Source organism: Cervus elaphus, chromosome 25 (assembly GCF_910594005.1).
Source record: "Cervus elaphus chromosome 25, mCerEla1.1, whole genome shotgun sequence".
NCBI lineage: Eukaryota > Metazoa > Chordata > Mammalia > Artiodactyla > Cervidae > Cervus > Cervus elaphus.
In genome coordinates, this window is record NC_057839.1 from 33,092,713 (window position 1) to 33,164,801 (window position 72,089).

The following is a 72,089-nucleotide window of genomic DNA, read 5'->3' on the forward strand; positions in this document are numbered from 1 at the left end:
ACTAAAATTTATACCATCAAATGGTTAAAAAAGTATTCTTCAATTAATCAGAAAATGCCAACATTAAGAGATCAATTTCCTAGCCATTCTGATGAGTTGAATTTGTAGCAACTCAGATCTTTGCATTAAATTTTAACTTATGCCATTGCTTAATTCCATCACCAGAACAACTTCTAGGTTTTCTTCTAATAGTACTGAGTTAACAGAGGCCACAGCAAGTGCTCTGGGACTCTGGTTTGAAAATGTCTCAAAATTATAAAATTATCTAAGATTATACTAAAATTATCTAAGATTATACTAAAATTATACTAAGAATGTATAACGATGACAGATTCTACATCAAATGAAACGTTATCCCACTGAAAAACTTAAAAGTGATCCTTTATTCCTTTTTCTCACCCTCCATATCACAAAGACCTGATGATTTTACCCTCTAAGACTCTCCTAGCCATCATTTTCTCTATTCCATACACTCCCTCTATTGCCATCTACCTAGTTCATCTTCTCTGACCCCCCACTTCTGCTCTGCTGAGAGACATTTGATTGATTTATATAAATCTACTCATGCCCATCCAGAGTAGTCCATAAAATATGGTAATTTGTCATCTACCTCATGCTTGACCCTGCCCTTGCTTAAATTATTTTAATTGTTTCCTATCGCACTTATAATAAGGATAAACATTCTTAGTATAATCTAGGATGATGATTATTTCTAAAGTTTCATCATCTTTTCCTTCCTCTCTGTGCTCTGGCCACACTAGTATATTTTAGGTCTCATTTACGTTTTGCATGGACTCTTACCTTAAGTACTTGGTGCATGTTCTCCTTCCTATTTGGAATTCCATTTCCACCTATATTTATGTAAATAGCCCCTACTGAGTTGTTATTTATCTGCTCAATCATTACCTCCTCACTTTCCTCACCTTCCTAACTAGGTCAAAGCCTCCTATGATATGCACTCAAAGCACCAGATATCAGTCATTAATGGGATGACAATTTGCATAACATCTCTCTATTACAATAAATTCCATTCAAACAAGGACCATGTTTGGATTCTTCATCATTGGATCTTTGACTTATTACACACTAGGTATGCAATTAATATTTGTTGAAGAAATGAAGAGTGAAGGAAAGTCTCCACGTCGACACAGATTCCAGTGATGTCAACCTTTTTCAAACTCTTCCTTTATTTACAGAATGTACATATTTACAGAATGTACATCATATGTACATATTCATATGATTTTATTGATCATTTACCTGCCCTGGTCCTCTAGAAAAGTGCAACACATTTTGCCTTTAAATCAGAAATACACACACACATACAAATAACTGCATCTGTCAAAATTGACTTGACTGCTAAACTATAGAAGTTTTAATGTGAAAAACACTTATGATTTTAAACAGGATTGCTCTGCCATGCTTAATTGGAAGGAGAGAAGACATGAACTTTGAGTTTATACAAAGTGCCAGACATTGTGCCAAATTTCATATATTTTCTTATATTTAATCGTGCCAACTAGGTAGAAATTTCGTGATTTCATATATAAGGAAATTTAAGCTCAGAGAATTTAGGCATCTTGTTCAAAATTGTGTGATGAGTAACTGATCAGTTCACACTGCTATTAAGAATTATGAAATTCTAAAGTTCTTACTCTTAAAAAAATAATAAAATTTTCCAACAAGACACAATCAAAGCAACTCTGAAACAATGAGAATTACAAGCCTACCAATGTTACTTAATCTTCAAAACATAATATATTATTTTTCACTTGGGTCATTTCATTTGGCAAACTATACTAAGCAATTACAACATATTTGGAATCATAAGATCTATTTAGCAAACAGCAGGAGTAAGAATGGCCATTCAATTTTGATTTACAAGCAATATCCTTTCTATGATCTGTATTCCTATTTACTGACATATGGTTTAAATTTTGGCTTTCCAGGGAGTTGTAGTCAAAGTACATTCAATACATTTTAAGGGAAAATCAGTGTCTTCCATATTTCAATGTTTCAATGATGAGAAAGTGCTTGATGAGATCTAACAGAAGTAAATTGACTGAATTTTCTATATTCATAAACTGTGATAATTTTATGTATGTATATGCTTAGCTTTAGAGTCGGTTTCAGGAAAATAGGCATTTTCTTACTTCTATTTTCTAAAACCATATGTTTATGGTAAAAATTAAAAATGAGCTATGTGAAGAAAATATTAAAGAGCAAAGTTATCTTAGATATCTGAAAACTTTCCAAATTTATTACTAAATAAATTTAATAATTAATTGAATACCTTCAGAAAATAAGGTGGTAATTGGATTTTGTCCAAAGCAAATTCTTTCTACTTTGAAATATAGGTCGGAACTACTCTTACTCAACTCAGAAAATATCTAGAAAAAAATTATTTTTCTGATGCTTCTCAACACCAAAGGCAAGTGCATTACACTAAAAGAAAAAAAGGTTTTGGACTAAGTCATGCAATAGTTTCAGCATTTTCACATTTTAAAAATAATAAATTATTTACACCATAGAGCAAATGCAAGTCATGATATTTAGCCAATATAGAAGATGACCTTGAGTTCAAAGATAAATAATTTTCTCATTCTCATTTCTTTTTAAAACTAGGCCATATATAGACTATGAAACATGGAAAATAGAAGCTGTACTTGTAAAGTGATTACAGCAAATAAATTCTAGGGAAGATTCACTTTCATAATGGTGGCATGAGGAGTTTTTTCCACCCTCTCTGCAGTAAAACAACCAAAGCTAGCCAGTTATTTTTTAAAATCATTAAGTTTGCATTTTAACGGTAACTGACTTAAGAGTGAGTTGGACAAGTAAGGGAACTATTTTCTCCTCTCTCCTTTCATAGATATTACTCCCTTCAGTTTTTTTTTTTTTTTTCCATTTCTAACACTATCCCAGAGTCTGCTTGTAGAACTTAAACTGTGACAGTTGGCACAGCGATAATCCAGTAAAGCAGGGGGCAATATGGAATTTATGGACTAGATCACTCACTGTTTGGTTAACAGTGAGCACTCCTGCCCCAGCAGCAAAATGGGCTCAGTTGACCCTTGCACTAGGTAGCTATCCAACTGTTGCTGACCTGTCTACAGAAGAGAATTCAGTGCTGAAAAGAATGAGTTTGAAATAAATGGAAGAAATGATAAATGTAAGAATATTAAAATGATTGTTACTATGTTAAAGACTTGACCTTAGAAAAACCATGAGGAATAAATAGACAACTTTGAAATAACTATGAAAGTCAGAGAATTTTTTGGTAGCCTGAAAAGAAGCCCTTGTATCATATATTGTACTTGGTCACTCAGCCATGTTCAACTCTTTGTGACCCATGGACTGTAGCCCTCCAGGCTCCTCTGTCTATGGGGATTCTCCAGGCAAAAATACTAGAGTGGGTTGCTGTTTTCTACTCCAGGGGATCTTCCTGACCCAGGGATTGAACCCAGATCTCCTGCATTGCAGGCAGATTCTTTACTGTCTGAGCTACCAGGGAAGACCCATATCATACGTTAGGAAAGCAGAAAAAAATTGAAAATCAAATCCAGTATTTTAGAATCACAGTGACTGACCTCCAATAATGATTGAATGCTTAACCAAAACAGGTCTGGAAAATGCTGGGACAATGATACATGGAATGGAAATACCTGGTGCCCCAAAGATTTGATTACCAAGACTTCTCTGAACCTTCAGAATCTGCATAGTAGGGCCACTACTCTCCACTAACAGCTAGCTTCTGCTGCATATGAGAAGATAATTCAGATTTTCTCTAACAAGGCAAAAGGTCTCCTCCAGAGGCGGCCTACCTCCCTTGGCTGCCAGGCTCACAATCTGAGAGCATAACCCTGCCAAGGAAAGGCTAGATTTCATACAGGAGGAACAGCTGCAAGTCTGAAAAAACATGTTTCATAGGAATGGATTTTGCAAATGCCAAATTAAAGGGTGCCAGAACACTAAACTATATGTGCTAGTCACTCAGTCATGTCCAACTTTTTGCAACTCCATGAACTGTAGCCCGCCAGGCTCCTCTGTCCACAGAATTAGTCAGGCAAGAATACTGGAGTGGGTAGCCATTTCCTTCTCCAGGGCATCTTCCCGACCCAGGGATCTAACCTGGGTCTTCCACACTGTAGGCAGATTCTTTACCATCTGAGCCACCAGGGAAGCCCAATTTAGACTATATAAGAACAATTTATTGGTGTGGTGGCAATTTCTTCAATTAAAGGATTTAGCACAATAGTAAGTAAAAAACCTCAGGGAATGGTGTGAACCATTCTGCTAGGGTGTCCCCTACCCTAAAAAAAAGGCATTGGCCCATGCTGGAAAAGTTGAGATGCCAGGATTGTTGGTCCTTTAACGGACCGGAACCTGGTGGTCCAGAGTCGACGATGAGATAGTGAAAGAAGGAAAGAGGCTAATATTCCCTGGGTCACGCAGCCGGCTTTCGTGTTCCAGGGAATCAGCCAGAAATAGAGAGATAAAGAGAGGAAGAGAAAGAAAGAAAGAAAGACACGGGGACCAAAGCTCTGATGGAGCAAAGGTGTTTTAATCAACATGGCGTGGGCACATATACTGTCTTACAAGGAAGTTATTCTCAGCAAAGATAAAGATTAAGATTCCAGACTTACAAAACACAAGGCAATCCCTATTAAAGAGAGAAGAGGGTACTTATCACCATAATGAGAAACTAACAAAGGCAATGCCTGGATTCCTCAGCTCTGGGAAAGGCGTGCCTCTCCTCTTAATTCCTGCATATTCAGGAATTAATAAGGGCCAGAGGATTCCTGACAAGAATTACTGTGGCAGACAGTAGACAGGATTAAAACAACCAGAGAAGTGAGCGTGTTAGAGTAGACATGTTTCTTAAGGCCAAAGACTCACCAGAGGATTTACATACGAATGTCACCCCACTCACCAAGGGAATGCACCAGTGACGGAGGCACAGCACTAGGAAGGTGATCGGTGGCTCTCCTCTGGAGGTCAGGGCTGATGGTAAGGAAGACTGTCACAGAACAGGGTCCACTGATGGCCCTGAAGGATCAGCACCCCAAAGCATTAGCAGTCCCAGTGGCCTTAAGTACCAGCTGCCCGTGGGTTGTACTTCTGGTATGGACCAACAATTCTGAGTAGCAGCCAAGAAAGCCTCACCTGCAGAGAACAATAGAGATAGTTAATAGAACACAGCATGCCAGCAGTAGCCAACAAAGGAACTAAGTATATACAATCCAGGGAAACCAAGAGCCAATGTGCAATTGTCCCAATAAAAATACCTGATTCCTTACCCCATTTCTTGACCTGAGCTAGTTTTCAAACAGAGGATCTGCTGACAAGAGATTCAATCCCCAGGTTCCCGAGGGAAAGAACCCTATAGAGTGTTATAACACCATGGCAAATAAACACTGTAATGAATTTTTCCACTTCTTCCTCAGGGGGACCTAGAATCATTTATTTGTATGATGGTACACTGAAAAATGGTGATACTTTAACATTTAAAAGACATTTGCCCAGGGTCCAAGGTGATGTTGATATCTGGAGACCCAAAATGTCACTATTTTATATTTGGTAGAGTTGGGATTTGTGGGAGACAGGAAATAAATAGGATCCTGGCCAAAGTCTGACATACAGTGGGTCCAATAGGATTCAAAGCTCCAACCGCAGGTTATTTCTCCAAACCCCCAATATACAGTTGGGATTGATGTATCAGAATACACTGAGTCCTGAGCTTAGTGGATAAGAATCATTACTATGTATAAGCCCAAGTAGAAGCTTTTGAATGTGCCCATGTACACACAGAACTTAAAGAGTAAATCAAAAGCAATATCACAACCCAGGAAAATGGTGGAGATTTATGCCACCTTTAAATATCTAAAGGATAGTGAACTATAGTTATTTAATATTCCCATTTAATTCACCAGTCTGGATCCTGCAGAAACAAAATAGGTCCTGGAGAATGATTTTGTACTATCACAAGCTCAACTAAGCAGAAGCTTCCCTGGTGGCTCAGATGGTAAAGAATCTGCCTGCAATGCGGGAGACCCAGGTTCTATCCTTGGGTCAGGAAGATCCCCTGGAGAAGGGCATGGCAACCCACTCCAGTATTCTTGCCTGGAGAATTCCATGGACAGAGGAGCCTGGCAGGCTACAGTTCATGGGGTCTCAAAGAGTAGGACATAGCTGGTGACTAACACACTTTCACACAGCAGCTGCCAAGCAGACATGATATTGTTGCTACAGCAAATTAATATGGCCCCAGGAACATATGGCCACTGATATCAAGTATGCATTCAATCTAATCAAAAAAAGATGACTAGATACAGTTTCCATATGTAGGTAATTAAGAATATTTATTTACGGTTTGGCTTATGTTGTCCTCTGTCATCATTTTATCCAAAGAGATATGGAGCTTGAGATAGACATCCATCCATCTGTGCATTCCACAGATTATATTGATCTATTATATCAACAACATCATGTGGATCAATCAGTGTATGCAAGAGGTCATTAACATGGTAGGAGGCCTTAATGAGATACATGAATTCTAGACAGTAGGGACAATTTACGTTGTGGTAATTTAAGCCTCTATAATCTCAGTAATATTTTAGGGGTCCACCATTCAGGGGTGCCATGATATCCCCTCCAAAGTAAAAGACAAAATTGCTTCATCTTTGATTCCCTATCATGAAGAAGGAGGTGCAAGACCTGGAGGCAACATGGACCACACTTAGAAACACTGCTCTAAACCATGTATGGGTGTCATGGAAGTTACTAGGCTTGAGTGGGGCCTGTGGCAGGAAAGAGCTCTGCACCAAGTCCAGACTAGAACGAAAGTAGCCCTGCCAATTGGACCAATACTATTTAGTAGACCCTATGGTGCTGGAGGCAACAGTGATGGAAAAAAAAATTAGTATGGATTTTATGGCAAGACGCAGTGAGAGAATCACAAAGTAAGCTCCTGCGGTTTTGGAGCAAGTCCATGACATCTGCAGTGGAGAGTTACACAGTATCTGAAAAATAGACGCTGGCATGCTACTTGACCCTGGTAATGATGGAATGCTAGAACACTTGGACAGAAGTGACTATACATCTGGAACTGTCGTATGGACCAAGTCATAAAGTCAGGCATGCCTAGCATATTCCATCATAATGTGAAAATGATACATATGGGACCAAGCCTCAGCAGGACTCTGCAAGAGCAGGGTAGTTAGACTCCATGTTACCCATCACAATTGTGTCAATACCTTTGTCCACTTCACAGTGATAGACCAAGGGGAACTACTATGCAATTACCCTAAGGAGCATGAGGAAAACTAAACTCAGAGTATGGGTGCATATGTCTGGTAAATAGGTAAAATCCAGAAATTGTTTGATTTTGCATCACAGCCCCACTGAAGAGTGGTTTTGAAAGACAACAGCAAGGGGGAAACCCTAATGGGCAGAGATTTGGGTGGTGGACATGCTCATCTCATTTCTATGGATAAAACAGTGCTATCCAATAAAAACATAATGTGAGCCACAAATGCAAACCACAATTGTAGCTTTCAATTTTCTAGTACCCACATTTAAAAACTATTTCTGTAGTCCAATGTATTTAAAATGTTATCGTTTAACATACTATCAATATTTTTTAATTAATAAGATGCTTGGCTTTGTTTTCATAAGTTTTATACATCTGGTCTGTATTCTACATTTACAATATATCTCAGTTTGGACAGTCAATTTCAAGAGCTCAGTAGCAATAAGATATGAGACTAGTGGCTAACTTATCAGACAATTCAGTGTTACAATGTACATAGACATGCGGGCTGCAGCAAGTAAACTGGCCAGCCAGTCAGGGACCTGGAAGAAAGAAACCTGGGACATTAGAGGCAAGAAGGTTTGGAGTTGAGGCATGTGAACAAATATTTGGAAAATGGACACAGAGGAAAAAGATCTTTGTACTATGTATCAATGCCAACTAGAAGCTACTCACCATTGAAGAGGCACTCTGTATATGAGTAGACAAAATGTCTTGACGTTTTGATGTTAGCAAGCCTTTGTCTGTAACCACCCAGTGAAGATACAATGAGCACATGAACAGCTATTCAGTGGTAGAGTTGAAGGCTATGCAAATGCCTAGTGACTATGACTCCCACTTATCAAGGTTAAGTGAACTTTCCATCTCAGTGTATCAAATTTGCCAGCAACAGAGACCAGTGATGAACCCTTGGTATGGCACTATTCCTAGAAGAGTCCAACCACTTGATTATATTTTGGTCCCTTCTATTCCAAAAGAGCCAGTAGTTCATGATCATGAAATAAACACCTATTACCATAGATTTGTTTTTCTTGCTCACAAGGCCTCACTATACCATGTGATATAGCACTACCTCTCTCTTCTAAGTTTAGCCTCAGTAAGTCAGTCCAACCAGACCCTTGGAGAAGGTCTGCATATACAGAAGTGAATCAGCACAGAGCAAAGAACACATTTAAACAGAGATGCACCACTCAGAATCTTCTTCAAGGAAGGACTTGTTGCAGAGTAATGAGGAGTGTGGTTAACTGACAGTTTCAGCGGCTAGCTTCTCCAGCATCCATCTCAGTCTCTAACCCTGGTTATTCAGTTCTCAGCAACGACTGATCAAGACAGTGATAGATAAGGGCACACTCCTCTGGGGGTGGCCTCCAGCCATTGAACAAGTCATGATGCAAGGGCCTCACTGTTTCTAACAACGGCAGACCCGTGTAAGTGTCTGTCTTTGCTCTAGACTTCTCACTGGGCTGTCAGATTGGTAGTGCTCCTCCTACCCAATTCTTCTTCAATTCTTTTCCTTTCACAGATGTTATTCTCCAATAAAAATTTACACTTCTAACTCCATCTCAGAGACTATTTCTGGGAGTACTCAAACTGTGACACCTACAATGGAGAACTGCAAATTAGTTCTGGCACTGACAGCAAAAGTATCCTGATATTGGTATGCTGAGAATGAAAGTTTAAATGTATGGATCTCTCTATAAATTAAGCATTAACCATATTTCACCTTAAGACAAAGATTAACAAAGTTTTATTGCTGTAAAAATATAACCAAATTTAAACCTTCATGTAGAATTTGGAGAATTTTAAACAAATAACTCCAATAATTTACTTTCTCCAAAGTGAAGAAGAACTAAAGAGACTCTTGATGAAAGTGAAAGAGGAGAGTGAAAAAGTTGGTTTAAAGCTCAACATTCAGAAAACTAAGATCATGGCATCTGGTCCCATCAATTCATGGCAAATAGATGCAGAGACAGTGGAAAGAGTGGAGGACTTTATTTTTCTCAGCTCCAAAATCACTGCAGATGGTGATTGCAGCCATGAAATTAAAAGACGCTTACTCCTTAGTAGGAAAGCTATGACCAACCAAGATAGCATATTAAAAAGCAGAGACGTTACTTTGCCAGCAAAGGTCCATCTAGTCAAGGCTATGGTTTTTCCAGTGGTCATGTATGGATGTGAGAGTTGGACTATAAAGAAAGCTGAGTACAGAAGAATTGATGCTTTTGAACTGTGGTGTTGGAGAAGACTCTTAAGAGTCCCTTGGACTGCAAGGAGATCCAACCAGTCCATCCTAAAGGAGATCAGTCCTGGGTGTTCATTGGAAGGACTGATATTGAAGCTGAAACTCCAATACTTTGGCCACCTGATGCGAAGAGCTGACTTATTGGAAAAGATCCTGATGCTGGGAAAGATTGAAGGCAGGAGGAGAAGGGGACGACAGAGGATGAGATAGTTGGATGGCATCACCGACTCAATGGACATGGGTTTGGGTGGACTCTGGGAGTTGGTGATGGGCAGGGAGGCCTGGAGTGCTGCGGTTCATGGGGTCGCAAAGAGTCGGACATGACTGAGCAAATGAACTAAACTGAACTGAACCCAAGCTTTTGTGATGTCTGTAAGTTACACTAAATATCTCACCATTAGGGACTTCCCAGGTGGTGCTAGTATAAAGAACCCACCTCCCAATGCAGGAGATGGAAGAGACACAGGTTCAATTCCTAGGTTGGGAAGATCCCCTAGAGGAGAGCATGGCAACCCACTCCAGTATTCTTGCCTGGAGAATCCTCATGGACAGAGGACACTGGTGGGCTACAGTCCATAGGGTCGCAAAGAGTTGGACACGACTGAAGTGATGTAGCATGCACATCTCACCATAAACAGCATGATGATATGTATATATGTGAATGTATAGATATATATGAATACATATTTAATGCTATATATTAAAGTTTAAGTATGGTCACATGCCCTATTCAAGAATCCATACTCCCAAGAATTATTAGTTATCATATTAAACAGTTCAAAGTCCTGTATATGCTTCTTATTCACATCTTGCTTGATAATGAAACATTATCAATTTGTATACTATCAAAATGTGTTTCTGTTGGTAAAATTAATGACTTTCTTATCAGAAGGATAAATTCAGACATAGCTTCCAATAAATAAATCAAAAGTTATTCAAGACAAGTAAATTGGCTCAAATTATTTTAGAGCCAACCTCCAAAACTTTCCTGAAGAAGATATAAGAATCTTTCAAAATCTGTCCCCTGCTCCCCTTAGGAATGGTGCTTTTACTGTTAGTTTAATAAATTTCTGCATACACTGCAGATTTTTGTCTACAACTGACTTTAATTAAATCAGGAAAGGAGTGGTGGGGAAGTAGCTAATGCATACTCTAAAATTTTCAGACTACCATTATACACCCATTTCCACAACCTTCCTGACCCAGGGATGGAACCTGTGTCTCTTGGATCTCCTACATTGACTGGAGGGTTCTTTACCACTAGCACCACATGGGAAGCCCAGGCTGAGCTCTACCACTTACTAAATAGGTGATGTTGAGCAAACTCTTTAACTCCTTTAATTCTTAGTTTTCTCAACTCTAATGCAGACATTATTATTACTATTACATTATTATTATTATTGCCTGCAATGCAGGAGGCCCAGGTTTGATCCCTGGGTCAGGAAGATCCCGTGGAGAAGGAAATGGCAACCCACTCCAGTATTCTTACCTGGAGAATCCCATGGATGGAGAAACCTGGCGGGCTATAGTCCATGGGGTCTCAGATAGTCGGACATGACTGAGTGACTAGCACACATAATGCAGAGATAATAGTAGTAAGATAATAAGATTCTTATGGAGATGAGATTAATAAAGTACTTTGCTAGAGGGCTTTATAAAATCCTACTTTAATTAATGTGATTTTATTCTCTACCATAATATTCATCATCATCAACTGAAATCCACTGCATTCAGAGCACAAAAAACAGAAAATTTAAAAAAGGAGATTTGGCTCATGCCATCAAAATATTTTAAAATCAACTCAGCAGATTCTGGTAGCACAGTTATTAAAGTGGAACAATATAGAGTAGACTGGAATGGCTGAAATATGCCACTAAACCTCATGAAGCATTTTATATATGTCAGGACCTGAAGAATTCAACTGTGAAGATGAAACAAGCTAGAAATTTTGTTTGTCTTAGAATATCAGACACAAGATTGAAAGCAGAAGTAATTTGTAATACATATACACAACAGTGACTGGACAAATCCTTCGAAAAGTATTTCTAAGTAATTAACTATCCTTTAGAGATTACACATTAATAAAGTACAGTTAACTGGGTCTTTGGGTTAGCTATAAGCTGTGACTATGTATGTAGTACTGAAAAAATCAAATATTTGGCATCTGATAATATAAAAATATGTTGATAATGCCACTTAAAAATAAATTTAAATATAAATATTCCTGATTTTGAAGTTGTTATAATGGTTTTGGCTAACCTTCAGTTTTGTTGCCCTGATGATTATGCAGAAATACCTAATGCAATTTTTGTTTTAGATCAGGAATGTTTATATCAACTACAATTGTTCATTTCAGACAAGCACATTGAGGTTTTGACACAAGAGATATATTTCTTCCATCACTGCATAAAGAACACAGAACACAAACAAAAATTAATGAAGCCATTATAGCTGTCCAGGCAATTATTGCTGATCCAAAGACAAACCACAGGCTGGAAAACGTTGGAAGATGAACATTTTAGGATTTCAGCTTTTTGTTTAACTAGTATAGTCAGAGCCTACACACAATTCTGGAATGTGTAAGGAAATCAAATGTTATTTTTTCAGGAAATGAGACCACATATTTGACCAAATTCTTTGCCATTTAGGCTTTTCTCCCTCTAGGAAGTGTTAAGGAAAATGAGAAGTTAAATTAAGAGAAGAAAAATACCATGTATACAAAGATACTCACTTTAATATATCTACAATCGCTAAAGTTGGGAGAAATATAAAGCCCAACAGACTGAAATAATTTGAGCTTAAGACAATCACAAATCACTGAACTTCCTATACCCCAGTTCTGACCTCCATAAAATGCCAATACACAGAAAACTATCTACTCAACTATCTAATGTTCCACTACATCTCATACCTAAAAGTCCTGAGTATTTTCATATATTTTAATAATAATCTTCAGAACAATTCTTTGAGACAGGTACTGTTCATCCCATTTTCACATATGATGAATGAATTTAGGAAGACTTGGCACGCTCATACAAGGTAGTCAAAGTCGTGCAGCTGTTAAGTGACGAAGCTAGAATTTCAGTCACATCTACAAAGCTCAAACACTGCTCCTAGAACATTTCTAAACTAAATATTCTCCTCCTAAACATTCTTTTCTTCCTAACTTCCTTTTTCCTTCCCCTTAACAACCATGTTCAAATTCTTAATGTCATTTCCTTCCCCTTCCAGAAAATTGAAATGACTCTTGTATCTTCCCTCCTACATCATTCTTCAGCAATCCTTACTACCTCTCTGCTGGGAAACTGAAATTGTTCTGTTTCTTGTCTTATTGGCCCCCGTCTCTGCAAGTCTTCAGTCCACTCTAGGACTATCTCATCTTCTTCCACCTGAACCCCTGCAGTGGCTTCGTTCCCTAAACCCTATCATGTAAAGGGTGAAGTGACTTTGTTGTCCGAACCCTTTTGTGCTGTGCTTAGTCATTCAGTCATGTCCAACTCTTTCAGACCTCATGGACTGTAGCCCACCAGGCTCCTCTGTCCATGGGGATCCTCCAGGCAAGAATACTGGAGTGGGTTGCCATGCCCTCCACCAGGGGATCATCCCAAACCTAGAATCAAATCCAGGTCTCCCACACTGCAGGTACATTCTTTACAAGCTGAGCTACCAGGGAAGCCCTGAACCCCTTTAGTCTGTCCTCAGTCAAAATGGCAAAAGTTATCACCTACTGCTTTCATTTATACATTCTAATCTTCAAGTAACTTGAAAAGGCATAGTTTAATTTACATCCTGCGTCTTTTCTCTTGTATGCTTTATTCTGTTTCCTCATTCTGCAATTCTTCCTTATTTTACCCAATTCTAATTTTCTCAGGTAAATGTTAATACCCTATAAAGAATGTCTTTAAAGATCAGCATCATTCTGTATAGGCATTTTTATAACCCACATTAAATGCACACCTTTTCCATTTGCTTTAAAATGCTTTAAAAACATTTTAATGGTATATTATTCTCTAATTTGGGAGTATTCAGTTTGCTTCCTTTTTTTAAAAAAAACATTTTTACATTACAATAATAATCCTTTTTTAAAGTACAAAACTTCTGATTATATCTTGGCGAGAATTTTCCTGGGAATTTTTTTTTTTAATAGAAGTATAGTTGATTTACAATATTCTATTAGTTTGAAGGATACAGCATAGTGATTCAATTTTTATAGATTATACTTCACTTAAAGCTATTACAAAATAATGATTGTATTCTCTGTGTTTTATGATGCACCCTGTTACTTATCTATCTTTAATTGTAGTATAATCGCTTTACAATGTTGTGCTAGTTCCTGCTATACAACACAGTAAATCAGCTATGCCACTGTGCTGCGCTCAGTCATGTCCAACTCTTTGCAGTCCCATGGACTGCAGTCCACCAGCCTCCTCTGTCAATGGAATTTTCCAGGCAAGAATACTGAAGTGGGTTGCCATTTCCTACTGCAAGGGATATCCCTGGCCCAGAGATCGAATCAGCGTCTCTTCTGTCTCCTGCATTGGCAAGTGGATTCTTCACCACTGTACCACCTGAAACCCAAATCAGTGATGTGTTTGCATATATCCTATCCTTCTTGACCCTCTTTCCCAGCCCCTTGTCCCACTCCCCCAGGTCATCACAGAGCACTGATCTGAGCTCCCTGCAATAGACAGCAGGTTCCCACTACTATCTGTTTTACACACGGGAGTGTATATACGTCAATGCTACTCTCTCAACTTGTCCCACTCTTCCCTTTCCCACCTGTGTCCATATGTTCATTCTCTACATCTGGGTCTCTATTCTTGCACTGGAAATAGGTCCACCTTAGCATTTTTCCAGAGTCCATGTATATGTATTAATCCCTGATAACTCAGTTGGTAAAGAATCTACCTGCAATTCAGGAGACCCCGGTTTGATTCCTGGGTTGGGAAGATCTACTGGGCAAGGGATAGGCTACCCACTCCAGCATTCTTGGGCTTCCCTTGTGGCTCAGCTGGTAAAGAATTCACCTGCAATGCAGGAGACCTAGGTTCGATCCCTGGGTTGGGAAGATACCCTGGAGAAGGGCAAGGCTACCCACTCCAGTATTGTGGCCTAGAGAATTCCATGGACTGTATAGTCCATGGGGTCACAAAGAGTTAGACGAGACTGACAACTTTAACTTCACTATGCAATATTTATTTTTATGGCTTACTTCATTTTGTATGAAAGACTCTAAGTATATCCACATAACTACAAACAGCTCAATTTTGCTCCTTTTTATGGCTGAGTAATAAAGATTTAAAGGAATTGCAATCAAACAGTCACAATAGGTGTCTCCAAATGGCAGATGGGGTTATGTTTATTTTTAGTTTTCTTTTTTAACATTCCTGTTCAGTTCAGTTCAGTTGCCCAGTCGTGTATGACTCTTGGCGATCCCATGGACTGCAGCATGCCAGTTGTCCATCACCAACTCCCAGAGCTTACTCAAACTCATGTCCATTGAGTCAGTGATGCCATCCAACCATTTCATCCTCTGTTGTCCCCTTCTCCTCCCACCTTCAATCTCTCCTAAGCATCAGGGTCTTTTCTAATGAGTCAGTTCTTCACATCAGGTGGCCAAAGTAATGGAGTTTCAGCTTCAGCATCAGTCCTTCCAATGAATATTCAGGACTGATTTCCTTTAGGATGGACTGGTTAGATCTCTTTGCAGTCCAAGGGACTCTCAAGAGTCTTCTCCAACACCACAGTTCAAAAGCATCAATTCTTCGACACTTAGTTTTCTTTATAGGTCCAACTCGCACATCCATACATGACTACTGGAAAAACCATAGCTTTCACTAGATGGACCTTTGTTGGCAAAGAAATATCTCTGCTTTTTAATACACTGTCTAGGTTGGTCTGACATTCTAAGTTGTATATGATGAGCATTTATTTTCATCATTTGAAAATAATGTTATTGATGACTTTCAATATACTGTGAGCTGAGTAGAAATTAAACAGGAAGGTGTAGACATATTTGACTGAAGCCATATATGTTTTTTCTTGAAGACCTCAATGAAATCTGAGGCACATTTAAAGGCATATGTCAGATGCAGGAGATGTGGGTTGGGAAGATTCCCTGGAGGAGGAAATGGCAACCTGCTTCAGTATTCTTTCCTGGAAAATTCTATGGAAGAGGAGCCTGATGTGCTAAAGTCCATGGGATTTCAAAGAGTTGGACATGACTAAGTGACTGAGCACACATGCACGTCAGTCTAGAAAGATGTGTTCTAGACGCCAGAATAAGATCATCCCATTGAGAGTCTCTGGAATGTGAAAAGGGAAGAGAAATTGGTTTGCTTGCTTGCTGTTTGGAAGAATGCAGCTTGGGATAGCTATTGTGGCTAGAGGGAAGGTTTAAGAATATATTCAGGGCATAGTGAGTTCATACCTAGTCTTGAGAACTATCCAATGGGATAGGTTTTGTTGTTCAACTATGAGCACAGAGAATACTGCAATTTGATTTGCACTAAAAGAGTCAATAGAATGATGTTAGATGACATCAGAAGAAATGGAATAGATAATAAACCATGTAGTAGTACAAGGCTATTCTTGCTGCTGTGCTCTCTTGACCACAGAGCAGGGAAATTTGCCTAATTATAATAGATTAAATTCATATATGCAAATATGGAATGAGAAACACCACATGTGGCTATCAAAAATAAATATTAAAAATAAATAAATAAATATTAGCCAACAGATGTCATAAATGAACTACAGTGGTATATTCAAACGTAAGTTTTAAATGAACAATCAGAGGAAAGGCCACTTAAGCTTTAATATCAAACTACAAAGCTCTAATAACTGCAGGAATAAGGACTGCCACTTTCATCACATGATATGAAGAGGAGACAATCATAGCTCTGAGGATAATAGTCCTTTCTCACTGGTTACTTAAGTTATTTGAAAGAAGTATAAGCAAAAGAGGCCTTTCTGCCTAGATATATATACAGTATCTCAGGGAACAAATGTATTGCAATGTATTATATATTCATGAAGTTGTACCTGAAATTTTTCGTTTTGTTGTCTCCACTGGTCATGGGCTCAGAAGAAAGTGGCAGTATCAAATTCTATTCAGAAAGTGAGTCAAGAATTTAAAGTAAAAGCTAATATTGTAAAATTTAATTTTTATAAAAATAGAAGGCAAAAATATAAAAATCTTAGAGAAAACAAATTAGAACATAAGTATCACTAACCATGAAAGAAAAAGGATACATTTAATTTCATCAAACCTTAAAACTATTCATTGAAAATTATCATAAATAAAATGAAATGACAAGTTAGACACTGATGAAAATACTTATAATAGAACATCCTTGTCAAAGAGCTCTTATAAATTAATAACAAAAAGAGAAATTCAATTTTTTAAAATGGGCAAAATCTTAATCAGATATTCACAGAAAAACCTAAATGAATGGCCGATCAGCATACAAAAAGATATTCAACATCACTAGTCATGAGAACAATGAGAAATCAAACCACAATGAGATCTCACTACATACCAACCAGAAATGACTAAACTTCACACTAACAATATCAGATTGGGGCAAAATGTGGGGCAATTGAAGTATTCATATATAGCTGGTGTGAGTGTAAAAGGATACAATCCCTTTGGAAAACTGTGTGGTAGCGTCTAAGAAAATTAAGCATCACCTACTTTATGACTTAGCAGTTCCACTCCTAGGTATATACCCAAGATCAGTAAATGTATATGTCAATAAAAAGTCCTATACAAAAATGTCCACAACAGCTTTATTCATAATAAGCCCAAACTGAAAACAATACATTTATCAGCAGGAGAATGGATAAACAACTGGTGGTACCATTTACACAGAAGGATATTATGGAGAAAATAAAAGGAAAAAATTACTAATATAACTGCAATTTGAAGAATCTCAGAATGTTTTGTCAAGCAGAAGTAGCCACAAAAGTACATACAATATAATGTTATTTACGTGAATTCTGGAAACAAGCAAAAGCATAAGTGATTATGGAAATCAGAAAATGGTTGCCTCCGGTGGGGTTAAAAGATGTAGGTTGACTGCAAAGAGGCGCAAGGAACCCTCTGTAGTGATAGGTATGAGGCATACCTTCATTTATCTGACAAATGTGTGAATACCTATATTTATATAAATTTCAGATATAATCCTAAGACCTGTGCATTTTGCTGTCTTTATGCTGTTCCTCAGGAAAAAGCAAATCAGAAAAAAGTACTGAAGAGTAGACTTTAAGTAAACCAAGTCTTGTAAAAAAAGCACTAAAACAAACAACAAAAAAAAAGATTTTTAAATTCATGATCTAAGCGAGAATAATGTAATGGTATACCTCACTACTTGGCCTGTTTCCATCTGCTCACCACTTTCACTTCCATCTATTTGGCAAAGTTGAGTGGCTTTTACACAGTGGAACAGACATTAATAGGAGGGAATTGAAGCCTAAGGGAATAGATTATTAAGTGCTGGCTTTGTCACTAACCTGTTTTGTGATCTTGGGCAAGTCAGTTCTTCTGGACCTCTGCTTCCTCATCAGTAATATGAGGACCAGACTGGATAATTTCTACGGCTACTTCCAGTTCTTTCTGTATGTAATTCCAAGTGAGAGTTCTGCTTCTTAATACAAAGAAAAGCACCAGAGTTCTATAGTGACCTAATGAAACATTTGGCAGCATCAACAGACTGGGCAGATATTTAAAAATGTTGGGCTGCCAAGAAAAGCTTACCATGGTCATAAGCCTATTCTACAATGATATATTGGTCATGCTAGTGTTGACAGCATGTCATGTGATCCCCTCCCAAATGCTGGTAAAGTAAAGCAAGGCTATGAATGAGATCCAGGGATACCTAATTCTTTGTATGCAACCCTGTTAAGAGATTCAAGAAAAGACTTGGAAGCTGACATTAAGATCTGTTCCCAGTCCTTTGGAAAACCTTTTCAACTCATCTGACCAAGCACTCAAGAAGGAACAAACAACCAATGTTCTAAATAAAAGCATTCCTGTGGGCTTAAAAAAAGTTACAGTACCATTAAATAAAACTTTTTTAGGTTAGCCATTTAATTTCCAATAATAATAATATATTTGAGTGTCCTGAATGACTATGTAAAGATGTTAATCGTTCATCTCATTTTACAGATACTAATATCTTCTGAAGATTGGAAAAGGAGTAGCTTGCCCACCTCCCAAAGCTATATAAAACCAATTCAAAAGTACAGTGAGTTCTAAAGATGAGACACAAATTTATTCATTCCTTAAGGATATTACTCAGTACATTTCAAAAATTGACTGAGTCTGAGTAGTCCACATAAATTATCACTCATCTCCCAGAACCCTTTTAGTCCAAAGAATCCAAGGAATAACAGGACCTTTTCCTTCCTAAGGCATTCATGGTTCACGACTAAAGAATAAAGAACATTTTTAAAGCAAATCCAAGTGATTTCATTAAAGGCAAAGAAGTGGATTTCATGTTTTCCTGGTAATCACATACATTCATCCTGGAGGCATCCTAAGTGCAATAAATAAATACATATATCATTTTCTGCAAAGGTTGTTTGTCTATTCATTTGTTTTGTGGTGAAAATAGCTTTTATTTTCTGGAGTATATCCTAACTTCCCACTAATAAAAATGACTCCAAATGTATGAGAAAGAATGGGAAAATGGAAAAACTAAGACAAACACTTGATCATATTTCCATCTTGTGGTACAGAAATGATGGAGAGGCATAAAACTGGATCAAAATGTGCCAAGAAAATCTGTTGGTTCTTGAAGTAGGATGTCTTTCAAATTAATTTATATTCAAGTGCAGTCACTGAACAATAAAAAAATATTGTGAAAAGAGGATATTTGTGGATCTTCTCATAATTAACCTCAGAGAAGAATGAATTCTTACCAAATAAAATATTTCCATTTCATATATCATAATACAGAATTACAACTGAGAATCATCTTAGGAAGATGAACTTTTTAAGTACACCCTAGTTCTACTCACTTTGTGTTACATGGAACTTTTCTTGGATTACTAACTTCAGAGGCTTTTTCAAATATATGTTGCTTTACTTAAAAAACATGTCCAAAAGCTTTACTAAAGCAGGAACTCACTCAAAGCAAATTTCTTTAAGGACTGTTTTGTTCTTTTCCCTATCCTGAAGGCTGTGGGCAATGGAAGGGAAATTTGTGTTACTTCAGAATTTAAGCGAGGTTCAAAAGCATTCTTTACACTGTCTTTCAATTGTATGCTTAGTGTAATTCCTAGGTTTCACTCACAAAGACTAGAATTTTTTTTCAAAAATTATACGATTCTCTAGAGAGCCATGATTACTAACAGGATTAGAGACAAATAATCCTAGGAAAGTGACTGGGGCACTAGAAGGATACCAAAAACAAGATAACCCATTAGAATTCCTAGAACAAACAAGATGACAACTGTGCTGTCTGCTGACTCATGAAGTCCCCAGAAAAACCTGAATAGCCGGATGTATCATGGAGTATTCATATTATAGTTTATCCTCATTTTTCATGACTTCCATATCTGCAAATTCACCTACTCACTAAAATGTACTTATAAACCCCAACATCAATAATTTTCTTGCTTTTGTAGTACTTTATGGACATACAAGGAGTAGAGAAAAATTTAAGGCACCCTACCCGCACATTCTAAACTAAGGTCAACAAGACAATACTCTGTCTTCTTAATGTATTGAAATATGAAATCACTGGCAACAGGTATGAAATTGACAACCTGAAACTAACATAGAGATATAAGTCAATTATCAGTTCAGTTCAGTTCAGTTGCTCAGTTGTGCCCAACTCTGCAACCCCACGGACTGCAGCACGGCAGGCTTCCCTGTCCATCACCAACTCCCAGGCTTGCTCAAACTCATGTTCATTGAGTTGGTGATGCCATCCAACCATTTCATCCTCTGTCGTCCCCTTCTCCTCCTGCCTTCAATCTTTCCCAGCATCAGGGTCTTTTCAAATGAGTCAGTCCTTTGCATCAGGTGGCCTAATTATTGGAGCTTCAGCTTCAGCATCAGTCCTTCCAATGAACATTCAGGACTGATTGCCTTTATGATGGACTGGTTGGATCTCCTTTCAGTCCAAGGGACTCTCAAGAGTCTTCTCCACCACCACAGCTCAAAAGCATCAGTTCTTCAGCACTCAGCTTTCTTTATAGTCCAACTCTCGCATCCATACATGACTATTGGAAAAACCATAGCTTTGACTAGATGGACCTTTGTTGGAAAAGTAATGTCTCTGCTTTTTAATATGCTGTCTAGGTTGGTCATGGTTTTCTTCCAAGGAGCAAGTGTCTTTTTAATTTCTGGCTGTAGACACCATCTGCAGTGATTTTGGAGCCCAAGAAAATAAAGTCTGTCACTGTTTCCGTTGTTTCTCCATCTATTTGCCATGAAGTGATGGGACTGGATTCCATGATCTCAGTTTTCTGAATGCTGAGTTTTAAGCCAACTTTTTCACTCTCCTCTTTCACTTTCATCAAGAGGCTCTTTAGTTCTTCTTTGCTTTCTGCCATAAGGGTGGTGTCACCCTGCATAAAAGGGTGATGTCATCTTATAAGTTGAAGTCAATTATATTTCAACTTAAAAAATATAGACACTGGAAGAAAATGCATCAAAACGCTAATGATAGTTACCTCTCAGGTAGGAAGATTATGGACGATTGCTAATTTTTACTTTATGCTTTTATGTCTATCTAGTTGCTTGCAACGAACATGTATCAGCCTGAAAAATTAGAAAGAAAACCAATGTCATTAAAAATGTTTAAATACATTTTCCGATGCTGGACCATTCTAAAATACCTGAAATAAAGCAGATAATTAACATATTTGTAAACTGGACTGCTAATATCTTCTTAGGATTTTTTGCATTGATATTCATAAGTATGTGAGGCCTTTGGGATCTATATTGACCATGTTTCTCATTATCATTATGCTGTTTTTATAAAATGAATAGAAATTTTTCCATTTTTAAGTGCTAGAGAAACTTTTTATAGATTGTAACCACTATCTCTGAAGAACTGAAAGCATCCATTGTCAAACTACTTGCATCAGCACCTTTTAGAGAAACAATTTTTGACATTTTAAATTTCAATTGTTTATTGTCTTTAGATTTTTCTTTCTTAATTTAATTTCACGTGAATATTTTCTTTAAAAAACAATAATTTCAATTAAATTTTCCTACCATCATAATAATTATTTCAACCCTATCTATATTTATTTCTCCAATCTTATTCCCAGCATCATTTGTATTTCTGTCTTCTCTCATTTTTAATAGTCTTAATATTTTCATGAAACAAATAATTTATTGAATTATTTTTCAATTTAGCTTTTCTGTAGATCAATTCTTTTATTTCTTCATATCATTTTCCACACATTTAACATTTTCATTAGTTTTTCTTTCACTAACTTCTTTATTTAAAGCCTTTATGACTTGTAAATCAAAGCATTATGGCATATACCTTAAACTTATACAGGCTCTATCTCAATTCTATTTTAATGAAACTGGAAGGAAAAAAAGAGGTTAGAGAATGGGAAACACATCAAAGTGGAGAGAGAGATAGGGATTTATGATAAAGAAAAGACTACTCAGGTCCTGGTTTAGGAATCAGAACAACTGGTTCAAAAACACAGAAACACTTCATATCTTTTCTTCTATGAACACTGTTTCAGAAAGCAAACTTTAGAGTCACTATGGAGACAGAACTTGGGCTCTGCTTAATTCCCTCTGGAGGGTACAGGCCTGGCACAGAGAAAATGTAAGCCTAGAGTATCTTGTGGTGCCAGAAAGAAAGGAAGAAAGGAAGTAATCAAAAAGAAAAAATAATGAGAACATTTGAAAGGGCAAAGAGGCCAATAAAAAGAATCTCTAATGGCAGTAGTTGGAAGAAGTTGAGCATGAAAATAAACAATAGTACTGCGTTATTCCCCCCACCAAAAAATATACATGAGATCACACTGACATAAGTAAGTAAAAAGGCCAACTATTCTTTTTAAAATAATTTTATTTATTTATTTTTGGCTGTGCTGAGTGTTCGTTGCTTCACACGGACTTTTCTCTAATTGTAGAGGACAGGGGCTACTCTTCATTACAGTGCTCAGGCTTTTCATTTCAGTGGCTTATCTCATTGCAGAGCAGAGGCCCTAGGGCACACAGCCTTCAGTAGTTGCAGCACATGGGCTCAATGGTTGTGGTTCCCAAGTTTCAGAGCACAGGCTTAGTAGTTGTGGCCCATGGGCCTAGTTGCTTCGTGGCATGTAGGACCTTCCCAGACCAGGGATTGAAACTGTCTCCTGCATTGACAGGCAGATTCTTTACCACACAGAGCCACCAGGATGTCCACAACTATTTTTTATAGAAGAATTTCAATTAATAAATGCAGGAAGAATGAGGGAAATTGAAAATCAACGGGAGAACACTGTAATAATCATTGCTGTAGGCAAGATCCTAATGAATACTTAATATAATGAGCAGAACTTTAAGCAGAACAGAGCACTTGCAAAATCTCAAAGAATCTCCTCCAAAATATTTAGTAACTACAAAGAAAAAAAAAGAGTAGACTTTACAGTGGAAAATCTGGGCCAAGTGGTAAATGGTAATATTACTAGCAGTATATACTGACATTGTGTGCCCCCTGATATGATACATTAATGAGGACACATTACCTCTGCAGTATTCTTTCTGTTAATGAATAACCCTAAATTAACCTTACAAAACATCAACAAACACAAATTAAGGAATGTTCTAATATAGTGATCAATTACCTTCATAAGAGTCAAGACAGTAAGATACAAAGAAAGACTGAGCAACTCATCGATGATGAAAACTGGGGAAACATGGGAACTAAATGCAATATGAGATGCTGGGTTGAATCCTGGGCCAGAAAAACAGAAATAAATGAAATACCTGGTGAAATCTGAATAAATTTTGTAGTTTATCTAATAGTATTGTACATGATTAATTTGTTAGCTTTGGCAAGAGTCTTATGATTAAATAAGATGTTAACATAAGGGAAAGTGGGTGAAAAGTTTCAGAAATTCTATTATGTTTGTAATTCTGTTAATCTAAAATTATCTCAAAATAAGAAAATTTAAAATCATCTTAATTTGATAAAATATACACAAAAATTTCACATACATATTCCTGATATATATCTAATAAAATACTAGTTAAATAACAAGTCTATATTCAATTAGCCTTCAACATTCCAACCACTCAAAATTCTAAAATTTCTTTCATCCATAAAAACTTGTTCCTGATCTGGAATGCATGAAAACAGAATCTGTACGTAGGTCAGATTTCCATCAATATCATACACAAAGCAACCTGTAGGAATTTGGGTTCATAGAATTAGTAAAACAAAATGCTGATACTCAGGCTTTAATAAAGCCCTTTGTCTTTGACCCAAGAGTCGCATGTCTTCTGCCAGAATTCATAAAACTGAAGCAAGTCTAACGTGCTACCTTGCAAGTAAAAATATCAGCCTCTGAAGAGTTCTTAACACGTTCAATTCTACTTTCTTGCACACAACTAACAGTAATTCAGGTGCTGAAAAAACAATCAAATGCCTAAGGCTGTTTAGCAAGTTATGTAAATAAATGAAAAAGGCCAGATGGATATGGTGACAAACTAGAGTTCACAGCTTTTTTAAAAGGCACAATTGCCATTCCAGTGAATTATTGTTGACCCAGTACTACCAGATTGTCTGATGTGTTTATGAGAAACTAAACCTCCACTTTTATATAAGTAACACTTAAGTTTCAAATGTTGATAGACTAATTTTAAAAATTCTAAAGCATGTTTGTGACTTCAATAGAATTGATCTATAGATCAGTGCTGTCACCTTAGTCTAGATGTTAGATGTCAAAAGACAGAGGCCTAGTTTCTTCTTATTATTACTGCATAAAATAATCCATTTACAAACTTTCTACACTTTCTTTCACTTCAAATCAGTTTCATATTGGTAGTGTCAGGCAAGTGTATTCTTCTCGGTTCTGTCTCATCACAACAAAGATTTGGAGTGACAGACATTAAAGACCTTAGCGTGTCACAGCTCTCGGGTCTTGGACAGACCGTGTTATAGCTCTCAGGTCTCGAATGAACCATGTTATAGCTCTTAGACAAATCAGTGTTACAGTTCAGTGTTACAGCTCTATTTTATTTAGATGATAGCAGGAAAATCCATCCTCAAGGCGTGAGGGCACATCGATCCAAAGACGTGAAGAGAAGAGCGCCCCAGCACGCAGGAGAGAGAGAGAGAGAAGAGCTTTGACTCTTCTTTTTATTTGTTTTCCTCTCCCTGGGCCTGTCCTATGTGAATTGGGCCAGCCAGGAGTGCTGTTTGTTCTACCTGAGGTCCTCACTCCAGTCCTCGGACCTTCCTTTGTTCTATTTTCATGGGCTTTTCCCTTCCAGGTCTTTTAGCCACGGCCATTCTAAACTCCTTTTCCCTATTCTAACTACCTAACAGTAGAATACACAGAGGAGGTTCTTTCACAATTTGTTCCTTAGACACCCAGACATTTGAAGCAACTTGTGGAAGATGACATGACCAGAACATGTAGGACAAGAGAGAAATTCAGGAAAAAGAAACTAAACAATCAAATTCTTGGATCAGACCTGTGTTTTGCCTTCATGATCTGTCTTTGCAAAAATAAGGCCTGCAGTTTCAGGGAAAATGAAACACTGTATTTTGTTTATTGGTTATTCAATCAGATATGCACCACTGAGTCTTTAACATTGTATTTTAGCTGTTCTACATTTGCTGGCTAAAGATAAAGAAAAAGTATATTAAAATAAGATGCTGGTAAGAACATCAAAGATTGAATGAAAATTTGGGCTTCTCCATTTTGCAGTATAAAAATGCCTAACTCTAGAACTTTCTCACAATTTGGATATATGATTCTGTATTGATGCTTTTTATTTAATATGGTGATCTTCCATAACAAAAAGGAAAAATTAAGATTATCATAAAAACTACTCCATACTCAATCTGTTAGACTTGAAGATATGGTATCATTCAAGTATTACTTATTTCAAAAGCTTTAAACCCAAAAGCAATGTTTACAAAGAAATAACAAGTATGTGAAAAGACATGGGACATACAGAATTTAAAATAAATTCTATCTTACCGAGATAATTCCTAACCAAGGAAACTGAATTTTGCATTTTAAAAAGATTCCTACAATGTATGTTACTGGGTAATTCAGTGGGCCAAACAAGCTTCTTTTTTACTGGACAAATGAATTCTGCTCCCTCCAACCACAGATCCACTATGATACTACAAGAAATACTCTCTCCACCTCTTCCTACCTGCTTTGTCTTTCATCAGAACTCAACTCACTTGTCATTGTCACAAGAGAGTCTTGTATTACTTCCTTCCACTGCCAAATTACTTTTCCTCTATCATACTTTTTATAACTCTCACCACAGTTGTGGTTATTAGAATACTGCCCTTATTCAATGGAACTGAAATACCTAAGAAGACAGGATCCATTTCTGTCTTTATTTTCCACTGGATCCTCAATTTCAAGTAGAATTTTTTACACATGGCAGACAGTCAAGTTAAATATATGAATAAAATAGGTCCAAATTCTAACATGCTAGTCCTAAGTCTCTCACTGTCAACTGATGTCAGGCAAATCACTTTAGTTTCATCACCTGAATAAAGAAGAGTAACATAATAGGGTTGTTTGATGAATATAAAAATTTTAAACTGAAGAGGACAATTGCTATCTTTTTACCTTTAGGATTATATTTAAATTATTTTGCTTTGGATGAATATTTTAAAATAACCCTAATGCATTTAGTTCTGAATAACTATGGACAGAGGTTCATGACATTGTACAGGAGACAGTGATCAAAACCATCCCTCAATAAACAAATGCAAAAAGGCAAAATGGTTATCTAAGGAGGCCTTACAAATAGCTGAGAAAAGAAAAGAAGTTAAAGGAAAAGGAAATATACACCCATGTGAATGCAGAGTTCCAAAGAATAACAAGGAGAGATAAGAAAGCCTTCCTCAGTTATCAATGCAAAGAAATAGAGGAAAACCATAGAATAGGAAAGATGAGAGATCTCTTCAAGAAGATTAGAGATACCAAGAGAACATTTCATGTAAAGATGGCCACAATAAAGGACAGAAATGGTATGGACATAAGAGAAGCAGAAGATATTAAGAAGAAGTGGCAAGAATACACAGAAGAACTATACAAAAAAGATCCTAATGACCTAGACAACCACTATGGTGTGATCACTCATGTAGAGCCAGACATCCTGGAGTCTTAAGTCAAGTGGGCCTTAGGAAGTATCACTATGAACAAAGCTAGTGGAGGTGGTAGAATTCCAGCTGAGCTATTTCAAATCCTAAAAGATGATGCTGTTAAAGTGCTGTACTCAGTATAACAGCAAATTTGGAAAACTCAGCAGTGGCCACAGGACTGGAAAAGGTCAGTTTTCATTCCAATCCCAAACAAAGGCAATGCCAAAGAATGCTCAAACTACCACCCAATTGCACTCATCTCACACGCTAGCAAAGTAATGCTCAAAATTCTCCAAGTGAGGCTTTAACAGTATGCGAACTGAGAACTTCCAGATGTTCAAGCTGGGTTTAGAAAAGGCAGAGGAACCAGAGATCAAATTGCCAACATCCACTGGATCATCGAAAAAGCAAGAGAGTTCCAGAAAAACATCTACTTCTGCTTTATTGACTATGCCAAAACCTTTGACTGTGTGGATCACAATAAACTGTAGAAAATCCTAAGGAGATGGGAATACCAGACCACCTTACCAGCCTCCTAAGAAACCTCTATACAGCTCAAGAAGCAACAGTTAGAATTGGACATGAAACAACAGACTGGTTCCAAATTGGGAAAGGAGTACATCAAGGCTGTGTATTGTCACCCTGCTTATTTAACTTATATGCAGAGTACATAATGCAAAATTTCAGGCTGGATGAAGCACAAGCTGGAATCAAGACTGCCAGGAGAAAGATCAATAACCTCAGATATGCAGATGACACCACCCTAATGGCAGAAAGCAAGGAGGAACTGAAGAGCCTCTTGATGAAAGTGAAAAGAGAAGAGTGAAAAAGCTGGCATAAAACTCAACATTCAAAAAACTAAGATCATGGCATCTGGTCCCATCACTTCATGGCAATTAGATGGGGATACAATGGAAACAGTGACAGACTTTATTTTTCTGGGCTCCAAAATCACTGCAGATGGTTTCTGCAGCCATGAAATTAAATAATGCTTGCTCCTTGGAAGAATAGCTGTGACCAAACTAGACAGCATATTAAAAAGCAGAAATATTTATTTGCCAACAAAGATTAATCTAGTCAAAGCTATGGTTTTTCCAGTAGTCATGAATGGATATGAGAATTGGATCATAAAGAAAGCTGAGTGCTGAAGAAGTGATGCTTTTGAGCTGTGGTGTTGGAGAAGACTCTTGAGAGTCCCTTGGACTTCAAGGAGATCCAATCAGTCCATCATAAAGGAAATCAGTCCTGAATATTCATTGGAAGGACTGATGCTAAAGCTGAAGCTGCAATACTTTGGCCACCTGATGAGAAGAGCTGACTCATTTGAAAAGACCCTGATGCTTGGAAAGATTGAAGGCAGGAGAAGAAGGGAATGACAGAGGATGAGATGGTTGGATGGCATCACCGACTTGATGAAACTGAGTTTGAGCAAGCTCCGGGAGTTGGTGATGGACAGGGAACATTGGAGTGCTGCAGTCCATGAGGTAGCAAAGACTCAGAATGACTGTGTGACTGAACTGAAATGAATGCATTTAGAGGGATTATATGCAACTAGTGAAAATACAATCCTATACATTTATAAAGTGAACAATTCAATTGATTTTAGTATATTCAAGATTTGTGCACTGCCACGTTTTTAAACTATCTTTATCACTAAATTCCATTTTGTCTGATATTAATATAACCACCACACTTTTCTTATGGTTTTAGTTTGCATGATAATTTTTTTCCTTCCTTTTACTTCAATCTATTTGTATACTTGAATATAAAGTTTTTCTCCTATTAATAGAATATAATTGGATCTCAATCAAATAAAATTGTTCTTACTTATACTAATGTTTTTTATTTTAATGTTTGAGATCAATCTAATCCAAAGTGAGTTCTTCTTTTAGAGATATCTGGAATAATAATATTAAGTGTATCAACATTTAAATTATAGGGGTACCAGAAAGAGAAGAGAATCAAAAATATGCTTCATGAAATGGTGGCTGAAAACGCTCTCAATCTGAAAAAGGAAATAGGCATCCAAGTTCAGGAAGCACAGATAGCCCAAAACAAGATGAGCCCAAGGGATTTAGTTAAAATGGCAAACATTAAAACTAAGTGAATTCTATAGGCTGCAAGAGAAAAGGTCATATTAAAGGGAATTCCATAAGGCTATCTTTTCTGCATCAACTTTGTAGGTCAGAATTGAGTCTATGATATATGCAAAGTGGTGAAAGGGTAAAAACCTGTAATCTAGGATGCTCTACCCAGAAAGATCATCACTTAAAAAAGAAGGAGAGGTAAAGGATTTCTCAGACAAGCAAAAACTAAACGAGTTCAATACTAAACCTACTCTAAAATAAATGTTAAAGGATATTGTTAAAATGGAAATAAAAAGTAAAGATCTACAGGAAAGGAAAAATCCCAGTAAGAAAGGCAAATATATAATAAGGACAGAGGCTAAACCACTTAAATAAGCTACTGGAAAGAATAAAAGTAAAAAAAAAATTGTACAAGCATCCGCAATTACCATAAACAGTTAAGAAATAAGCATGAAGATGCAAAATATGAAATAAAAGCCCCAAAATGTAGGGAGCAGAGTAAAAACTGTTAAGCTTTTAGAAAGTATCTGAGCTTAAGTGACAATCAATTTAAAACAAAAATATATACAGGTCAGCATATGTGAGTGCCATGGTAAGCACAAATCAAAAACCACCAAAGAAAAGCATGAAACCATAAGGGAAGAAACAAAAATAACAAGGAACTTCAAATACAACTGGAAAATAAGTAACAAAATGGCAGAAAGTACATACCTATCAGTAATTACTTTAAATGCTCCAATCAAAATACATAAGATGGTTGATTGGATAAAATACAAGACCCATCTATAGGCTGCTTACAGCAGACTCATTTCAGAGCTAAACACACACAGAGACTGAAACTGAGGGGATGGAAAAAGACATTTCATGCAAAAGGAAATGACGAGAAAGTGAAAGTTGCAATACTCATATCAGAAAAAGTAGACTCTAAAACAAGGGTTACAACAAAAGAAAAGAAGGGCATTATGTAATGATAAAGGGATCAATACAATAGGAGGATATTATACTCATTAACAAATGCACACAACACAGGGCCACCAAAATATATAAAGAAAATATTAACAAATGTGAAGGGAGCAACTGGAAATAATCAATGAACAGATTATCTGGCAGAAAATCAATAAGGCAACTGTGGTCTTAAATGACACAATAGACCAGTTGGACTTAATGGATATCTATAGGACATTCCATCCAAAAACAGTATAATTCCTTACAAATGCATCTGAAACACTCCAGGATAGATTATATTACAGGCCACAGACAAGTCTTAACAAACTTAAAAGATAGAAATTACATTCTGTATTGTCCATCTGCAGAAGTATACAACTAAAAATCAATTACAGAAAGAAAAATGAAAAAAGAACAAACACGTGGAGACTAAACAATATGATACTAAGAAAACAATGTGTCAATAAAGGAATCAAAGAGTAAATCAGAAAAAAAGTGACACAAATGAAAATGAAAACAGAATTTTTAAAAAATTTATGGGATACAGCAAAAGAAGCTATACAAGGGAATTTTATAACAACATGTGTCTTTCTCAAGAAAACAGAATAATCTTAAGTAGACAACATAATCTATCATCTAAAGGAAGAAGAAAAAGAAGAAGAACAAAGACTCAGTAGAAAGAAGGAAAAAATAAAGATCAATGAGGAAGTAAGTACAGGTGAAAATGACAATAGAAAATATCAGTGAAACCAAGTACTGATTCTTTGAAAACAAGATTGATTAACATTTATCCAGGCTTACCAAGAAGAAAAGAGAGAGGACCCAAATAAACAAAATTACAAAATTACAAATTACAAAAAAAAAATCAAACCACCAGAGAGTCACACACACACACACAAGTTATAAGAGAATGCTACAGTTATGTACAAACAACCTGGACAACCTGGAAGAAATGAACAAGTTTCTAGAAACAAACAACCTGCCAAGACTGAATCAAGAAGAAACAGACCAATTCAATTCAAACCAACCAATTACTGGTAGTGAAATTTTATTTGTAAAAATAATTTTTTAAAAAACAAAATTCACAGGAAACAAAAGCCCAGGACCAAACAGCTTCAAAGGAGTATTCTACCAAACACATAAAGGAGCGCTAATACCTATTCTTCTAAAACTATTACAAAAAAAATGAAGAGGACAAAATACTCCTAAATTTATAATGCGAAACCACCATTATCCTGATACTAAAACTAGACAAAGATACTACAAAGAAAGAAAATTACAGGCCAATACCTTTGATTAATATAGATGCAAAAATTCTCAACATAATATTAGTAAATTATATACAACAATATATATAAAGGATCATATACCATATTCAAGTGGGATTTATTACAAGAACAATATGGTTCAATATCCATAAATCAATGTGATATACCATAGTAACAAAGGAAAAAAAAATCACACAATCATTTTAATAGATGCAAAAAGTGAATTTGACAAAATAAAACACTACTCATGATTAAAAAAAAACTCTCATCAAAGTTGGTAAAAGGGAATATATTCAAAATAATAAAGGCAATTTATGACAAACCCATAGCTAACATCATATTTAGTGGAGGAAAAGATGAAAGTCTTTTCTCCTAATTCATGAATAAGACAAAGATACTCACTCTCATCACTTCTATTTAACATATTATTGGAAGTTCTAGACACAGGAATAAGATAAGAAAAAGAAATTAAAGGCATCCAAATTGGGAGGGAAAAACTAAAACTGTTACTATTTGCAGGTTACATGATACTATATATAGAAAACTCTAAAGTCTTTACCAAAGAATGTAGAACTAATGAATTAATTCATTAAAGTTGTAGGATATAAGATTAATATACAAAAATCTGTTGCTTTTTATACATTAATAATGAACAAGCAGAAAGAGAAATCAAGAAAATAATCAGGTTTAAAATCACATCAAAAAACAAAATACCTAGGAATAAACTTAACCAAAGAGGTGAAAAACCTATACTCTGAAAAACAAAGTGATCAAGAAAACTGAAGATGATATAAAGAAATGGGAAAATATCCCATACTCTTGGTTTGGAAGAATTAATATTGTCAAAATTCTCCATACTACCTAAAGCAATCTGTAGATTTAAAGCAATCCTTATCAAAATGACCATGATAAGTTTCACAAAATTAGAACAAATAATGCTAAAATTTATATGGAACCATAAAAGACCTTGAATTGCCAAAGCAATCTTGAGAAAAAAAAGAACAAAGTTGAAAGTATCACTCTCCCTGATTTCAGACCTCAAAGCTGCAGTAACCAAACTGGTATGGTACTGGCACAAAAACGGAAACATAGATCAATGGAGCAGAATAGACAGACCAGAAATAAACCCACACACTTGCCTTATTTAACATATATGCAGAGTACATCATGAGAAACGCTGGGCTAGATGAAGCAAAAGCTAGAATCAAGATTGCCAGGAGAAATATCAATAACCTCAGATATGCAGATGATACCACCCTTATGGCAGAAAGTGAAGAGGAACTAGAAAGCCTCTTGATGGAAGTGAAAGAAGAGAGTGAAAAAATTGGCTTAAAGCTCAACATTCAGAAAACTAAGATCATGGCATCTGGTCCCATCACCTCATGGGAAATAGATGGGGAGACAGTGGAAACAGTGTCAGACTTTATTTTGGGGGGCTCCAAAATCACTGCAGATGGTGATTGCAGCCATGAAATTAAAAGACGCTTACTCCTTAGTAGGAAAGTTATGACCAACCTAGACAGCATATTAAAAAGCAGAGACATTACTTTGCCAACAAAAGTCCGTCTAGTCAAGGCTATGGTTTTTCCAGTAGTCATACATGGAGGTGAGAGTTGGACTGTGAAGAAAGCTGAGCACCGAAGAATTGATGCTTTTGAACTGTGGCGTTGGATAAGACTCTTGAGAGTCCCTTGGACTGCAGGGAGACCCAACCAGTCTATCCTAAAGCAGATCAGTCCTGAGTGCTCATTGGAAGGACTGATGCTGAAGCTGAAACTCCAATACTTTGGCCACCTCATGCAAAGAGTTGACTCATTGGAAAAGACCCTGATGCTGGGAGGGATTGGGGGCAGGAGGAGAAGGGGATGACAGAGGATGAGATGGCTAGAAGGCATCACTGACTCGATGGACATGTGTTTGAATAAACTCCGCGAGTTTGTGATGGACAGGGAGGCCTGGCGTGCTACGATTCATGGGGTGGCAAAGAGTCGCACACGACTGAGAGACTGAACTGAACTGAACTTGCAGTCAATTAATCCACAGCAAAGGAGACAATAATATACACTGGAGAAAAGACAGTCTCTTCAATAATGGTCCTGGGAAAACTGGACAGCTACATGTATAAGAATGATATTAGAGTATTTTCTCACATCATACACTAGATAAACTCAAAATGAATTAAAGACCTAAATGTAAGATCTGAAATCATAACATCCCTAGAAGAGAACATAGAAAAAACAGTCTTTGACATAAATTGTAACAATATTTTTGGGGTCTGTCATCTAAGGCAAAAGAAAGAAATATAAAAATAAACAGGATGTAGTTAAATTTAAAATCTTTTACACAGCAAAGGAAACCATTAACAAAATAAAAAGACAACCATCTAAATCAGAAAAAAAAGTTTAAATAATTTGATTGACAAGCAAAATATATAAATAGCTCATACAGCACCTCAAAAAAAAAATATCCAAATACAGCAGAAGGCCTGAAAACATATTTCTGCAAAGGAGATATGTAAAAGACCAATAGACACATGAAAAGATGCTCAACATCAGTAATCATCAGGGAAATGCAAATCAAAGCCACGATGAGTATCATCTCACCTGTCAGAATGGCTATTATCAAAAAGTCTACAAATAAAAAATGTCAGTGAGAATGTGGAAAAAAGGTAATTGTTGGTGGGAAGGTAAACTGTTGCAACCACTATGAAAAACTGTATGGAGATTCCTCAGAAATTGAAAATAGAACTACCATATGATCCAGTAATTCCACTGCAGAGTATATTCCAAAAAAAGAAAACATTAATTCTAAAATAAAAACCATAACCCAATGCTCATAGTAGCACTATTTATAATAGCCAAAACACAAAAGTAACCAAAGTAATTATTTTGTAATAACTTTTAATGGAGTATAATCTATAAAAAAATATTGAATCACTATGCTCTATATCTGAAACTAATGTAATATTATAAATCAAATATGCTTCAATAAAAATTTATTTTACAGTATCTAAGCTTCTGCCTCTATCACATGAATGGAGGCTATGAGGAAGAAGGAAGCATATCTCTTGATGGCACTGTCTATGAACTTAGCCTCTACAGCAGGCTGGAGGATGCATTAAGAAATGCTGTTGCCCTGCCTTGGCTTACCTTGCCTTGTCCTTCCCAGGAATATATTGTAGTCCTCAATAGGGAGCTTGAGGGAAAGGGAGCCCTGTGATCTTGGCCACCTTCACTCAAAGCAGAGTTTCCTCACATAGGCTCAGAGAAAATGCATTATGCGTCAAGTGCCAGAAATGTCGTATACTGAGTTTTAGTATATTTTCTTGAATAAATGTCAGTTCATTTGCTGTATATCCATAGAACCATTTCCAGAAAACTTAATTGGTTGTATTTTTAATAAGTTTTTAGTAAGTCCATGAACTCCTCACATTACCGTTACATAAATACTACTTGCTATCAATTTTTCTATAACCCACATTATCTGTGCTTCTCCTTGTCACTGCCTTTATACCATCAGTACAGAATGTTTATAGCTTAAATACTGAGAGTTTTATTCTCTTCACATTGGTTTCTGTGCAAAGTTCATGCCATGCAAATTTGAAAGACAGTAGCCAGACATTAATATTTCAGATAATTGGTATTGATTACACTTTTGTGGAAATTTGGCAACCCACTCCAGTTTTTTTGCTGGAGAATCCCATAGACAAAGGAGCCTGGTGGGCTACAGTCCATTGGGTTGCAAAGAGTTGGACAAAACAGAAGCAACTGAGTATGCACGCAAACATTTAAATTGTAGTAAAATCAGTTTTAGGTTTAAAAGGTTTCTCTCACCTCATAGCCTGTTCTTGTTATACATATGACTTAGTTTTAGTTGTTTTTTAAAACTCTGCATTTTCTTTACATATTTAAATATTTTACAGAAATTACTGATAAGAGTAAGCTCTTCCATTTATGAAGAAGGTAAGAAATCTATTTTTGTATTTGTTTTGTTTCCAATTAAATTATAGTTTTAGAGTGAGTGACCTCAGAATTACTTTGCAAAATTTTGCTGCATAAAATACACTGAGGAATTTTTAAAATCAGCAAAATGGACCCCACACAAGTGAAAGTCACCTACCAATGTAATTTTTTACCTTTGACATTTGCATGGTACTTTTTTTTGTTTTTTTCTTTTTTTTTTTTTTTTTTTTTTAAAATATGGAACGCTTCACGAATTTGCGTGTCATCCTTGCGCAGGGGCCATGCTAATCTTCTCTGTATCGTTCCAACTTCAGTACATGTGCTGCCGAAGCGAGCACGGTACTTTTTTTTAATGGAAGTTTCCTTCAGCCATTATTTGGTGGCTTGGTTAGTTTGGGGTTGTTTGTTATGTATTGTTTTTGTCCTGCTTTGGCATAGTGATTCCATTCCTTCCATTGCTGTCAGACTGATCAACACTAACTGAAGAGTCAGTTTACCTTGATTGAGCTCCTTAACTTCAATTTTAAATTGCAATTTAGCCACATTCAATTTTAAATTTTCAATATTCCTGTTTTTTAACTAGTTGTCTATAAATTTGGCAGTATTTTATCTCACTTTATTAAAATATAACATGTATACACACAAGAAAACTTAAAAGTCAAAGAATGAGCAAAAGACTTAAATAGGAATCTCACAAGGGAAAAATACACAACTGAAAATATGGTCATGTGAGAAAGCTCAACATCATTAGTCAGAAAGATATGAAGTTAAAACCAAAATGAAATACCATTATACACCATCAGAAATGAAGTGAAGTGAAGTGCAAGTCGCTCAGTCTTGTCTGACTCTTTGTGACCCCATGGACTATACATTCCAGGGAATTCTCCAAGCCAGAATACTAGAGTGGGTAGCCTTTTCCTTCTCCAGAGGATCTTCCCAACTCAGGGATCAAACCCGTGTCTCCTGCATTGCAGGTGGATTCTTTACCAGCTGAGCCACAAGGGAAGCCCAAGAATACTGGAGTGCATAACCTATCCCTCCTCCAGCAGATCTTCCCAACACAGGAATTGAATCGTCCTCAGAAATGGCTAAAATTAAAAAGATTGACACCATAAAATGCTGGTTAGAATGTGAAATAATCAAAATTTTTGTCTATTATTGGTGGGAGTATAAAATTAATTTTGACACATTTACTTAAAAATATCAACATAAAAAAATCAACATACATTATTTTGCACAAATTCTGTACCAAATATCATCCTAGTCATTGATAATATACAGTTGAAAAGTTGGCTTCAGGGTAGTACAGGAGAGACTTGAATACACAACAACAAGAGTAATAAATTCTTTGATGTACTAAGTGTGGGATATTGTACAAGCTATCTTTTGGGGAAAATGTTTAAAAATTGGTTCTAACTATCCCTCAGATTTTTGATAGAATTCATAAGTGAAGCTATCTTAGGTTTGGAGTTTTCCTTTTGTGGGAAGATTTTTAATTTTAAGGTTAATTTCTTTTAAAATATAGGGCTACTCAGATGTTTCTATATATTGCTATGTCAGCTCTGGTTATTGTATCTTTTAAGGAATTTATGCATTCATCTAAATTAGTAAATATATTGATATAAAAGTATTCATAATGTTTCTTATTAACCTCCTATTTTAGTAGACTGTATAACAATGTCTCCTATTTCTGATACAGTAGTTTCAGTTTCCTTTCTTTTTATCTAGATCAGTCTAGTTAGGAGTTTTCTAAAGATTTATTCTTTGATAAATCAGTTGTAGAAGTATGCTACTTAATTTCCAACATATTTCCAAATTCTGCATGTCTTTTGCTACTAATTTTCAACAATATAATTGCTGTCATAGGACACATTATATGATTCCAATTCTCAAAATTTGTACACATTGGTAATGTTTCATATACATGAAAAATATATATTCTGTAGTTGTGAAGCCATAGTGTACCACAGTGATTGGTTTGAGTATATTAATGGTGCTATTCAAGTCTTTTTATAATTCTGTCTACTTCTCCATCAATTTCTTAAAAGAAGAAGGTGGAAATATCCAATTGTAACTTTTCTATTTATTTCTTCAGTTTTGTCTTCCCGTTCTGTATTTTGAAGCCCTCTTATTAAGTAAATATACATTTAGGGTTATTATATCTTTTGGATGAGTTAATATAGTCAGTTCCACTTTTTTATGATTAATGCTTTCATGAAAGCGAAAGCACTCAATTTTGTCCAACTCTTTGGGACCCCATGGACTATACAATTCTCCAGGCCAGAATACTGGAGTGGGTGGCCGTTTCCTTCTCCAAGGGACCTTCCCAACCCAGGGATTGAACCCAGGTCTCCCACAATGCAGGCAGATTCTTTATCAGCTGAGTCACCAGAGAAGCCCAAGAATAGTGGAGTGGGTAGCCTATCCCTTCTCCAGGGGATCTTCCTGACCCAGGAATCAAACTGGGGTCTCCTGCCTTACAGGTGGATTCTTTACCAGCTGAGCTACAAGGAAAGCCTGAGTGTTTTCATGTTTATGTTTTTCTATCCTTTACTTTTAACCCAGGTTTTATGTGTAATATGTTTCTCTTATAAACAGCAAATGATTAGGCTTCATTTTTTTCCCCAAATCAAAAATCTTTTAGTAATGACTAGATTATTAACATTTAATGTAGTAATCTATATTAATACTATCCTGCAATTTGATTTTTATTGTTCCATCTGTTCTTTCTTTTCTTTCTTTCCTGCCTTTAAATTATTCGAATAATTTTTATAGTCCATTTAATGTTCTCTATTGGCTTTTACCCTATCCTGTTTTTTCTTTTTAGTGGTTGTGTTGAAATGCATAATATGCATCTTAAATTTCCATAATTATATCATTCTAAATGCAAATTTTATATTTCAATTTATAACCTTCTAATGCTTTGTAGTAAGATTTTTTATAATTTTTCTCCTACATATAAGTCCTATAATACATTATTATTATTTTGCATTAAAGTCAATTATCTTTTAAAGAAAGTATTGTTTAGTTGCTAAGTTGTGTCCAACTCTTCTGCAATTCCATGGACTATAGCCTGCCAGGTTCTTCTCTCCATGGGATTTTCCAGGCAAGAATACTGGAGTGGGTTGCCATTTCCTTCTCCAAGGGGTCTTGCTGACCCAGGGATCGAACCTGTTTCTGTATCGTTTCCTGCATTGGCAGGTAGATTCTTTATCACTGAGCCATCAGGGAAGCCTTTTAAAGAAATTAGTAACTAGAAAGAAAAATTTACTGTCTTCATATTAACTATTTCTGGAATCCTTTATTTCTTCTTCTAATACAAATTTTTATCTGATAACATTTTTTTCTGCCAGAAGAGCTTCCTTTAACACTTCTTTCAGCACTGGCCTACAAGAAACAAATTCTTGGAGGTTTTGCATGTGTGACTATATTCTTATTTCACTCTAGTGTTCAAAAAATATTTTTACAGAATATATAATTCTAGGCTGACTTTTTTTGGTTAGGACTTTGAAGCCACTGTTGTCTTCTGTCTTGCATATTTCCTGATGAGATGTCAGTGATTGTCTTTAATGTCTTCTATGTGCAGTGCATCTTATTTCTCTGCTTTTAAGATTTTGCCACTGAGTCCTAGCAATTTTATTATGATGTTTCTTGTATTTTGCTTTGTGTAAATGCTGCTTAGGGCTTTCTGAGCTTCTTTGATCAATGAGTTTATAGTTTTCACCAAATATGTAAATCATTTAACTATCATTTCTTGAAAAATTTTCAGTGTATCTCATTTTCTGTTTCTGCAATTACACATATAATAGATGCATCAACATTGTCTGTGAGTCACTCAGGCTTTAAAATTTTTTCAGACTTTTCCTATCATTCAATTTGAATAGTTTCTATTGCCCATCTGCATGTTAAGCATTTTATTCCACAGTATTTAATCAAGTGAAAACTTCAATTAAGATATTGTATTTTAAGTTCTAGAACTACCAGCTGGTATGTTATATATACACATATATGTGTGTGTATACACACACACATTCCAATTCTCTATTGAGATTTCCTATTTGTTTTCTCATTTTCTTATTTTTCCTAAAAGCCTTGAAGAATTTTATAACTTTTCTAAAGCCTTATCTTTTCTTCTTATTCTATCATCTCTCATTATATCTGAATCTATCTTTATGGAATGATTTTAATCCTGATCAGAAGTCATAATTATTTTTGCATATGTTTAATTACTTTTAAGTAGTCTATTTGATATCATGGATTATACATTATTGAGCATCTGGACATTTTACATTCCTTAATAAAGTACTGAATTTTGTTCAAATGTTGCAGAAACCATTACTTGAGAAACCAAGCACCACACTTGGAGAGTTGGAGAACTCAGCTTTATTACGCCGGTGGGCCCAGAGGAGTTAACACTCCAAGCTCTGAGCCTCTAACAAAGGGATTACAGAGTTTTTATAGACAGACTGTAGTGGGCAACATTAGCTGTTAACGGGCTGGTTTAAACTAAGGGGTTTCGTAAGTGCAGGAACAGCAGTCAAGACAGGGAGGGGGGATGTCTGACCTTTACACAGACAGGCATAACTAAGCAAGTTTGCAGGGGCCAGGTGATTCCAAACAGCAGGACAAGGGTGAATGAGATAACTCCAGTTCCTAGTATTGCAAGTCCCCAGTTTCTGAGACTACATGACCAATGTGATCTAGACTTTGCAAGGGGCAAGCTGAGTTACAGAGGCAGAAGGAGAAGGAGGTTATGTAAAATTTTAACTTTTCCTCTTCACCAAGAGGCTATTAATTTACTTGCACATCAGTCTGATACTTTCAAGGTTGCACTTGAACTTTCTTAGTGAAGTCAAGTATAGATTTTACTTTAGAGCTATGTTAGCTTTACTCTTTATATATGGTGTTTCAGCAGATGCTTCTAAATGCTGAGAGTTTAATGATGACTTTTTGGTCAGAGTAAAGTCTGGTCTGAACTTGATCATCCAGCCTTGTGTGAGCTCCATAAACTGCTTTTTTAACTACTCCCTCATGGTTCTTTCCTCCAAATAGTTGGCTTTTGCCTGGCTTTGTGGGGTCTCACTCTATACACACACAGCTAGGTACTCAGCCAAAGACTCAATAGATTGCCTGACCCAATTCTGGAGCTTCCTCTTAGCAAGCTCTTTTATTCCCAGTACCATACTCTGCAAGTTCTGAATGCCTTTGTGACCTGGCATTCTGAGCTCTCTCAGAGAGAGTACTAGTCTCTGTTTGAGACCCATTCCCAGGAAGACCCTCCAGACAAAAAACCCAGGGATCATAGTGCTCAGCCCCTTTGTTTCCATTCTCAGAGATTTCAGTCCTTCACTGCATATTGCCCACTATCTTAAAAATAGTTAAAGATTCTGTCTCATTTTCTAGTCATAGATAGAAAGGTATTGTCAGGTACTCCCTTAGGCCCAAAGCAGAAGTCCCTTAAATTGTGTTTTTAAAGGAATACAGGACATAGACCATCCATGCAGGACCTGGTGAACCAGGTCAGAAGTCTAGATTTCATTATGAACCACAGAAGATTTTCAGGTAGAGAAGAAACATGAAATGACCCACATATTCTAAATATAACTGTAAATAAAAAATGGATTGTAGATAAGAATAGGAGCAAGTAGATCATTTAGAAGACTATTTCAATATTCCAGATAATATATTATAGTGACTTAGATTTCCTAACAGTAGTAGTAATGAAGAGAAGTAATGGTAGACAAGAAATATTTGGTGATAGTTGGTAATAGTTTGAATAGGAATTAAAAAAAAAAAAAAAAACAAGAATGGCTCCCAGGTTTTTCATGACCAACTAAATGAAAAGTGGTATCATGGACCACAACATTTTATGTATGTTTCTTTATAAAATAAAGACTTTTGTGAACAGTCATATTACTTTGCTAGGGCTTCAGTAACAAAGTACCAGACTGGGTGACTTAAACACCAGAAATGTATTCTCTCACAGTTCTGGAGGCAAGAAGTATAAAATCAAGGTGTCACAAGGTTAGTTCTTTCTAAGAGCTATGAGAAAAGGTAACATTCCAGGCCTTTCTCCTTGGCTTATAGATGGTCAACTTCTTGTGCTGTGCTTAGTCACTCACTCACGTCCAACTCTTTGTGACCCCAGGAATGTAACCCACCAGGCTCCTCTGTCCATGAGGATTCTCCAGGCAAGAATACTGGAGTGGGTTGCCATGCCCTCCTCCAAGGGATCTTCCCAACCCAGAGATTGAACCCAGGTCTCCAGCATTACATGTGGATTCCTTACCATCTGAGCCACCAGGGAAGCCCAAGACTACTGGAGTGGGAAGCCTTATCCCTTCTCCAGGGAATCTTCCTGACCCAGGAATTGAACCAGGATCTCCTGCATTGCAGGTGGATTCTTTACCAACGGAGCTACCAGGGAAGCCCCATCTTCTCCTTATGTCTCTTCAATTATCTTTCTGAATGTCTGTGTCCAAACTTCACCTGTGTCTAAGAATGCCAGTCATACTGGATTAGGGCCAACTCTCATGACCTCATTTAAACTGGAATTACCACTGTAAAGATCCTATCTCCAAATAAAGTCACTGTCTGAGGTACTAGAGGTTAGGACTTCAAATTTGAATTTAAGGAGACAGAATTGCAATCCCATGGACTGACTGTAGCCCGCAAGTCTCCTCTGTCCATGGAATTCTCCAGGCAAGAATTCTGAAGTGGGTTGCCATTTCCTTCACCAGGGGATTTTGCCAACCCAGGGATTGAACCCAGGTCTCCAGCACTGCAGGGGATTCTTTACCATCTGAGCCACCAGGGAAGCCCAATTTAACCCATAATGATAGAAAAGTCTGAAAGAAAAGTAAAGAAACAAGGTTAAAATTTCTCTAGTAAATTGCACATTTATAAAATCTTCAAACATATGCACAGGGATGGCAATACAAATTTCATTCCATTCTTCAGTAGACACAGTGTAATATATGCATTATTATTCACCAAAATGTTAAAAATTTTATAGATGATTTGGTATATGATTATGTGATGTTTCTAGTGTGCTGTATATGTGTGTATTAATTGACTCAAATATTCTCTCTTGGTAACACTTGGTACCTCTTGGTAACACCACATTTCCAAAAAACCACATTTTAAAAATCATTTTAGAAGTTTGTACCTCTAAATACAGAAATTAGAAATATAGAAAACTAAGATTGCATAATTGCAGTAGAGACAGAGGAAAAGGTTTTGAACATAAAAGGAAAATAATTTCATGTGATTAAACAAATTCCTTGTTTTCTGTTTCATGAAAAATGTCTTTGCATAATGAAAATAATCATACAAACCCAAGCAGGAAAAAAATATATTTCATAATTGGTAGTATTAATAAGCTATGCAGAAGAGCTAAGTAGCTCAGTCGTTAAAAAATCCACCTGCAATGCAGGAATCCGCTTGTGATGCACGAGACCCAGGTTCCATTCCTGGATCCAGAAAATCCCCTGGAGAAGGAAATGGCAACCCACTCCAGTACTCTTGCCTAGAAAATCCCATGGACAGAGGACCCTGGTGGGCTACAGTCCATGGGGTTGCAAGAGTCCGACAGGACTTAGCGACTAAACCACCACGACCACAGTGTCAATAAAATAACTGGGATCGAACAAAATTAAGTAAAAGAGATCACACAAGTAAAAATGCCCACTAAATGAATCTGTCTTCTAATATACAACGAGATGGTGGTGGGTCTTTGAACTAAAAAAAAAAAAAAAAAATTAACATGTAAGACGATTTACCCCTATGCTGCTGCTGCTAAGTCACTTCAGTCGTGGCCGACTCTGTGCGACCCCATAGACGGCAGCCCACCAGGCTCCCCCGTCCCTGGGATTCTCCAGGCAAGAACACTGAAGTGGGTTGTCATTTCCTTCACCAAAGCATTAAAGTGAAAAGTGAAAGTGAAGTCGCTCAGTCGTGTCCCACTCTTCGCGACCCCATGGACTGCAGCCTACCCAGCTCCTTCGTCCATGAGATTTTCCCTTATAAGTTTCCCTTAAACAATGAGGCTGTTGATAACATGACTATCTTGAGAACAGAGAATATCTTCAGATATTTTACACATGTTCTAATTTTTGAGATGTAGATAATAACTTTGTATAAAGTCCCTCATAATTATCAGCTTGCTATTCATTGAGCTACAAATATTATGAGATCTATTTTAAAGAGAGAATCAAGACAATAAAAGATAAATTCATCCCTGAATCAAATACAGAAATCAAGTCTCTAGACTGACAAGATGCAGCCTTATGTCTAAGAGTCTCATTTTGAAATTTAGGTCGACCCAGACATTTTTTCTGATGTTTTCAAACAACTTATATTAATCATGCTTTCTTGAAAACATTGTTATGGCACCAAATAGAGAGTTCTATATGTTTCTAACTCTATTTAGCATTTACTCAGAAAACAATGGTGTATTTGTGGTTCAGTACTCAAAAATCCAGCTCTTGGAAACAAGAAAGATCTAGCATGCATTATCTTATTCCATGAGTTTAACTTCCTTCTTCCAAAATTATTCAGCTTCATGTATTATGTCAATTGCTTCCCACAACAACCCTTGAAGACATGTTATTCTTATAATTGAACAAAGTCAGAGATTAAGTAACTTGCCCAAGAGAAATCAGATCGACTAGAACTTAAACCAGTGTATTAGTTAGCATATGGTAATGCTGCTATGACAAAGAGACCCATTTCCCTTTTCTTCCTTCTACTCCCCCCAAAAAACAAGTAACCTAAAGAAGATCAAATCTGTTTCTCAGGTAATAATTCAGAGACAGATGATTCAGGACTAGCAGGATGAGTTGTATCCTCAAAACCAACCTTCCAACTCTTTGTTCAGTGCTCTAGTTCTCTTCATTTCCCAGCTATCAGAAAAGAAAAGGAAAAAAAAAAGAGAGAGAGAGAGAGGTGCTGGCAATTGCTTTCTTTTAAGAGAGTCTATCAAGTAAAACATAGGATAAAGATTGTCCTACACTTGAACCATTCCATGTTACCTACACAGAATGTCTATTTTTTGTGTTATTGTATTCCAAAATTTCTTTGCAAATAGGTTAATAGTAATCAGAAGAAGATTAGCACAAGGACTAGTTAAGTCCTGCTTGGAGTAACAGAGGGCTATTGAGAGTTGCTTTAACATCTGGCAAAACATTTGATAGACAATAAGAGATTTGAATTGTAGATAAAGGGGTTTAAATTAAGCCTGTGACCTTGTGACCTCCATGAGTTCTACAAAACTTCCTCTGAATGGGTAAGGGTCAAAGGAGATATAGATTTGCATTGTCATTGCTGCATGGCAGGAAGTCCTAGAGGGAACACATTTCAAAGAATCACATAAGTGGTTCTGTTTGAAAACAAAAAAAGTAGATCATTATATAGGGCCTTCCCTGGTGGCTCAGCCAATAAAGAATCTGCCATGCAGGAGACTGGGCTTCAGTCCCTGGGCTGGGAAGATCTCCTGGAGAAGGGAATGGCTACCCACTCCAGTATTCTGACCTGGAGAATTCCATGGACAGAGGAGCTTGGTGGGCTACAGTTCATGGAGTTGCAAAGAGCTGGACATGACTGATTGACTAACCCTTTATAGAGAGCATTTATATACTTAGCAGTTTTAGAAACACAGAATATGTACCCTTGAAGTAGCAACACATGCTAAAAGACATTATCTTAAGTGCAGGAGTATATTCTGGAGAATAATGATATAGTTCAAGTGCAGAGGAGATATTTGGTGGAAATTTGCAAATATTATTATGTATAGATGAAACTCAATAGGTAATAGAGAATCTCAACAGGTTTGCATAGAAGTATTGCTTGAAGCTGATGATTCTGGTAGCTGTATATATTATAGACCTAAATAAAAATATATCACATGTAACTATAATTCAAAATGCCTCTTCTACCTCCACCTCAATTTATATTTCTTTAAAATTCTCTTTTCATCTTCAAGGCTTTTTCTGAGGTATTAACAGAAGCACTTCCCTTGCTTTTCTGTGCTACTCACATCACCTACTCTTTTTTCTCATGGTATATGTACTCATTACTCACTTTTCTTTTCTGGTATATATTCCATTTAACCAGTTAAGTCATATTTCACACTGGAAAGATTCTAGATTCTCAAACTCCTCCATTTCTCTGCTTCCAGGAGCTCCTGAATAGTCCTCCCCTGAGCACATGTAAGCAATGTCCATTCAATGATAGAAATTAGGAAAAGAAAGTTTTGCATAGAGTAGGTAGACAAAGAAGCAGGTACTCAAGCTGGTGTTGTTAGCACAATTGTTGCAATTTGCCAGAAAACAAATATATAGAGAATAAAGTATGTGTCATATGTTTGTACCTAAAAGTTCTCTTCCAAGAGTTTAAAACATATGTATAAGGCAGTAATGTCTAATTGCCTATCTAATACCTATCCTATACTTTTTCATTAGCAACAGAAATGAAGTATATTCCAAATGGTAATATTACAAGCCTCATTCACAATAAAAGATGACTTTGTGAATAAGTTCTGGCCCATGAGATGTGAGTAAAAGTTCTACCTTGGTTTTCTAGGGAAGCATCTTTAAAGGACAACTGACAACTGGTACGTCCCACTTTTGCCCAGCCGCCTTTCTTCCTTTTCGCTAGCTAGGAAGCTTATGTGAAAAATGGATTTCCAGCAGTCACCTTAAACCTATAACAACCTCAGGAATGGAATCCACATAAATAAGATGGACAGAAAGATAACAGGAGACTTTAGTTCCTGATAGACTGCCATGCCAAATCTAAGCTATCTTCAGCTCTTACTTGAGAGAGAACTAATTCTCTAGCTTAATCAAGTCATTTTGAGGTTACTCTTAAATATAGTAGAATTTAAATACATCTGATACAATCGAGTCAAATTTTTTTCATTAAGTAATCATGAAGGGGGGGCGGGGAGAGGAGAGGGACAATAATATTAACAAAGTTTCCACCAAGTCAACTATAAAGTTTTAAGAGTTTAACAAAGTCCACATACTAACTTGTAATATTTTCTAGACCTTAGCTGTGCATTATGTTGTCAAGGTTATTCAGGCATCAATTTTATCTAGTTTTCTTGAAAGGATAATTCTCACTTTTCAGAGCATAATTACTACACATACTTTTCAGTACCATTACACAAATAAGATAGAAATAGGAATGAAAAATATTCAAAAAATGTATCTGCATTGAGAATATATTTCATTTCCCTTGTTTGTTTTTTTGTGAGGAGTGAGTTACTTGCTACTTGGTGAAGAATCCACCTGCCAATGTAGGAAATGTAAGAGATGCGAGAGTTGTGGCTTCAATCCCTGGGTCAGGAAGGTCTCCTGGAGGAAGACATTACAACCCACTCCAGCATTCTTGCCTGGAGAATTCCATGGACAGAGGAGCCTGGTGGGCTACAGTCCATAGGGTCACAAAGAGTTGGACATGATTGAAGCAATTTAGCACACACACAAACTTAAGTTAAAAAATAATGTAAAATTGAAATTTTTAACAGAATAATTGTTCTCAAAAATATAATTTAAAGGAACTATATCATGTTCTTAACAGGAACATATTCAGAATTCAATGATCATAATTTCACTATTGTATGACCAAAGATTTCAGTTGGATTCTCCTTTTCCAAATATGACATTCATTTCTTAAACATCCTTTGCTCCTCAAAGTAAAAACTGAAATAATGTGACATTATTATATCCAGAGAATACAATACCGGTAACATTTCTATTTAGAACAGAAGAGGGGAAAAGCATATGATTTCCAGTGGCATATGTTCTGAATTATAGCACATGAATTAAATGTTTGCAAACAATTTTGAGTAGGTGAAAGACATCATGGAATGAAAATATAATATACACTATAAAGCCATGTGTATCCTAAGGCTGAAGTACTTATAGTTTTCATTTATGGGACCATAGGAGAAATATTTGATGTAGGAGGCAAGTTTTTTGCCATTTTTTTTTCCTTGCTAAATTCTCACAAGTGGTTTATTTTCTAGAGTGTACATCCTCTTTCTCACCACAAGAGTCACAATCAGTGTATTTCAACAGCTTGAAGAAATTACTTTCTCTCCTGCATTCAGTAGAAAATATTCTTTCTTCCTCTTTTCTATTGAGAGTCATGTGTTATAAAATTGCCAACTGCTAATGAGAAATAAGCATCTCTCCAGGCTTTTTTTAGGTCTAAAAATTGGGCAAAGTCACTTGAGTTTAAATTGTTTCCCCTGTATCATCAGCCCCAACCAGAAGCATATCCAGTAGTGCTTCTAGTGGCTTCTCTCCTGTGTTCTTCTTTTGTTATATGCCTGTCCTCAAGACATCTTCCCAATTACCACTTCAAAAACATTTGAAAAGCTACTTCATGGAATTACTTAAAAGTCAGGAAGAGCAAAAGTTAAGGTCTTGACAACATGCCAAACTCACACATTGCACAGATTGTCTAGATTAACCTTGAATTTTTAATTATCTAACCTATGACTGAAAATATATGAATCCAGTGTAGGGGAGTTGTTTTTATGACATTCTATGACATCCAATACTTCTATTAAAATTTAGTCACAATGAAGTAACAAAATCAATTAAAGTCAAAATTCTAGAATTTGCAGTGTTAAGTTAATCCTATATGTACTGCTTATTTTTCCCTCAACACACAAAATAAATGTACATTTTGTGCCACTTTGATATTCTCCAAAGGATTTGCTGAAAAGTTGGTATTTTGAATGTCACACCTAAAGTGACTTTTCCTTCTAGCTGATCACTAAAACAAATTTTTTAAGTTTCAGATTTTTATGTTACTATATTAGAATATAATTTAAATCTCTATTTTTTAAAAATACATTATTTGAACATAAAACATTTTAAAATTTCTGACAGTTGCACTTATTATTATAGGATGAAAAGACTAAAGGCAACATATGTGGTTTTCCTATTATAAAAATAAAGCCATATTTAAAACATCTTCTATCCCAAGTTTATCTTTTATGAATGTATAAAATTTTATTTCAATTTAACATTTTTCTGAAAAATAACTTATGGCTTACAATAGAAAATGCTATCTTATTTTTTTAATGTTTAATGGTGGTGGTTTAGCCGCTAAGTCATGTCCAACTCTTGAGACCCCAAGGACTGTAACCTGCCAAGCTCCTCTGTCCATGGGATTCTCCAGGCATACTGGAGTAGCTTGCCATTTCCTTTTCCAGAGTATCTTCCCAGCCCAGGGATCAAACCCAGGTCTCCTGCATTGCAGGCAGATTCTTTACCGACTGAGCTATGAGGAAAGCCCCATAATGGTTAATGTTTGAGACTTAATAAAAATTATAAATTTGTCTATATACTTCTTTGCTACCAAACGGACAAACTACAAACTGACAAAAATTGTATATGAACCTGGATCCATGAAACTGTAGTAAATGTGATATTATCAAACACTGCTACTGACAATTGCTTCAGTTTTCCTGGTGAGTAATTTGGCAATCTTTGTTTAGAACTTCAAGATTATTTGTATGTCAATCCAGTAACATGCACCAAAATCAAAGATTATGTGTGTTTTTTAGAATAGAGAAATATTAAAAGCCATCTAACATTTTTATTAGAGAAGTAGATAAATTATAGTGCAACCACATATTTTAATATTATGCAGTCATTAGGAATATTTCTGAAGAAATTTTAATAGAAAAAAAAAACTTACTGGAAACTGCAAGGCTAATGCTGAATATAGATTATGACAAATGTCTTTTTATGTTATTTGTAAAACTGGCCATAATAAGTGCCTTTCCAATTGACAACTCTTCCGTAGTATCATCTCCTCTGACTCCCAGCCTGGCCACGCTTGCTTTAACCAATTAGGCATTGGCTAATGTGGTGGCTCAGACAGTAAAGAATCTGCCTGCAATGTGGGAAACATGGGTTTGATCCCTGGGTGGGGAAGATCCCCTGGAGAAGGAACTGGCAACTCACTGCAGTATTCTTGCCTAGAGAATTCTATGGACAGAGGAGCCTGGATGGCTACAGTCCCTAGGATCGCAGAGTCAGATATGACTGAGTGACTAACACATTCATTTTCAATGTGAAGCAAGCAGAGGTGCTCCGCAAGTGCTTACAAGTGGGACTTTGCCCTCTTGCTACTTTCTGGAACACTGAGACCACAATGTTAAGAAGTCTGGGGTAACCTACAGGAAAGTGGGAGGCCACATGAAGCAGAAACAAGTGATCCCAGCTAAGGCCCCCTAAACCAACCAGCCAGTCAACTGCCAGTCATATGAATGAGGTTACCCAAGATCAGCCATCATCACCCAACCTTCCAGCTCATCACTTCAGTCCAGAACAAAATGCCAGCCAGACATCCCACAGAATTATGAATTCAACAAATTGGAGATTTTTTAAGCCATTAGATTTTGAACTATTTTTAACAAAGCAAAAACTAACAAGGTAAGATGACTATAGATTTTGATAGTTTCCTTTAAAGCCAGATTTTGATAGTTTCCTTTAAAGCCTTCCAAGTTTTCTAAATGCAGTCAAGTCAGTATACACCCTTTAAAAAAAAAAAAAAATTAAGTCAGAGGATAATTGCTTTACAATGTGTTTGTTTCTGTCACACAACAATGTGAATGAGTCATAATTACATATGCATAGGCTTCCCCAGTGGCTCAGCAGTAAAGAATCTGCCTGTAATGAAGTTGCTGCAGGAGTTGCAGGTTCAATTCCTGAGTTAGGAAGATCCCCTGGAGGAGGACATGACAACGTACTCCAGTATTCTTGCCTGGAGAATCTCATGGACAGAAGAGTCTGGTGGGCTACAGTCCATAGCGTCGCAAAGAGTTGGACATGACTGGAATATACATAACCCTTCCTATTGAGCATCTCTCCCTGCTCCCATCCCACACCTCCAGGTTGTCACAAGACACCAAGCTGTTATATGCAGCTTCCTACTAGTTATCCAGTTTACACTTGATACACTATATATGTCAATGCTCTGTTATAGTGAAAAATCCATCTTATTTTAAAATAAGAAAATAGACATAAATCAGAAAAAAAGTAAAGCCAGCTGAAGAAAACTTAGCAATAATGAGTTGTATTCTTTCTGTGCACCCTACCAGCTTCCCCTATAGAAACAGTTGGACAGTATAATTTCTGGAAATGCTTTTGTAGGAAACTGTTGCTTGTATATTTTCTTTTTGGTTGCATTTAGTAACTGGTTTCATCTTAGCTCATTTTTGTAGTTTTGGTGTCCTTTTCCCAATGCCTTCTGCTTTTTAATAGCTGCAAAGCATATAGTGAGCAACATATAAATTGGAAGTCACCATTTTAAATTTTCATTATGGGAGTGATGTCATCACAACACGTGCATGCTATATCACTTCAGTTGTGTCCAACTCTTTGCAGCCCTATGGACCATAGCCTGCCAGGCTCCTCTGTCCATGGAATTCTCCAAGCAAGAGTACTGGAGTGGGTAGCCATTTACTCCTCCAGGGGATCTTCCCCATCCAGGGATCAAATCCGTGTTTCTTAAGTCTCCTTCATTGGCAGGTGGGTTCTTTAAAACTAGGGCCACTTAGGAAATATATTCCCACTGTCATTCCCCTTCAATCCACACCTGCTTAAACAGGGAGAATTCAAAGATTCCTCTGCCCAACACACCATGTTACTAGAGAGATTCACACATCTGTATGTCTAAAAGTGGGTAAATTGGAACACCTAGAGGAGGCAACACCCACGATCCTGGTCTCTCAACTACAGTGAAAACCACAGCCACCAGGAGGAGGGCAATAGAAGCTGAGCACCCAGAACCCTCCTCGAAATTCTCTCTCCTTGTCACTGCAATGGCAGTGCCTGAAACCCAGGTGACACCCCCAAACCAACAGAGGCAAAACCACCCCAGTGCCCCAGGTGGTGACACCAGCAATCCTGGCAGCAGCCAAGCATCAGCAACTCTGGAGGCAACGGCAACACCTCTGGCAGCGGCACTGCCGAGTGGAAAGTGCCACTTCTTAAACACAGCCAGAGGCAGCTCAGATAAAGCAAAAACTTCTGCTGCAATGCTGATAAAGTCTTCTAATTACCAGCCTGTTGAATTATGAGGACCAAAGTAAACAAAGTTTTGGCTAAATAAGAAATGTTTTCACTACTTCTAATGTGCTAGCTGAGGAACAACTCATCAAGTACCACGAAAAGCTATGGTAATATAGTATCACAAAGAGAAAATGACAGTTCTCTAGAAATCAAACGTAAAGTCATAGACAGTTGTGATATAGCTGATAGAGAATTCAAAATAGTTGTCATGAAGAAACTCAGTGAGCTACAAGAAAATCCACAAAGGCAGTTCAGTGAGCTCAGAAATAAAATTAATGGACAAACTAATACTTTACCAAAAAGACTGAAATCCTAAAAAAGTACCCAGAAAGAAATTCTGGAGCTTAAGAACTCAATAAATGAAGGATTCATTAGAAAGCTTGGAAATAGAGTAGACCATATACATGGTAGAGAGAATTAGCAAGTTCAAAATATAGAAAGCTAGAAAATTTGAAGTAGAAAAGGAGAACTATGGTTTAAAAAAAAAAGAATTTATGTGCGAACTATATAACCCATTAGATAAGACAACATAAGGAAAATAAGTACCCTAGAAGGAGAAGAGAGGGAGAAGGAAACAGAGAGCTTATTTAAAGAAATAATAGCTGAGAACTTCTCAAACCAAGGGAAGAACTAGATAGTCAAGTCCACAAAGCTAATAGCACACCTAATAATCCCAAAGCAAAAAGACCATCTCCAAGACACATTATATTAAAACAGTCAAAATTCAGTAATAAAGAAATTTTTTTTTTCTTTTTAGTAATAAAGAATTTTAAAGGCAGTTAGGGGTAAAAAAGAAAAGAAAAGACAGTAACTTACAAAGTCATCCCCACTGGGCTATCAGCAGATTTCTTGGCAGAAACTCTATAGGCCAGGAGAGAATGACATACTCATAATATTGAAAGATTAAAAATGGTAAACTAAGAATACTTTACAGAGCAAAGTTATCTATTAGATACAAAGGAGAAATACTTTCTCAGAAAACCAAAGCTGAAGGAGACTACCATCACTAGACCTACCTTACAGGAAATGTTGAAAGGAGCTCCTCTACTTGAAATGAAAAGACAAAAGTACACAAAACTTTGACTAGGGTGATAAGTCAACAGAAATTTCCAACTCTGTATCAGAACAGACTGTTAAACAATTATAATTTAAATGGGGAAGGGGAAAGCATGGTGAATAGCTGTAATTACTTCCACTTAGTAACAAACTCATACCATAAAAGCAGACAATGTGACAACAAAAACATAAAAAGGGGAAGGGGAAAAGAACAGAACCTAATAGACAAATGAAGAAAAGATACCATCAGCAGAAAAAGGACTATTTTATCTATGAGATATTTTATACAAAGCCCATGATAATAACAAAACAAAAACCTAAACACATTCCTCAAGTGCACATGGAGCATTCTCAAGCAAAGACTATATTTTAGGACATAAAACAAGTCTCAAATTTAAGACAAATCATATCAAGCATCTTTTTAAATCATAATGGTATAAATCAAGAAACCAAATACAAGAGGAAACCTGGAAAAATACAAACATGTGAAGACTAATAACATGTTACTGGACAATTATTGAGTGAATGATGCAATCAAAGGAGAAATTCAAAAACATCTGAAGATAAAAGAAAATGAAAATATGACATCTAAAACCTACAGGATACAGCAAAAGTGGTACCAAGAGTAAAGTTTATAGCTACACAGGCCTACCTCAAGAAATGAGAAAAATCTCAATCTAAGCTTGCAGCTAAAGGAAAAAAGAAGAAAGCCCAAAGTCAGAAATAAGGAAGGAAATAAAAATCAGAGCAAAAATAAATGAAAAAGCTAAGACAACAGAAAAGTGAAACTAAGATCTGGTTCTTTGAAATTTTAATAAAGTTGAAAAACTTTTATCTAGACTAAGAAAAAGAGAGTGAAGTCTCAAAAAAAAAAATCAAGATATCACAGAAATGTAAAAGATTATAAGAGACTATTATTAACAGCTATACACCAACAAACTGGACAATCTATAAGAAATAGATAAATTCTTAGAATCATACAATCTTCTAGCTGAACCATAAAGAGAAAGTCTGAAGAGACTGATCACTAGTAAGGAGATCCAAACATTAATCAAAAATCTGCCAAAGAAGCAACAGTCCAGGATCAGACAGCTTCAATGATAAGTTTCTAACCAAATATTCAAAGATTTAATACCTATTCTTCTCAAACTTTTCCCAAAAATTGAAAATGAAGGAATGCTTCTAAACTCATTTTATAATGCCAATATTACCTTGATACCAAAACCAGACAAGGACAAAACAGCAACAAAAAAGAAATTATAGGTTAGTATCTCTGATGAACATAAATGCAAAAATCCTCAACACAATATCAGCAAACTGAATTCAATAATACATTAAAAGGATTATACACAGAGATCAAGTGGGATTTATTCCAAGGATGTGAAGACGATTCAATGTCCATAAATCAATGTGATACACATTAACAAAGTGAAGGATAAAAATTGCATAATCTCAGTAGATACAGACAAAGCATTTGACAATATTCAACATCCATTTATGATAAAAACTCTCAATAAAATGGGAAGAGAAGGGACATACTTGAACATAAAAAAGACCATACTTTAAAAACCAACAGCTAGCATCATACTCAATGGTGAAAAACTAAAAGCTATCCCTCAAAAATGAGGAACAAAACAAGGATGCCCACTCTCATTCAGCATAATATTGGAAATCCTAGCTAGAGAAATTAGGCAAGAAAAGAAAAAGCATCCAAATTTTAAAAGAAGAAAAAATATCAATTATTGCAGATAACATGATTTTATATAGAGAAAACTCTAAAGTCTCAAAAAAATAATTAGAACTAATATATAAATTTGCAGGATACAAAATAAATATGCAAAAATCTATTGTTTCTATACATTAATGATGACCTATAAGAAAGAGAAATTAAGAAAAACAATCCCATTTACAATTGCAAACAAAAAGAATACCTAGAAATAAATCTAACAAAGGAAGTGGAAAGCATGTATACTAAAAACCAATAGACATTGCCATAAGAAATTCAAGACACAAAGAAATGAAAAGATATGTTGTGTTCATATATTGGAAGAATTAATATTTTTAAAATATCCACACTACCTAAATTAATCTACAGATTTAATGTAATCTGTACCAAAATCCCAACAATATTTTTCACAGAAATAGAACAAAAATATTAAAATTTATATGAAACCACAAAAGACCCAAAACAATCCCAAAACCCCAAAAAATGCTGGAGGTATCACAATCTCTGATTTTGAATTATAGTACACAGAGCTATAGTAATCAAAATACCATAGTTCTGGTAGAAAAATATACACAGATCAATAGAACAGAATTGAGAGTTCAGAAATAAACTCACACATATGGACAACTAATTTACAGCAAAACAGCCAAGAATGACATATTGGAGAAGGAAAATCTGCTTAAATAAATGGCACTGGGAAAACTGAAGAACCACATGCAAAAATGAAACCATACTGCTGAATCACACTATACACAAGAATGAATTAAAAATGAATTAAAGACTCGTATGTAAGGTTTGAAACCATAAAATTTCAACTAAACAGGCAGTGTGCTTTGACATGTTTTAGCAATATCTTTTTGGATCTGTCTCTTCAGGCAAGAGAAACTAAAGCAAAATAAACAAATGGAATTATATCAAACTAAAAATCTACACAGCAAAGGAAACTCGAAAAGACAAGCTTCTGGATGGGCAAATATATTTGCAAATCATATCCAACAAGGGGTTAATGTCCAAAATAAACAAAGAATCCATGCAACTTAACAACAAATAAAATCTGATGTAAAATGGGCAAGAGGAATGGATAATTTTCCAAAGAAAATTACAGATGGCTTATAGATGGCTAACAAGTACATGAAGAGGTACTCAATATCACTAATCAGCGTGAAAATACAAATCAAAACCACAATGAGCTATCATCTCACACCTATTAGAACTGCTTTTGTTGAAAAGACAAGAAATAACAAGTGTTGAAGAAGATATGGAGAAAAGAGAACTCTTGTACGTGCATGGTGGGAACTTAAATTAGTGGTGCCACTATGGGATACAACAGGAAAGTGCCTCAAAAAATTAAGAATAGAACTTTCTTATGATCCAGCTATTCACAACTTCTGGTATCCAAAGAATACAACACTAATTCAAAAAGCATCCCTATATTGATTTCAGCATTGTTTACAATAGCCAAGATACAGAAATAACGTAAGTACCCATTGATGGATGAATGGATAAAGGTATGGTATACACACGCATGCATAAATACACACAGAGAGACACATAAACACACTGGAATACTGCCAGGATGAAACATTCCATTTGCTACAACATGGTTGGATTTTAAGGGTACTATGGGAAGTGACATGTCAGAGAAAAACAAATACTACATGATTTCACTTGGCAAAATGTGGAAAATAAAAAAACTAAATGAACAAACAAGAGCAAAAACACACAGATACAGAAAACACCAATGGTTTTCAGAGGTGAAGTAAAGGAAGAGGAAGGCAAAATAGGTAAAGAGGGTCAATTGTATGGTGACAAATGGAAACTAGACTTTCAGTAGTATATATAGAAGTCAAATTACGATGTTGTATCTATGAAACTTGTTTAAAGTTATAAACTAATGTTACCCAAATAAATAAAGTATCGTTATAATAGCCAGTAAAAAACTAACCTATTACTCTCTTTTTAAGCACACTAACATTTTTGTCATTCTATACTAGCATTAAATTATAGAATATTTAAGAAAATACTATCAGGAGATCAACAATTATATCATTTTATCATCCATCATATATTCAGTGTAGACATTATAGGAGCTGAATTTAATATGATTTCAGTCAAATAGTCACTAATCTGAAAGATGGCCTGTGTGATATGTATATTAAAAGAGCCATCATCTTTTTATAAAAGTAGCTGGGTAGAAAAATTTTTACTTAGAAAAAAAATCTTTGCCTTTTCAAGAACTGAATGCTTATTTGATAGAAACAAATAATTCACCAATAAATTGAGTATTTGCTTCAGTTCAGTTCAGTTGCTCAGTCATATCTGAGCAACCCCATGCTCTGTAGCATGTGAGGCTTCCCTGTCCATCACCAACTCCTGGAGATTGCTCAAACTCATGTCCACTGAGTCAGTGATGCCATCCAACCATCTCATCCTCTCTCATCCCCTTCTCCTCCCGCCTTCAATATTCCTGAGTATCAGGGTCTTTTCCAGTGAGTCAGTTCTTTGCATCAGGTGGCCAAAGTGATGGAGTTTCAGCTTTAGCATCAGTCCTTCCAATGAATATTCAGGACTGATTTCCTTTAGGACTGGTTGGATCTCCTTGCAGTCCAAGGGACTCTCAAGAGTCTTCTCCAATACCACAATTCAAACGCATCAATTCTTCGGTGCTAAGAAAAACCATAACCTTGACTAGATGGACCTTTTTTGGCAAAGCAATGTCTCTGCCTTTTAATGTGCTGTCTAGGTTGGTCATAACTTTCCTTCCAAGGAGTAAGCGTCTTTTAATTTCATGACTGCACTCACCATCTGCAGTGATTTTGGAGCCCAGAAAAATAAAGTCAGCCACTGTTTCCACTGTTTCTCCATCTATTTGCCATGAAGTGATGGGACTGGAGCCATGATCTTAGTTTTCTGAATGTTGAGCTTTAAGCCAACTTTTTGACTCTCCTCTTTCACTTTCATCAAGAGACTCTAGTTCTTCTTCACTTTCTGCCATAAGGGTGGTGTCATCTGTTACTGATACTTCTCCCAGCAATCTTGATTCCAACTTGTGCTTCATCCAGCCTGGCATTTGGCATGAGGTACCCTGCATATAAATTAAATAAGAAAGGTGACAATATACAGCCTTGACGTACTCCTTCCCCAACCTGGAACCAGTCTGTTGTTCCACATCTGGTTCTAACTGTTGCTTCTTGACTTGCATACAGATTTCTCATGAGGCAGGTAAGGTGGTCTGGTATTCCTATCCCTTGAAGAATTTTCTACAGTTTGCTGTGCTCTGTGACCCCATGAACTGTAGCCCACCAGGCTCCTCTGACCATGGGATTTCCCATGCAAGAATTTTGGAGTAGGTTGCCTTTTCCTTCTCCAGGGGATCTTCCTGACCCAGGGATTGAGCCCATGAATCTTCTGTCTCCTGCGTTAGCAGGTGGATTCTTTACCACTGCACCACCTGGGAAGATCTGGGAAAGGATATATCACCTCATTTCCCCTGTCCTTGGATAGGGATTCACATCACTGACCCCCACCCTGGTTCTCAAGCCTTCAGACACAGACTGAAGTATGCCACCAGCTTTCAACTTGTAGAGGGCCAATCACACCTCTTCTCAGCCTCCATAATTGCATAAGCCAACTCCTCATCGTAAGTCTTTTATACATATATCTATCCTATCTTCCCTGGAGGACCCTCACTAAACAATGAGATCCCATGTATTTCTCTATGATCCTTTGTGTGAACTACCCCAGGAAATGCACACTGCTTACCTCAACAATGCAACTCCTACCCTCAGGAAATGCACACTCCTACCCTCAAATATGAAACTTTATTAAAGGTCCTCTGAAACCAGCAGGACTTGGTATGAGAGAATTTTAATGAAGGTGTATAAATGGCTGCCTTTTGCACTAAGGTAAGGGGGCAGACGCAGATGCAGAAGTCAGAAGGACAGGTAGCACTTGCATTCAGCTCTTCTGCCTGCCAATCCATCTGTAGAATGCCCAAAAAATTGTGGTTCATGGAGTGCACACTAACCACTGGTGCTAGGACAAGCAACTTAAAACCCAGCCCAGTCCCCAACCTGGCCCCTTCTTTGCCTCAGAGAATCAGCACATTAAGCTTGTCCGGCCCATGCCTCATTTCTCCAAACAAGAGAAAGGTGGGGGGGTTGCGGGAACAGAACCGAGAAAAGTCACTAGGAAGAATGGAACCAGAGACAAAAAGTGAGATGAAATCTTCTTTTGGCACTTCCTCTGCCTTACTCAGAGACACGCCTTCCCCACCACACTCCAAGGGTCTCCATTCCTGCCACTATACAGAGCAACTGGTTCCACTCTCACCTCCATGGCCATTTGTCAGGTATCTTGACCCTTTAGTGCCTGGTGCCTGCAAAAACAATTTGCCTATGTTAGATTCTGTGCTCTTCTGGAAAATTGTTTTTCGCCTGTTGTTCCTTGAAACGCTCATTCGTTTCCTCTTCCCTTAGGTCTGCCCCATCTGCTTCCAAATGACAAAGTCTCCAGGCAGATGCTGGCTTGGTGCATGCTGAATCCAGTGGAGCTGGACCCATGTCCTTAGACTAACGATGAGCCAAAAATTAAATGCTTTCTTCTCACTCATGAAAAATAATCAATGCCCTCTCTCAGTTTGAATATTCCTTGGATCTCCAGGCCCAGACCTTGAATGTTGGGAACTGCAACATTTAGTCACTGGGGTTCCAGTACCAGACTAACTAGGCAGTTGGGGGTGGGGGGAGATGGGGTAAGGTTCATCTTTGTGGTAGTTAATTTTCTAAGCAGTTCCCATTGCATTAATATTGATACACCAGCCCTACAAAGCAGTACTAGTTTCAAGATGCACAAACAAAATTCGAGAGACTTTTTAAGACTCCCACAAAGATTGTGTGTCAATAGTGGGATTTGAAATTCAACTCTTTCCCCCAAAGCCACTGCTAATCCAATTTCCTCATTTTATGGTTTAAAAATTAATACCCTAAGCATATCAAAATTATGTTAAGTAGTTATTAAAATGTGTTGAATGTGTTTTCAAATATTGGAAGTTACAACATATCTGCGCTGTCGAAAGAAGGCTTATAAGACTATAATAGCAAAGGCTAAAACCCAGTTCTTTTCAGGTCTATCCCCCTTTATAAATTAAAGATGTGCTAATTGCTTTCATTTTTGCCATAAATGTGTATTTATTTTTTGGCTTAGAGAAAGTGTTCAAGCTAGGTTTGTTGGGTGGCTGAATGAAATATGCTTCAACAATTTGATTTCATGCCATTAAGTACCCTTAGGAACTCTGAATTGGCAAACTTGAATCCATGGGAATCTGTTCCTCAAGAATGCTCAGCCTGCATAATTTGTTAATGATACAACACGGACATTTGCTTAGAACTTTAAAAGTCCTTGGGAACAGGGCATCGCAAATATTGTAATCATGGCTATTGGGAATGATAATAGATGAACTTCTTTGTGTCTTTAATAGAATTGGGGGATCTAGTTCTGTCCACTGGGAAAAATTATTATTGTGTATGTTCTCTTCTTAGCAGCATGGGTGTACTACTTAATAGCTCCTTTCAAATGTTTAAGAGATGGCATTAGTTCTGCTCCCCTCAGACCACAGGGCAGGAAGCCACGTTCTTTATGCAGAACAAACTTTCACGTGCTTACTCCCCAGTCTCACCATAAACCATGCTGTACTGTTCTTTCGCCACCCACAAGAACATGTTACTCACTCGCAGTCCTTCCCTGCTCAAATTTGCATTGCCTTGTAAAGTCCAATTTTCTCTAACTGCATCATGCCATGCACTATAAATCATATTTGCATCCCATCTAAAACTTAAACCACAGTAGACACTGAAGAACAAAAGGAACCACAAACCCAGGTTTTTTGACGAAAACTCCCCCACACTGATAATTGGAAACACAAAAATCTGTACCCAGACAAGGTCTGCTACTCCTGCCATGGCTTACGCTGCCTGTCTCACAGCCTAAGCCATTTTCAATGCTGCCACCAAGTCCCCTGGAAAAGTATGAAGGGCAAGAAAACACTAACAAAACTTTCTGGGGAGCAACAGAAATGAACACAATAACATGAATTGCCTAACAGATTGTACTTCTGGAATCTGCATTAAGCATTGAGATCTGTCTGATTGGTTGATATTATAAAAATCCCATGGTGAGAATTCAATCTTTAGGTCAGTTCTAAAACAACAGCTAGTTACTAACATGTTAAGGTACACATTTAGAAAAACAAGGCTTGTTTAAGAAGTCCAAATTATTTTCAGAACTAAGAAAAAATTATTTTGCCCCCCAGCTTGTGTAAACAACTCCCACGAACAATGTGGGGTTTTCTGTATGTGTTTAATTATCCATCAAAATTCCATACTTCTAAGCTAGACCAAATTCCTTTACAATATGGTTCCTAAATTTAATTACCATTTTAGGTGCAAATCTAACGGAAAGTGAAAGGCCTTTTACTGCAATGCAAAGCAGCTGATTCTGATTTGCTGCTGGAAATGATTTTGTCTCTTCTGCACATGTAGGTATATTACACAGCCAATAGGTTCTCTACTTCAGAATGACAGAAATAGACTCTCAATAACTAAGGAAAACTAACATCTCCCTTTAAAAATCAATTAAGAAGGCAGACCTGATCACTGTAGATCATCCTCCCCCAGGGAACAGCACAAGTATTATTAACACAGGCCAACTTCTGCTTCTGAACTGTCAGAAACAGCTTAAATGGATAATGGTTTGATACAAGTTGAGCAAGTATCTGACTTGAAATAGTCAGGAAGCAAAAGTAAGATTTTAATTAGATTATCAGAGGGCTATTTGTGAAATTTTGGAATGCTGATAAATTTTTAAAGCCCTTTAATCTGGAGATAATTACCTTTAATCATTAAACTTGTTCTTGATTAAGAATCTGAAAATGAGCCTGTTAAGCCTTCAGCAAAATAGTAAGCCCAATAAAACACTGAAAATAACATTGCCAAGCTACCACGAAACTCAAATAGCTACTACTCAGAGAATCTGCACAACTGGTGGAAATTAAGCTAGTGCTCAAAAAGAGACCAATGCATCTTGAATGAATTCTGACCCTGGGCAACTTTTTGAGTCTTGCTTCAGGAAAAAATCAAAAGGAAGATTTTATTTGGGTAAATCTGTGAAAAGTACCCATAGAACAAACCTTTTTTATGCTTCAAAATGATATAAATGAGGTAGACAAAGGATAATGTTGATTTAACTCCTCAGCACAGATTCTAGATCTTTGAGAAACTGATTACAAAGAAAAAAATCAGGGCCAAATATAATATGTGCAAGATTGATAACCATCCACACTATACTTGGTTGGATCATAAGACATTCTGCTTATAATCTTTCCTCTGTTAAGTTCTGGCTTTAACTACCTCGGAACTTAATCAGGCGAACCATTGAAGCTGACATGGATGTCTCCATTGTTCCAAAAGCAAAAGATGGCAAAACTGAACATTGCTAAATGATATTGACTAAGATTTTCTTTATTACATACACAATGCTTCTTCTTCTTGATAAGCGTTATTACTGTTGGCCTAACAGTCACTATCGCAAATAAAAGGCAAATGTTACTAATTATCTTATTATATAGTAAGGGAAACCAGGTATAAAAAGAACCTGACTTTTCCAAGGGTTCCTAGTAAATTCAGTGGTAAATTTAATGAAAGTCACATTCTGTCAATATCTAATCTCTATTTGGAAATAGTGGATGCTGTTTTAACTCAGGCTATCAACAGACTACTTATTAAATTGTTGCCACAATTATTTGCTGCCCAAAAAGTAGTTAACAAAGGTGCATAGGTATGGAAGAGGTCGGGCACACATTTATGTTAGTTACCTTACTGTGCCAGGCAGTATGCCAAACACAGGAATACAATGGGTGACCCAGAAAGAACCAATGTTTGTGCTCTGGAACTTTCATTGGAGTGTGAGAGATGGACAAGTAAAGCAAACAATAAATAATTCCAAACTGTACTAAATATATTAGAAGGAACCAAATCTCTACTGAGGCAATAACAACTCCCTAGGTGGCATCATGGATTATCAAGTGACTTCAGGGATTACTGGCATTTAGTGTTAGAACCAAGGATATTAATCTGCAGTATGGGAGTACAGGGATCAAAGTCCCACAAAATCAAGATCTATCATATCGAAAGTGTGAGTGGTGTTCCACTGAGAAATAATACACCTGGTTGAATTATCTAGTGAAGTGAATAGTCCTACTATGGGGAAGTTATTGAACTGGGTTATATAAAAGGAATAGTAGAAAATCAAATACTTTCTGCCCCCAGTGAACTTGATCTACCAGCTAAACCATACTAAAGGCAATAACTAAAAAGGATAAGTCAACAAATGCAGAGTGATGCCACATTAATAAATCACACGCTGGTATAGAAGTCAATAGTTTGAGGAGATTTTGAGAAAAGGGAAAATGAAGCAAAAATTTAAGAAGGCATGAAGTGGCATATATGGAGAGAGAAGGCTTTCCTTAGCAGAGGAAGAGTCATGTGAAAACAAAAAGACATTTTTGTTATTAACAGTCATTATGTCATCAACCTAACAGAAGTGTGATAACTACCTGTAAACAAAAACTAAATCCAGCACAACACACAAGTACTGAGTTTCTTGGATTTACATTCCCTTTATCTTGTATCTAAATTTTCCTATATATTAGGATGATCTCTGTTTCCAAAGCACCTGATATTATTGGTTCTATTTACTATTCCACTTTTCCCCATCTTAAAATCTTCTCCAACTACTTTTGATTCTGCTTGTTTAAGGCCGTAAGCCCAGTTAATAGACCTTTATTAACTTTCATATAAATGGTCCCCTGGCAGGTTCATATACATATTCTCTAAAATAGATTTCATTCACAAATGATCATAGGAGTCAAGTTCTTTCATAGGCATTAAAATCCTTGGGCAGTATAAGAAAAAAAACAAAATTTTAAAAGATCAAGTACTTTCTTCTCCAAAGGCTAACAGTAAAATTTTAAAAATCACTGATTCTAGAAGAGTATTAATCAAACAGAGAAAAGAGCAATTTTGTGAAATGTCACAAATTCTCAGAGTTTTTACACTGAGTCTTTCCTGTGGTTACGCAGTGAAATCCTCTACTGGAGAGGATCTGCCACATTTAAATTCATACAATAGGATGTGGAGCATCGGCCAATAGAATGGGGTTTGAAAGTCCCCCATTATGTGGTCAATCAATGGTTTATGGAAAGAGAATTCAAAGGTATTTAAATTACATGTAACACAGATGCTTTAAACCACTAACATTGCTTAGCAAGCCACATACACAAAAAAGATACGTTTGTTACAAAACAGTTTAGAAGTTGATCTGAAAATAATGATACCACACTAAGATTCTTACATAAACATTTATTTAAGTTTTATAAGGAACTAAGCCAAAACGTTTGTGCTTATACATTTAAGGATGGTCAGGTTCTCTAGGATTTGCAGGGATTTGTTATATCTTTTACTTATTTCTTCAAGATTTTTTTTTGAAGGGAAAGTTTACATCCAGTGTAATAGAAAAGTGAACAAACTTTAAAGAGTATATTAAATATTTTCTGGGAGGAAGCTGTGAAAAATTATAATACCTAAAGAAATGGAGGCAAGAGAGGCTTTTAAAATATGGCCATTCAGCCATTGGCACACTGCCAGCTCAAAACTTGGAAAGACATCTTGAAACCTTTAAATACCATAATTTTCAGCTGCAAGGAATTCTCTCCATGTTATCCATATACTGAAAAAAAAAGTATTCTTTTATAGATTTCCAGATCCAAGGTTAAAATTCATTTTAGGAGATGTTTATTTGAAAGTATTTTGCTGCTTTCCCATATTGCCCATTTCAAGTAAGATGAGGTCAAGTGGAGTTCAGATGAGACTGTACCAGGAAATCGTGTGAACAGAGCAAACCCAAAATTTCTGCCTCATTGTGACATTATTACACAAGAGCTATTTTTCATAAATGTTTTATAATTTTATTTCCCTTGTAACTGTTATATATCTCTATTATCCACTAATTAAAATACAAAACAAAAGAATTTCAAAATGCTTTTGATTTAAGGTATTGTAACTCATTATCATTTCCACAGCCAAGTGAACTTTTTGGTCCTATGTAAGAGAAAAGATGTCATAATTACTGAAAGCATCTCTTGAATATATATTTTTTGCAATGACAATTTATTCAGGTTAAAGCAACATAGGGTCCTGTTTGGTTAGGAATTCATAAAATCAAAATTCCCTTCATTGTGGCTTAACTGATAAATTAGGAATGACTGCAACTTTAGTTAGCACTTGGACCATAGAAGCAGCTAATAACATATTCCAGGATAATAATATTGGGCCAAAATGAATGAAAGATGAGCAGGAAATCAGAGCAAATAATAGACATGAAGGAGGGTGGATATAGGTAAGATTGAAATGACAGATCTGTACATCTGAATTCTGGTAAGCAGTACAGAAGGTAGGTGCATTGGCACCAAGCAGCAGACATGTATGAGTCTTTTTTGTGTGTTTGACTGTGTCGGGTCTTAGTTGTAGCACATGGGGCTCTTTCTTTGCAGGGCATGGACTCTCTAGTTGCAGCTCCTGGGCTTAGGTGCTCTTCACAGCACATTTCCTGACCAGGGATCAAATCTGTTTCCCCTGCGTTGCAAGGCAGATTCTTAACCACTGGACCACAAGAGAAGCCCCAAGTATGAGCCTTTGAAACTCGTGATGACCAGGAACAAAAACTCATCAAACCAAAGAGGATGCCAGGAGGCCTAAATACGGAGAAAAACATAGACTTGGTATTGTTCTATGTCAACAACATAAGTGAAGTGAAGTGAAGTCACTCAGTCGTGTCCAACTCTTTGCGACCCCATGGACTGTAGACTACCAGGCTCCTCCCTCCATGGGATTCTCCAGGCAAGAATACTGGAGTGGGTTGCCATTTCCTTCTCCAAGTCAACAACATAGAACAACACTGTGAACACAATTAACAACACAGGCTCCAGTGAACTATCTAGCAACCTGAAAAAGACTCCTCATACATCCTCTGTGATGAGCTGGGAAATCTTGTTGGTTCTATAGAACATATTCAGAAGCTGGCCACTATTTACCAAATTCACCTTGATCTGAGCCTCTGTCATTTCTTGCCTGAATTTTTAACCTTATCCCCTACAGTGGAATCTCAACTGTAGAATGCAACTTAACTCAAGTCACTCCTCTGCTCAAAATTCTGCATTGGTACCCAATCTCACTTAGCATGAAACCCAACTCCCTTGAAGTAGCTGATAAGGCCCTATATGATTTGTTCCCCTTTTCTATAGGCTCTCTGAATTACCCTCTTCTTCACTGTCCTCCGACCACTTCATTTCAGGCTGCTTCTAGCATGCTCCCTCATTAGGCATCTCTCTAGTTATTCCTTCTGCTTACAATATTCTTGCCTCAGATGAGTCCTACTAACTCTTATCCTGAGTCTTTGCTCAAAACTGACCTTCCAAACAAGGCCTACTTAATACCGAAAATGTCTCTCCTTCCCCTGCACAAGCTCCTAATTCTCTCAACCTTTTCCAATTTCATTTCTGTCCATTGCACTTACTTCCTAATATGCATTACAACTGACTTATTAATCATGTTTATTGTTCATTTTCTTCTGTCCTCACCAGAATGCAAGTAAAACAATGCAGAAATCTTTTTTCTTATTAACTAGGATGGTATCTAACACAGAAAATCTCAATAATTACTTGTTTAATAAAGGAGTCCACAACCATAAAATGAATTTTGTTTGCATAAAATTTCTGTTATTTATTAACTTAAACTTTTGATGATATTATGTCATTATTCATCATGAAAAGCTCTCTCTTCCCTAATCTAGTATGGTACTTAAAATCCTAGGTCAAGAGAATCCCTCCAGCTTCTGAGTCTACTCCTCCCTGGGCTTGTTCTGCAGAGTCACACTCATTCTCTCTTTGGAAGTTTTTATTAAACATTTGTAATGGTGTCAACTAACATTCATCTAGCAATTTATAGCTTTTAATACACTTTTATGCTCATGCATTCATATGATTCAATAAAGAGAAATTCTATTGCCAAAAAAGTTAAGTTTCTTGGTTTAAACAAAATATATTTGAGTTACATTTTTGGAGATTATAAACATAAAAGATTTATTATTCATCAATGCATGGTTATTTAGAGAATGTGACATGGTTCCAGTTGCCCACACTTAACATATGCTTCTATTTAGATTTTTTTGGTAAACTATTTGTAGGATTAAATCACCAGGGCAAATAATAGCATAGTATAAGTAGTTTAATTTTCTGTGCTCAACTGAAAATAAGCAATGTTCAGTCTTAGCACTAAGACTACTGTTTCTAAACTCTACTTCTTTTATACTTTTGATTAAATATCAGGTACATGTGGTAGTATACATTCCTAAGTCACTTGAACATCTCATCACAAATGTGCACCTAATTAAATTTCCATCTTAAAAAGGATACACTAAGAACTATAACAGCTATAACTGACACTGTATGTAGATCAAAAAGGAAATATGAATTACTAAATGAACCTTTGATGAAAAGTAAATTTCTCCCCTCCAGGGAAATATAAACCCTTAAACAATTTCTAAAAAACTATGTGGACAGTAGCAGGAGTGGATGAAGTTACAAGTGAAACTGCACACGCTCTCTTGTCTATCTTTGGTTAAATCTCTCTCTTAGGCAGCTGGCTAGCCTCAGCCATTTGCCCTCAATAGAATTAGTAAGCTATAACTGCTTCAGACAACCATGAAAGACATCCCTATTAAGATTTTTTTTTTCCCATTTGTGCAACTTAGCCAAATAAAAATGACTCATGATGGAAATTACCAACAATTTAATATGTTTTCTAAAATCTGTTATGCTCTGAAGATAATTTTTTTTTCACTTCCAATGAGAGCCTGAAAGAGGAAGTACTGAGGACTAGGAAGTGCTTGAACAAACTTCCTACTTCACTAGTAGTCAAAGAAATACAAATCAAAACAGGATACCATTTTTCATTAACTAAGTGATAATACCCAAAGCAGATCACATAAGCAAACTTTAGATTGCTGATAGAATTCTAAGTTGTTATAACTTTCTCTTAAGCTAATTTTCAATATATATCAAGGGCTTCATAAATGAGTATATTTCCTATTTTGGTACCAATTCTGGAAAATAGCCTGGAATGCAATAAATATATTGTTTTCAAGGACATTTATTACATCGTTAATTGGAATGACAAAATAATCCACAAACTATTGTCTAGCAATAAACATACTTACATATACTAAAGTATACTGGAATGTTATATGGCCATTTAGCTTAGGACCTTTCCTAGGGCCTACTAGGAAAGACAGCAACAGACTAAGGTTTATAATACCCACCTAACAGAAACTGAAATTCCAAAACAAAATACTGAGAAAGAAAAAGTAATAACTACATCAGTTTAAGTATCACAAGGGATACTGAATTATTACAAACATGTATTTTAACCTTTGAGGAAATTTTTTCCACATCTAGCTTAAGTTTAATCAAATTACATTGTCAAGAGTGCTATTATATTTCAATGTGCTATTGAAAATATGTAAAGGGAAATGTATCAAAGTTCATTAAGATGCCTCAATTAGAAGAGAGAGAAAGGATGAGAGATTCGGTGAAGAACAGCAGAACCACAAAGCACATTTGGAAGAGAAAGCAAGTCAAAATTCCCTGAATTTCTTTGACTCAACTCCCAATAAGCTGTTCTGGCTCCTCTTACAAGAAAGAAACACAACTGCTAACCTGAAAATGTATTGTCTGGAGGGCAGGGAAAAGACAGAAGAGGCAAAAAACAGTCTATACTTAGACCTGCTGACACAATTTATACCAAAGGTATCAAAAGTAGCTTCAATAGAAAAGGTACTTTTTCTCATCACTCAAAGCAGGATAGTGGTGGGTTTTTCTTAACTGGAGTTTATATTGTCATGACAAACTCACGCCAAAAAAAAGAGTAATCGCAATCTTTAATGAAGGCATCACTATCTTAAATCATTGCTTAGTATAATCCTGTGAATTTAATGGAGTTTTCACACAACTGTGGATTCAACAAAATGATCAAATACAGTCAATTATACAGAAACAAAGATCCTTGGAGTTCTGTGATCCACACAAATTAGGCAGATGAATGACCACACTGATAAATTTAACTTATATCCCCAGTCCTCTAGGGAATAGGTTCTAAGGAGAGAGATTTGAAGAGCCAGGTACATAATTTGCAAAGCCCAGTACAAAAAGAAAATGTGGGCTATGTTTAAAATCCTGGAAAAAAGTGCCATTAAAGGTACTAAAATGTAAAGTAGTTCTTCTTTTGTGTTCTCTCAAAATATATCACTTTTTCTTTTTAATTTGCTATTTAATATCATGCTTCCTGGAGTACAAGAATAGTACCTAGGCTAGCTCAGACTCTCATAGCACCAGAGGTGACGCAGACCCATGAGTCCTCATGAATTTACTGCTGGATTTCCTTCTCTGCCAACTTTCCAACCAACATGCTGTACCCCAGCCTACTGTGGACAAGTAATCTCCACTATCGCCCAGGAATATAAACCTAGCCCATCACATTGTAGCAATCTGGAGGAACTGTAACCTCCACATTAGGATGCACTAGGTATGTAGATTGGAGTTGATTAAGAGGACCTCTGCTCAATGGCTCCCCAAATACGGGCCTGCCATATTGAGAAAGGTCAGGCACTTCCATCCCTATTGCCCAGAGACCATGCGGTATACTGCCAGACTCTCACCTCCCTCTCGCCCTTGCCCAGGCACCCACTGAAGGTAAAGAGCAGCAGTGGTTACTGAACAAAGGTGAAGAAAAAGTGAGAGAAGTGGAGAATGAGTGCCGAAGAGTGAGGAAGCAGATGACCAACATGGGGAGACCCACACCTGTGAGCTCAAGAGAATGATGACGCATGCTTCTCCATTCCCTTGCATTCAGTATTCACACACAAAATGCAAAATTTAAACATAAAATTATTAAGAATTTTTAAATGACAGCTGTAGAGAATTAAACCTTAAACTCTTCTGAACATGAAACTATGGCATTGGTCATATATCCACAAAGCTGGCCCTAACCATAGATCATACACTGAAGTATCTTTGTCCCCAGAAAGAGAAGAAAATTTTAGATCACAATTGTCTTATACTCTTAAACTTGGATAAGAGATGAGAAATGAAATAGGATGAACTAAAATCTAATAATTAAAGATTTAAGCAAATGAGTAATGCAAGAACAAAATTTTAAATCTTTAGAAAATAGCAGAAGAAATACAAGAGAAAAGCTAACGGGTGCCTGATTCAGTTCCAAAGGCTTGACAAAAAGCCAAAATGCCCAGAAAAGAAATAAAGAGATTAAAGTGAGAATAAATAATCTATATGGAAAAATGTTGGGTGAAGTTTATATATGAAGCTAGTTTTCTTCTTGAATAAAACATATAGAAGAAAATATACAAAGATAATAGAAGAAAGCATCACCTAACATTAGGGCAAACCTAAACACACAGATCAAAAGGATTAGATAAAATTTCTGATTCAAGTCAATTGAGGGAGTTCACTCAAGAACAGTGAAACAATAGAATGGGAAAGACTAGAGATCTCTTCAAGAAAATTAGAGATACCAAGGGAACATTTCATGCAAAGATAGGCTCAATAAAGGACAGAAATAGTAGGGACCTAACAGAAACAGAAGCTATTAAGGAGAGGCGGCAAAAATACACAGAAGAACTGTACAAAAAAAGATCTTCATGACCCAGATAATCACGATGGTGTGATCACTCATCTAGAGCCAGACATCCTGGAATGTGAAGTCAAGTGGGCCTTAGAAAGCATCACTAGGAAGAAAGCTAGTGGAGGTGATGGAATTCCAGTTGAGCTATTTCAAATCCTGAAAGATGATGCTGTGAAAGTCCTGCACTCAATATGCCAGCAAATTTGGAAAACAGCAGTGGCCACAGGACTGGAAAAGGTCAGTTTTCATTTCAATCCCTAAGAAAGGCAATGCCAAAGAATGTTCAAACTACCGCACAATTGCATTCATCTCACATGCTAGTAAAGCAATGCTCAAAATTTTCCAAGCCAGACTTAAGCAATATGTGAACCATGAATTTCCAGATGTTCAAGCTGGTTTTAGAAAAGGCAGAGGAACCAGAGATCAAATTGCCAACATCCACTGGATCATCGAAAAAGTAAGAGAGTTCCAGAAAAACATCTACTTCTGCTTTATTGACTATGCCAAAGCCTTTGACTGTGTGGATCACAATAAACTGTGGAAAATTCTGAAAGAGATGGGAATACCAGACCACCTGACCTGCCTCTTGATAAATCTGTATGCAGGTCAGGAAGCAACAGTTAGAACTGGACATGGAACAACAGACTGGTTCCAAATCAGGAAAAGGAGTATATCAAGGCTGTATATTGTCACCCTGCTCATTTAACTTATATGCAGAATACATCATGAGAAACGCTGGGCTGGAGGAAGCACAAGCTGGAATCAAGATTGCTGGGAGAAATATCAATAACCTCAGATATGCAGATGACACCACCTTTATGGCAGAAAATGAAGAAGAATTAAAGAGCCTCTTGACGAAAGTGTAAGAGGAGAGTCAAAAAGTTGGCTTAAAGCTCAACATTCAGAAAACTAAGATCATGGCATCTGGTCCCATCAATTCATGCCAAATAGATGGGGAAACAGTGGAAACAGTGTCAGACTTTATTTTTTTAGGCTCCAAAACCACTGCAGATGGTGATTGCAGCCATGAAATTAAAGACGCTTACTCCTTGGAAAGGAAGTTATGACCAACCTAGATAGCATATTAAAAAGCAGAGACATTACTTTGCCAACAAAGGTCCGTCTAGTCAAGGCTATGGTTTTTCCAGTGATCATGTATGGATGTGAGAGTTGGACTATAAAGAAAGTTGAGCACCGAAGAATTGATGCTTTTGAACTGTGGTGCTGGAGAAGACTCTTGAGAGTCCCTTGGACTGAAAGGAGATCCAACCAGTCCATCTTAAAGGAGATCAGTCCTGTGTTTTCATTGGAAGGACTGATGTTGAAGTTGAAACTCCAATACTTGGCCACCTGATGCAAAGAGCCAACTCATTTGAAAAGACCCTGATGCTGGGAAAGATTGAGGGAAGGAGGAGAAGGGGATCACAGAGGATAAGATGGTTGGATGGCATCACTGACTCAATGGACATGGGTTTGGATGGACTCTGGGATTTGGTGATGGACAGGGAGGCCTGGCGTGCTACGGTTCATGGGGTCACAAAAAGTAGGACACAACTGAGTGATTGAGCTGAACTGAACTCAAGAAGGATGCCAGAACAGTCAAGAATATCAAGAACTTTGGGGAAATTATAAAGCAGACAGAACAAGACTGATGGAAAAAACCAAAGACAGAGAAATATGAGCATTTTTAGTAGACCAAGACACTAAGATCAATGGCAGTGAGAACTAGGAGTAAGATTAGGCTACATTGTTTTGAACTGGCAAAGTTTTTAACTAAGAGACTGTGTAACAGTTGAACACTTGCACTCCAGAATACCTAGACCCATATTTTTGCCTCAGGACAGAATATTCTAAACAAAACTCCAAATAAAAGAGAATACACAAGAAATTCAATGCATTTCCTGATTTATAAACAGGTAATTTCTGGATATCTCACCCATTTTATTCATATATTCAGTATAGTATATTGACACCTAATGTATACTAGACTGAGCATTTTAAGAACTGGGCATGTAATATACCAATAAAATGTTATAAACATATCCAAACAAAATATCATTAAATTATTCAAAGCAGGTACACTAGAAATACACTGTATTAGACTTTAAAGTACCTTTTTCATAAATGGCTATATTAAGTAAATAAAATGTAAGATCAGAAATAATTTTAATAACAAAAGCAGTAGGTTTGACTTTTTCCTTAGTTTCTTTTGTATATATTTTTAAATATTTCTAATTTTTGTTAAAAAAAATTCAAGAATGCACTATTTTTCA

At 36.5% G+C, this 72,089-nt stretch overlaps 1 non-coding gene across 1 annotated transcript; it reads right to left on the minus strand.

Annotated features, from left to right (window-relative positions):
* Window positions 1–35,356: 35,356 nt before the first annotated feature.
* On the minus strand, window positions 35,357–35,463 carry LOC122684020. Its single transcript, XR_006337916.1, has one exon. It is a non-coding gene; the product is annotated as a U6 spliceosomal RNA (small nuclear RNA).
* Between the last annotated feature and the right edge of the window lie 36,626 nt (window positions 35,464–72,089).